At 36.3% G+C, this 72089-nt stretch overlaps 3 protein-coding genes across 3 annotated transcripts; all 3 read right to left on the reverse strand.

Annotated features, from left to right (window-relative positions):
- Nucleotides 1–1920: 1920 nt before the first annotated feature.
- LOC121329843 (glutamine and serine-rich protein 1-like) lies at nucleotides 1921–21842 on the reverse strand. The gene is made up of 13 exons (XM_041275754.1): nucleotides 21449–21842; nucleotides 13387–13499; nucleotides 12782–12940; nucleotides 9026–12646; nucleotides 8210–8493; nucleotides 5728–5844; nucleotides 5449–5582; nucleotides 4881–5098; nucleotides 4390–4527; nucleotides 4176–4273; nucleotides 3784–3927; nucleotides 3249–3344; nucleotides 1921–2915 (listed from the first exon to the last, which is right to left on the reverse strand). The coding sequence occupies exons 1-13, from the start codon at nucleotides 21553–21555 to the stop codon at nucleotides 2775–2777; spliced, it is 5370 nt and encodes a 1789-aa protein (XP_041131688.1). The 5' UTR covers nucleotides 21556–21842; the 3' UTR covers nucleotides 1921–2774.
- A 3567-nt stretch (nucleotides 21843–25409) lies between these two features.
- On the reverse strand, nucleotides 25410–29267 carry LOC121329505 (transmembrane gamma-carboxyglutamic acid protein 4-like). The gene is made up of 7 exons (XM_041275092.1): nucleotides 29174–29267; nucleotides 27968–28083; nucleotides 27567–27730; nucleotides 27064–27109; nucleotides 26737–26872; nucleotides 26405–26575; nucleotides 25410–26053 (listed from the first exon to the last, which is right to left on the reverse strand). The coding sequence occupies exons 2-7, from the start codon at nucleotides 28071–28073 to the stop codon at nucleotides 26026–26028; spliced, it is 651 nt and encodes a 216-aa protein (XP_041131026.1). The 5' UTR covers nucleotides 28074–28083; nucleotides 29174–29267; the 3' UTR covers nucleotides 25410–26025.
- A 22141-nt stretch (nucleotides 29268–51408) lies between these two features.
- On the reverse strand, nucleotides 51409–60024 carry LOC121330227 (eukaryotic translation initiation factor 3 subunit M-like). Its single transcript, XM_041276570.1, has 11 exons — nucleotides 59892–60024; nucleotides 58833–58965; nucleotides 58133–58271; nucleotides 57888–58011; nucleotides 57064–57158; nucleotides 56639–56722; nucleotides 56324–56423; nucleotides 55785–55866; nucleotides 53181–53324; nucleotides 52415–52475; nucleotides 51409–51959 (listed from the first exon to the last, which is right to left on the reverse strand). Exons 1-11 carry the CDS (start codon nucleotides 59931–59933, stop codon nucleotides 51836–51838), a joined length of 1128 nt encoding a protein of 375 aa, XP_041132504.1. The 5' UTR covers nucleotides 59934–60024; the 3' UTR covers nucleotides 51409–51835.
- Between the last annotated feature and the right edge of the window lie 12065 nt (nucleotides 60025–72089).

The following is a 72089-nucleotide window of genomic DNA, read 5'->3' on the forward strand; positions in this document are numbered from 1 at the left end:
AAGCCTGAACAAAGAGAACACAATGAATGGTGTTCAAATAGTAGAGTCTTCGTATTTAGCGAAGGGGGCGCGTTCATGTTGTTTGTCAACCGAAAGGGAGACGGCTCTGTATTGGCCATGTCTACCACTTTCTGTCTTTTGGCTGGAACCTGAAGCCTGTGGTCTGAAGCATGATGATATTCAACACAATTTTCAGAAGTTCTCTTACGGAGAGCTGCTGGGTCACTCTTTTTATGGTTAAGGGGGCCTCGATGCCATTCTGGTTTTTCTCTTTGGGCCCCGACGTACTGGTACTGTGCAGGCATTAGGTCACCCTGGGACTTGCTGGATTGAGTAGTTGGAGTCACAGATACCTTTGAAGTGGAACGTGACAGTTTGGATTATGTATAAGAGGCTGTGTGACAAAACAGATCCCCTGTGGAGCGTGGTCCTGCTGTCCTGTGAAAACTGGGTATCTCGTAGCCAGCACAGACATGGCACATTGGTGTTTTTCTGTGATTTTCTTTATTGCTTTTATTCAAGCTTGCAATTCAACAGCTGAAATCACACCACATCCAGTGTCCAATCAACTGTCTCACTAATTAGGTGAGTAAGTGCTTCAGTCATAGTCACTCAAGCATGTCATGGGCAAGGATGAATGATTTAGTGATTAAAAAGAAACCAAAAACATTGTCAATGTCCATCATTTATAGACCTTATTTTTTTTCGAAATTAAGTGTTATAATAGTGATAAGTTTATTTTGATGCTCAGCATAAAATATTTCCAGAATAAAATCTAAAATATAACTGTAAAAAGTAAAATCATAATAACTGTAAAAAGTCAACAAAATAGGCCAAATATAGGCCTGCAAATACATTACAAATAAATACATATTACAGTCACAAATGTACCTACCTCAGCTTCAAAGGCTGAAAGTCTGAAAACAACTCCTGAAAGTTTAAAGAAATAGGCTACTGCCGGTAGTTCCCCCCCCCAAGAACGCAGTTTCTCCAGAGAAAAGAAAGGTTTATTGCGTTTCTCTGGCATTTTTCAATAAAAAGGCCATTCGCACAATTGTTCAAGTAGAATTTGGATGCCTCAGCAACAGACAAAGCGACAGAACAGAACACCAAAAGAATACAGGTCAGTAATTTAACTGTTATTCTGAAAATTGTAAAAGCACAGACGAGAATAATAAATATTGGATAACGTTAACTTTCCTTCTGTAAATAAAATATTTAAAAAACAAAATACGGTAACTAATAGCCTTTTTTTTTCATATATCCTGTTTTGGGGTGGTATAGTTACAAATAGAGCTGCATTTGGATTCTTTGCAACGCAAATGTTTGATCATAACGTTAATTTGTGCTGCCGATATTAAATATCATTATTTTTCTTATGTCACGGAATAGGCAATTTCATACATTAAAAAAAAAAAAATAACCCTATGAAATGCTTGCTACGTTTACCTTGATGTGGAAATGTAGAATAGCAGAATGATTACGCCAGACATACAGGTAATAATAATAATAATAGGTACCCACTACGTCACTGTCCTTGTTTGGTAGGAAATTTATTTTCATGTATCAGAAAATAATTGCAGTGTGTAACACACAGCTACACAAGCAAAACTAGTCAAATACTGAACGCATACTCTGATTAACATTGAAGCAAACGCCTACTAACAAAGAATTACATATATACATACACACACACACATTTTATATATATATATATACATACATATATATATATATATATAATATACTATAGACTTCTATATATATATATATATATATATATATATATATATATATACATACATACATACACACACACACACACACACACACACTTTTTTAATGTATATATATAGTGATATATAGCACTGTATACAATACATAAATCAACATATAAATGTTTAGGATTTTCTGGAAACAATGATAAGTATTTCAAAAGATACATGAAACAAATTCAACCACAATATTTTCTTTGTGAAAAATACAGCTATTAGTGAGATAAAATGCACATTAAAAAGCAAAAGGGAGTATAAAAGGCAAAATATTATTATTTTTTATTCAAAACAGAGAATAGTTAAGGTCATTGCATTTCATTACAATATAATTTGTCACAAAAAAGCAGTTTTAGGATTGCACCAACTCCACGTTCAGTCCTTTGAACACTGTTATACTGAAAAGGAGTCATTTAAAGCAAAAAGAAAAAAGCTTTTCTATATTGTCAATTTTTTTTTTTGTAAGAATCTAATGACACACCGGGTTTCTTTACAAAATGTACAATATTCTTTATAAATTTGGCATTCCATTGTAGAAATTGATATATATTTTTTCATTACCACTACCACTTTGTTTTCCTATTTTACTTTAGTGAATGACTAGAGGCAAAAAAAGAAGAATTAAAAATAATGTATTTTCTCCGACTGAAAGTGTTTTTATTCCTATACCAACAACATAGTGCATGTTTGCCACTTTGATTGGTTATAGAAGTTTCTAAAAATAAAAAGTACTCATTACAGCAAGTAGAAAACCCATTCAAAAACATTGGCCGGCATACAAAACATGATGTACATCAAACAGAGTACGTACAGTCCCAGGCTGTTTTCAGCACCATGTGCATGATCCATTATTGAAGCAAAAATGCCCAAATGTATGAGCTTCGACTCTGGCACTGTGAGATGCCAACATTTCATCTGGTCTTTATTGTATAATTTATTAGTGCTTATTAATAAAATGCTATTTATTTTAAAACCACACTGATGCGACCATCGATTTATCTGTTACAAGCAGGTCTGTTGTACTTGTGTCAGAAGTTCACCAAACTTCTCAAAAAGAGTTTCCACCCATTTGGAATTTCTCATGCAGAGCTGTACCGTCTCCTCAGGACCTAAATCCTTATTCTGTTTTTGAACTGCTGAAATCTGTGGAGGAAAACAAAGCCAAAACATAAAATATATGGAAGGATGCTTTAATGAGGTCATTTTCTGTTCATTAAACAAAAACTGTATTTTATATATCTTATGACAGTAACAACAGTAAGAACAATATTAAATTTACACTCCACGGCTATATAATCTTAACATGCAGTCATTACTGCAACACCTCAACACCACCCACTGCCATATCAGATTATCTTTATCGGGTACATTCATCATCTGCTCACATCATAGCTGGGCATTCCTTCTGCACTGATAAGCCTTCTAAAGAATTAATCATGGCATTTCGTGAAACCACTTGAAATACAAAGATCTCACCTCATCTTTACACACAAGGTATGTGTGGTATTTGTAATGCTGGAGCGAATGATACAAAGAAAACCACTGTGTTTTGTCCTTATCCACTGTATACTCCTGTAGAGAGAACAAAAATAAAAGTTGAAATTCAATATAATTCATCCATATCTTCCAACACCCAATCTTCAGTATTCTTGTACTGCACAACAAGCAGCGGAGAATGACACTTTATATTTACAGGTCATTTTTAAACAATTGATATTGCTATATTAATAACACAATTATACAATGCAAAAATAGGTCACATTCAAAATGTCAAAAATAAAAAAAATTAAATAATCAAGTACAGCTCACTATCCCCACCTTCTGGACAAAACATGAATTGACAATGGTTAAATTAAAAAAAAAAAAAAAAAACATTTCACTTGCTAAAGTATATATTTGTTTGTTTTTATAATAAAAATGACTCAAAATGGTTAGAGTGTACAGAATAGGTTTTACAGGATATCTGCGCAAGGCATATGTATATACACTAATACAGCCCAGCTGTACCTACCAGTGGCAGTTTCTTAGCAGCTTTAGATGCTCTCAGTGTCCTCTTGTTGTAAGCCTCCCCACCGAGCTGTATTTTACATGTAGTGTTTTCACCCTTTTTTAAATCTGGCACAACCGTCAGCTCTGGAAAACTGTCCAATGCACCCTGGGGATAAAATTAAATTAAATGAGAGTAGATAGATTGCTATATTGTGGATTTTTAAATTTGACTACATGTTACAGAGAAATGCAATTTCAAGAGATATTTCTTCTTCTTCTTTTACAGCCCTGTGCCACATTGCTCAGATTGAATACAATTCTGACAAATTGATTTGCTACACACATTTGTAATTTTGCCTTCTGTACTGAAATGGAGGAAGCACAAACGAGTACCCTTAACTTAAATAACATTACCTTAAACATCTGTGCAGCACGCAGTTTTGGAAGCAGCCTCCTCCTGTTGTCTGTAATCATGCCATCAACCCTTTTCACATGAGGCAAAAGCAGTTCATCTGCAACACAAAGCAAAGACGTGGACCACATTGAGAATGCAAGTAATAAAGCCATCCTTACCCAGCAAATACTGAATTATAAATCGCGCGTCTCGGTTCCCGTCGTCCAGGCTTACCCTTGGCTTTCTCTAGAGCTTCGATCACATCTGCATCCAAGGCTACACTGATTAGCAGCTCCATGTAGCTCTTGAACGTTTCTTTCATGGTCCTGGTGTTCAGGAACCGCGTTGCAAAAGGAACAGGAGGGGTAAACTCTGGAATAGAGGCACAACAGCAACATTAGCATTTTGTAGCGAAAGCTCAATTGTTTAATTAGCAGTCTTTAGGAACTCCGTCCAGGGGCAACAGTGCCCAAGAGGAACGGACAAAGTAACAGTTAAAATGTGTTTTTAATGGTCTTTCTGAAGTGGTGAAATGGAACAATCACCCCTCCATGTTATTGGACATACTGCATTTCCCATCATGCCTTTCAACTCCAATAAAAACTTCAGTCTCTAAATGACATGGTTACAAAATAAATTAAAACCGGATCAAATAATAATTAAAAAAAATTAAAAAAAAGTAAAAACTGCCCTTGTTTTTTTCTGTGTTCTTTCCACGCACTTACCATCGTCTTCACTCTGCGCCTCGGGAGAGGATTCAGATGGAGATGGTGTATATTCTTCTGTCCATTTTTTGCGTTTTTTTGGCGGTGGTTCAGCCTTGACTTTCTGCGGTTTGGCTTTGGGTGTAGAGGCTTTAGTCGATGCAGCTTTAGGTACCACAGTTTCAGGAGCAGAAGCTGAATCAGACACAGGCTTGCTGCTGAACTTAGGGTGGGCACTCCTGAGAAGGTACAGCAAGCATGTTGTGAACACACTGAACTCAAACTAAAAATGAATGACATGACACAGGTATCTAAGTTTAAAAGCTCCTAAAAAAGCTATTAAATGCTTATTTTTACAGCTGGTTCTTAACATTTAGTGTAAGCTGCAGTCAAATGAAATGAATGGGAGCTGTGATGAAGCATAATAATTCACTTTCCCTGAGCTGCTGATATTAGTAATTGCTCAGCGTGTCACATGGAGTAATCAGTAACCTGGGTCCACCATGTGAAGGGAGGAGGGGGGGGGGGGGGGGGGGGGGGGGGAGGCATTTTAGACACAAACTCAGTCCAGTAAGAGAAAGTCATATACCTTATTGAGTGCACTGGTTTGCATCTTGGCTTCCTGTTGCACACTCGTACATACTCTTTCTTGTTTACAGTATCCAAGAACTTCACATACACTCGTTTGTACTTGGTCTTTGCGTCCCCAAAGTATCCAAGATACTGCAAATAATAAACACACCAGTAAGGACAAGTCACTTTCATCATACCCTTAAATATATCTCTTAACAGAATTTACATTCAATTTAAAACTACTGACAGTGGATTTAATTTAAAAAAAAAAAGAAAGAAAAGCAGCCCAACTCACACTGTTGGTTGCAGAAAACACCCTGTTCCCATTTCTCAATTCAGGCACAAATTTCTGCAGCAAGGCTTTTTGTACCTTCCATATAGCAGGAGGCTCTACCCCTGCTTTCAGTGTAATCTGCAAAGAAGAAAAAGCCCAAGATGTATTTAATAATCTGTAGTCAAAGTGGAGATGATGCAATTCATGTCAAACAGAAGATACCGCTGAATGTTCTACATCCAGAAGCCACTGTGCCAGTCTATATTGTATGGGATCAAATCGAGTTTTATAAAATATTTACACTAAACATGAGTTTAGCAGATGTCAAAATAAAATGCAAAAAATTTCAGTATTCCAGTTCTTCCTTTTCAGAACGTGATTAACATTCGGTTTTTCAAGGTTTCAAAGAGACTTAAATCAACATAAACATTTCTATGCTGCCACACTTTCATCTTTAACAGGTCCATTTTCTAAGACCACTGAAAAAGAGAGGATTCAGCAAAGAAACTGCAGAAACGAAAACTGCACTTTATCGAATAAACCACAGTTACCAGACCCACAGCACTCAATTGAAATCCCATCTGAAAGAGAACTGTTTTTATACCAAATTAGTTAATAAGCTTTATGAAAAAGTGGACGATCAGTATCATTGTGTCATTTAAAACAGGCGAGTTAGAAGAAACTGTTATTGTGCCAGTAATACAGCTGCAGATCTACTGTACCACTATTATTGCCACATGCAGAGCGCTATAACAAATACATGCAAACTTACACAAAATGTAAACAAACAATTCTGAATTTTATATATCATTTGCATGCAGACGTTTGAAACAAAACCCTGTTAACAAGGACATTTTTAAAAAACAACCCTCAATTTCTCTAGCTTTGAAAGGATTAACCAAACACACAAAGACTGAATCCACTAATCAGGCATTATTCCATGTCATCAAGGCTTGGCTTTAAGGCCAAAGTAACAAATTACTAAGCTGGACCCATCCTGCATTAATATCCTTGGCTCTAAACATGTATTAATTTAGATGTGTTCAAAGAGTTAATTAGTTACTAGTTTGGTTGTTAGTAGCATATATATATATATATATATATATATATATATATATATATATATATATATATATATATATAGTTGTAAGAAAAAAACATATTTTTGGTTTTGCAACTTAAATAAAACAACATGGGACAATCTGTATCCCCAAACATCAGTGTGTGACCGCAACTCTGCCAATTCTGAACATCTCATTTGTGTGTTTTGGCGCTCCAGCAAATGTCTCAGTAAATGACAAAGACGCACATAAGAATCGTTAGCCACATGTACATTTTTAATCCAGTCATTTGGAAGCCACTGAAGTTGTTCCCACCAGGCTTCTGGTCGGAAGATCGCCCAAATGTTTCAGTCTACCGTCATGGTACTGCAGATAATCACCACTGTAATTAGCTGTGCAGAAAAAACAAAAACGGCATCTCCGCTGGTTTTGCAGAAGAGCATAGCTGTGCTTGATGAGCTCTCGATCGATTACGCACTGTCCTTTCTTCAAAAAGCAAAAACAAAAACACTGCCTCCATGTTCTCACACAAACCGAAAGATCGGCATATAATGACAGCCGAGTTCAGTGGTTTATTTAAAACAGGGAGTGCACGCACTTCAGTAATGAAAGGTGTGCGAGTACAACTAAGAACGGCAGCGAAAGCCGTTGGTAAATACGGTTGTCGAGCCAGCTGCAGTGTGTGTACCTTGCCTTAGACATTTCACTTCTCCCTTAATATTCTTTTTACTGTTATAATATTTTTTGGAATTGGGTTTTAGCCCCCTTGGCAATGTTCATTTCTATCTCTCTCTTGGCCTTTCTAACTTCCTTTTTGACTTGCATTTGCATTTCCAAGTACTCTTTCTGTGTACTTTGTTCTTGGTCCCTTTTAAATGCTCTGTAAAGTGCCTTTTTTCTCTGTAGTTTTTTTTTTTTTTTTTTTTAATTATTGATCTATTAAACCATTTTCTTTTAGATTTGTCTACTTTTGGGATTGTCAGTACTACATTTTTGAAAAATAGCCATCCTTTCTCTGTGCATGTTTTCTCTATTTTGCTCAAATAGTTGAATGATTTATATTGCAGTAAATTTTAAGCAAAATTGTTGCTGTTTCAGCAAATATTTAATAATTTTTATTGAAGAAAATAAGTCTAATATGGTATCCTAAAACCATGGTTGTGCAACTGATGTATAAACAGCATGCATATATGAACAGTGTGGTGAAGCCAGCGAAGCCTAGCAGCCCATAAAACAGTAAAAGAAACTTAACACATTTAACGACAACAGTGGCTCTTAATATCTTCAATGACTTGAGATAACATATAGGTCGAAACATTTGCCACCAAATCTATTCGCTTTCTTTGCGTTTCTAATTTAGCACCCTTGAGTGTTTAGCAGTTGTCGACAAACCTATATAAAACCCCAGATCATTTTAAGAAAAATATGGCTATAAGAATTACCTTCAGGCTATCTATGTCCTCAATCTTGACCACAAATTCATCTCTCTCCCTGTACATTCCCTCCCCTCCGCTGTCAGAGTTCTCTTCATCCGTAGAGCCCTCGATTGCAGCAGATGCCTGTTTCACAGCGCGCTGGTCGGAAGGGATGTCCTTGTGCTCATCTTGGGAGGTGGATTCTGCTGCTGCCGGTAGAGGTGGTGGTTCCTGCTTCTTTAAAATAGATAAAGGTGTACCTGGAGGTTGCTCCTGCTTGATCACAGGGACAAGGAGATTTGGTTCCTGTTCTATGGTTAAAAAAAACATATATAATTGTAAAGATCACACCCTTGATGCTTTTTATATAAACATTTAATAAGCAAATGGCAAAAGCAGATATTGTGCCAAGTATGGTTCAACAGTTGGCTAATTCTCACAAATGCATTCAATGTGGTACAAAGCACCGTTGTCTTTTTGCATTTTAATTTTCTACATGTATTCAAAGATGGAAATGGTAAACAGGCAAAAAAATGTCCGATCCGAGTTGGTTGCACATGTTGGAAAGGGTATTGTCTGGAAGTGTTCACGTATGTGTTAACTTTTTGTCAATCAATCAATAGAACAACATGTAGCCAAAAGCAGGTGAAAAGAGAATAAATTGCTAAATCAGTTAGGTCAATTTATTTTCTCAATATCTGAGAAGACTAGAGGCGTAAACCCCCCCCCCAGACAGGCAGTTCTAAGGTGACTGTTGAGACTCAGACTAAACTACTGCAACCTTAAAAGTTGTCTCAATTACATCTTTTTCCTGCCAACATTGTTGCATCTGTCGTTATTTACCGGATTTCATCTTTTTCTCAGAAGGCTCGTCCAATGCTGACAGTGCTAAGGTTATGCTCTGTTGAAGATCCCGATTCTTTCCTACTGAATCATCTTCATCAGAAGAAAAGGATGGCAACGTTTCCAAGTTCTTCTTCAGGTCATCAAGTTTTTTTGATGAACTTCCACCAGCACTCTCTGAAGACATTAAAGGTACTGGCAGAGGCTGGGACTTTGCAGGTGGCGGTGGGGGAAACGGTGGCCGTATGGAAGGGGCTGGTGGTTTTCTTGTGCGATTGGGCGTTCGGATAGCGGGAGCGGAGAATTGCTGTTTAGGGCCGGATTTTAGGAAATCCAAAAAGGAAGCGATGAAGCCCGTTTTAACCTCCGGCTGTTTTTCCTCCACCTCTCTGATTTTTTGCCGAATTCTCTCCTGATGCTGATAGCTATCATAGCAGCTGTCTGAGGTGGAAGGAGAGTTGGCGTCACTTCCTCTGGAGTTTTGACGTTTACCCTGCCCACTTCGTTTCATCGGTTTCGGATTGCCATTCTCATCCTCTGCAGTAAGCTTAACTGACCCTTTTGCCTTGGATTTTTTCTTTGGAAAACCATCCGGAGAAAAATCTAGCCTCCCCTCCTCTATTTTAATGTTGGGTTGATGGAGTAATTTCAGTTTTGGCTTTATTTGTCTCTTCGCTTGGTTCAATAGCCCAGCTGGGTCGTAGTCTTCCCCAGCTAAATTATATTCATTTTCTGAAGCAGCACTTTCATCACTTATGCTCCTCCCACTAGGGGCAAAGTCAGGATTACTTATATGGTTTAAAGCCCTTTGCTCTTGTATCTCGTCATTTTCTTCTTCCGATTCTTGGTTAGTGTTTCGGCTCTTTTGAAGAGAGCTCACGCTGTTATCTCCCAGCTCGTGCCTTGAGTTTTGTGCTGGAGGGGTTAATCCAGCCTGTACACTGGGATCTGAATTCTCCAAACCTTGCTGTTCAAGAACTGAAGTCTTGGACTGCAATACAGACACTGAATGGAGACCCATATTCATCTGACTACCATTTAAAGTCATATTAATGTTTTGTGGGTTTGCGACTATAGAATGCGAGGTGAAATTAGGAGATGCATGCCTTGCATCAACAGACTGAAAATGTGATTTTGAATCAGTGGGGCTCCCAAGTGATGAAATTTCACCTTCACTTGAACTGGGTTTGGCAAATTCCTGTGGAGTAACCCCACAAGCTGCTGCAGTGGCAGCCAAAATATCATCAACATTGGACAAGATGTTCCTCTCATCACCCAGCAACATTGAATCTGGAAAACATATGGAACTCAGAGCAAAGTGATGCTTTGATTCATGCTGACTTGGCTGACTGAAATTTTCTTTTGGCGTTAAATGTTGCTGAAGCGATTTTGACGATTCTGTCACATCTATTTTCATTACCTCTGAATTTGGAGGAAGAACGTGCTGCTGATTTTGACCGCCATTGGAATGAATAATGAGATCTTCCATTTGAAGGTACTGTGCCTGGATCTGCTGCATTTTAGACTGGTCAAGGCCTTGATGAAGCAAGGACTGCTGCAGTAATATCATCTGCAGATCTCGTGCAGGCTCTAGAAGTACCTGAGCACTCGGTAGTCTTATGTGCTGGATGGCTTGCTGTATAGCGTGAGGCTGACCATGATGTTGAGTGTTGATATCCTGGGACTGATGGTCTTGTTGTCTTGTTTCTTGTACCTTATGTAAGAGAGACTGCTGTTTTAAATCTTCTGTGCTGATGTTGACATGTGATGTCTGTGTCTTCAAGTCTTGGGCTATCCTATTGTTGGCACCACCAACATGCTGTCCGTGATGGGTTAAGGAACCCATTCTCTCTTCCTTTTTAGATCCCTGATGAACTAAGCCAATAATTTGATCTTCAGGCCGCGAATGGCTCCTTATTACACTCTGTGAATTATATCTGTCGTCTGCCTTCGAGACAACATACACTGTGTTTTGCTCAACTAGCTCACTTTCTGTAAGACTTTGGGCTGATGCTTCTAGGGAAGCCTGCTGTAACTCTTGCAAGTCTTGAATAGCAAATTCATCTTCCTCCTGCTTAGACAGGACAAATAAACTTGAATCCGACTTCCTTTTATCGTACGACAGCTTAGTGTCAGGGGACGGTCGGTGATTCTGCAAAGTTTGTGAATGCGAAGATGAAGAAAAAGTAGGTGACTGAACTGAAGGCAAGTACTTATGAGACTGAGGTGATGAGCCACTTTTTGTTTGGCTGTTTGGCGAAGAATGCATTAAAATATAATTCTGGGTTGAAACTGGCAAATTCTGGGCACGAGAGGAAGAAAATGACAGAGACTGTGAGGTCAGAGTGAGGGATTGTCCTGAAGCATAGCTGTGTGATGGGCTGACTGATAAAAGACCTTGTGACTGGCCAGAATAGCTCACAGTAGGCAAACCCTGAGAGTGGCTGGAAGAATAGCTCTGAGACTGATTAACTGAACACAAGCCTTGTGCTTGACCAGAGTAGTCTTCATTATGTCCAACTGAAGACAAAACCTGTTGATGACTGGAAGAGTAGCTTAGTGTCTGGCTAACAGGCGTCAGGTTTTCTGAGTTATACAACAAAGGCAACTTTTCCGACTGACTGGAAGAATACACCTGTGAATGGCTGACACTGGTGGGCATGTTTTGCGATGCAACATAGTTCTGCGATTGGCTTACTGACATCAAATTAGGTAGTTGTGCTGAAGAGTATGCCTGTGGCTGGCTGGCTATTACTGTGCTCTGCTTCTGTACAGAAGCAGAGTAACCCTGTGGCTGCACATGAGGGGATACGCTTTGGGATTTGGTTGTCTTTGATGCGCGCTGGGTGCCCTTGGTAGAACAGTCTTTCACTTTTGTGGCAGATGTAGATGAATAACCCGGAGAGGGAATTGTGGATGGGTAAGCCTGAGTTTGCTCCAGTGTGGCTTGAGATGCCTTCTGTTCTGGTCCTCCATTGCTCACCTGAGTATTATCTCCTAATGGACTGCAGGGCATCGCAGGTTGCCTAGATGGATCTTGGAAAGATACTCCACTTCCACTTGTTAAGTAACCCTGTAAGGAATGCTGAGCACTTGACAGTTGTGCCTGAACCGGTTGAGCACTGGAAGGCCGCTGATGGTGTTTGATGACACTACATTCTCGCTGAAGTGCTCTTTCAATGGAGGCAGTGGAACCTGTGAAGATTGGTGTGCTGTAAGGCTGGGAAGCCTGCTGTCCACCACCAAGAGGCGAGGGCAGCAAACTGAACTGGGGTTGTAAGAGATGAGGGGCAGATTCCTGGGCTGAACGATATGTTGATGACTGAGGAGGTATGCTGGTGCTCAGGACAGTGCTTCCAACGCGGTCGAATGTCACAGCAGCTGGAACAGTGCCCGGAGTTGCTTTCATTTGCAGTAAAGGGTCATGAGGAGACAAAAGACCATTTGAGGATGGACTGAAAGATGCATCTTGAAGTGTCAATGATGGAGTAGTGGTAAAGTTCCTGGTACTGAAGGTATTGGGGTGCTGATAGGCAGAGAGCACCGATGTTGCTGCAAATGTTCCTGGAGCTGGTAGAGCTCCAGTGACAAACAACTCTGCAGCAGCTGATGAATGCATGCCTAAAGGAAGAAAAAAAGAATATTGTAATGCACCAACAAAAGACAAACCCGCACACAAAGAGAATCAGATCAAAAGCATGAGATTGTCATGAGGCATGTCTTGCCTGGGTTAGCTGCTTCTGCTTGGTGCATTACCTGTCTGCCATGAGGGAGTTCTGAACTGTGGAAGAAGGGAGGCTGCAGCAGCCCCAGTTTGTGGATTGCGGGATTCAAGAGCTGAGAGGAAGTTCATGACTGATGTGTCTGTAGGGTTACTGCCAGTGTGCAAACCTGCATCAAATAATCCTGACAGCCCTGTTAAAAAAAACAAACAAAAAAAACAACAAAACACACATACCACATTAACATATACATTTAAAATAACTCTGCTGTCTAGGTTATTATTGAAGGATAACATACAGAAAAAACATTGAAGGCCAACATTTTTTGTAAACTTTTCTAAAACAGAAAGCAGTCTTGACTAGTTGGCACCTAACACTTGATCTAAACCATAACAATTACACCATAAAGCAGCCTTAACTAAATATTTATTTAAGACAAAGTCTTGTTTGTCTTAAACAAATATCACAATGACCATACAATTCTCTGGATTGTTTATATAAAAAAAGGAGGTGTTGCAAGGAATGCCAGCCTAATCAGGTCCCTGATCTGAACTGGACTGGGCCTAAAAGGACATCAGTTGGCTCAACTTACAATGAAACAACGCAGATTTAAGTGGAACATGGTTGTCTGTACAGTACCTGCTGGATGATGTGCTGTAGCATAGCCAGGAAGCTGATGTGAAGCTGTGTAGGATTGTCTATGGAGAAGCTCATGTTCAGGGTGTGATGGATGCGTTGCTCCATAGCTCAAACTGAAAAACAAAAACAGCACCGTGTAAGAAGCCATGTAGACTCTACAGTATTACATACCTCAACGTTATGCGACACACAAAATGCAAGCCAAATTTTGCCTTACAAAAGACCTGCAGAAATCTAGAAGGAGGAGGCACACTTGCCTCTACTGCACTCCTGACGCAGCAAGTTGTATGTTTCTCAAATGCCGAAACTGGCACAACTACATGGAAAGCGACATAAAATGTCACCTTTGCCTCTTCAAAAGAAAATGTCCACAAAAATGGATCACTTCAGGTACAAAGTCTCCATGACTGCTGAAACTTCCAACTGAAATGCATTCACCTAGGGGTGCACCGATAAGATCTTCTTGGCTGATACCGATAGCCAATGGTTATCTACCCATATCGTCCGATACCGATAATAAAACAGATAGTGCAGGTAAACTACTAGAACAAGACATGGGGCCTATATTTAAACTGCTTTATAGTTCTAAGTGTTAAACAATGAACAGATATCGTTTACTTGTTGTATTTATGACAAAAACAAAAACAGGTATTGTTGTGTGTTGCATTTGCTTCAGAAAATGAAAGAATAACGTAGTATTATATTGTGTGCTTGTCAGCAATTTATACATTTGTTTTACAACACAGTCACACAAAAAAACTTTGCATTTCTACTAGTAAAACACTTCTGAAGAAAAAATACATAATGCAACATTAACTTTTATAGCCACTTGCTGTCAAACATTGCGTATTATACCTTTACCTATATGGTATAGAAGAAAAAAAAAAGACTATGCAATATAAACTACAACAACGTTCGTTAAATTCTTATTTTAAGCATACACTGCTTAAAAATGCAGCCCAACTTAAATTGTTCACTTAATCAAAAACAAAAAGATGTCATGAAAATACTCAGTTACAAAACTGAATCAAACTTGAATTTACTAAACACGATGGCACAGTAATAAATTCAAGCTTCAAAATGCTGCCTCATACACTCGCAACCAATGCCAGGCAAAATAAACAAACACAGCATGATAAACACAAACTACAAAAGGTAATTCCCACTTCACTTTAGAGAGCCCACAACTCCTTGGAAGTTAGGGAGACTGTTGTCGTTGCTGCTGTAGTCTTGGTTTTAAAAAAAGTACTTTTCACCTAAACTGTTTGCGTTCAAGGATTTTGCTCAAGTGAGCTGCGGAGGAGGACCTGAGGTGATGCCAAGCTGCCAAAGAGAGTGAGATGGAGCAGAGACATCACAGAGGCAGTTTTGTAACTAACCGCGCATCTATGCTGCATTTGAACAATAACTTACCTGGTTAATGCTATTTTCTTACAAATAATAAATACCCCTATATTTAATACTGTTTTCTCAGCCTGAAAACAACTACATGGCATTACTAAGGGTGAATGTTAGTCTGGAAATGTTAGTAATGATGCTCACCCCCCTACAGTTCTTTCAGTGCTTGGCTTCTCTCAAGCACTGACTGACAGCTGTGCTAAACTGTGGTGGTGTTGTGCCATCTAGCACAGTATTAAACTAAAGAATCTTTACAGAATACTAGCGGTGCCTTGTCTTTTGCCACCGTGCTGACTAGTCCGTTTTCTAACATGACCCTGTGACTATAACAAATTAGATATAGAACTCCTACTAAATTCTATTGTGGGGCATATAATACCAGCACTGCTGTAACATGGCATTTGCACAAATAGACTGAATAACAAAAGGGTTCCCATACAATTGAAATGAATAATGAATGTGAATTTCCCTCTTGACAGGGCTTTTACACCCCCTGCAAATGTTAAATTGTGTGCATGTCAATGACTCAGAATGGAGATTACTCTCCTAAAACAAGTGTCAGTCACCCACGCCAAGACTGTTACTACAAATGACAGCAATCAGTCACATGACAAAGTAGATTGCCATGATGTTAAAAAACAGGACGCCTGCATAAACAGATTCCGATACTATCAATAACTTGCTTAAGAATATCATGTGACACTGACAGACAAGACAACTGCCATATAGTAGGGTTAGAAACCCACGCTCGCCCGAGGCAAATTAAATCTGATGAAGACTAGTTGACGTCTGTGTCTCAGTAGCCCTCTGGGGAAGTACTTAAAACAAATGTACATGTATATTCTCACGTTCAGTCTGGTGTTAAAACAGGGGTGTAGCAGGGGTGAATGAGCATTCATAATGCTTACCAAACAATGACTTCATCTCCCCTGCAATGCCAACCCCACTTACATGACATTTTACATTTGTGTTCTGCATCTGCATGGGATGCAAAGTTCATTGGCCGTTTGATTTTACTAAAACGCGTTGCATCTTTGAACCAAGTGTGAAGTCATTTAAAAAAAAAATATGTAGAGATTTATACCACAATTTAAATTGTGGGAAAACCTCAGCGTTTCCAGAAATATATTTTATCCTCGTATCGAGTCCCATTAAATCTGCATCTAGTGTTCACAGATAAAAGGGCCTCATTTACAAAAGGGCACGCAATTAGAACTTTCACAATCACAACTATTATTGCATGTTTAAAAAGTAAATCTGACAAACCAGATCGTTCACATATTCAAATCCATTTATACAGTCTCCCAGCTTTCTTAAAAGATGCGTTTCCCTCGTTTTTCTTTTGTATTGTTTATGCTCTCATTAGTATCCAACCTAGTAAACTCAGCGTCCGTCCGTTTTGGCAGATTTTACTGTAAAACCATCTAGCTAACAATTTCATCTTGAGGGATACAGTGAAACGTGATGTCTTTAAACTGGGACTTCAGTGAAGAACTTGTGTGTACGCGAACACATTAATCACTATAGGTAGTAATTCCTAGTTATTTAATCACTCATTGCCTTTATTGATTAGAATGTGTGTGCATTGCAAGACAATATAAAGGAATACAAAATAGAATTGCATTGCTAACAGAAAATGTAAAATGCAGTTCAACCTTGTGGAATATTTATAAATAAATCTTTTAAACACTTAACTTGTGCACTGACTGACAAGTGCACGTCGACGGAGACACAGACTATACTAACTTCTGCGACCTGCATAAAACTAACAAACTCCACGGCAAATAAAAAACATCTGCACAAAGAAATGCTATGCAACTGTCAACGAATCAGGAAAACAAACAAAAACTTTGGGGTTTTACACAGTCTTTTGTTTAGCCAGGAGTTCCTTTTTTTCTTCTCGTGGCATAAAAGATTCATGAAACTCTGCTTCGGTGCCAGAAAACTGAGCAATTTACACTTTGTAGTAAAAAGCTGTTACACATTAGAAAACTTCTTTTTATTTTTTTATTGAGACTAACATGCAATACCCTGGTTACAGATCAAAGTCCATACACTGTAAAGGAAGAAAAAAAAAACACAAACAGTCTTAAGGAAACCAGTAAACTGAAAAACTGAACATATTTTACATGTGGTTCCGAGTCATGGAACACACTGCAAGCAAATACAAACCAAAATAAAAAAATGCTGTAGCTTTTACAATACAGAAGCGTTTTAGATCGCTAACATTGACAGGTTACATGTCAATGTACAGATCATAAGACCGAGGAACTACACAGTAGCATGCTATCAAACACTTTGTTAGGCAGCTTTAGCATGCAGTAAAAAACAAATTTGCCTCAGTACCACAGCACCACCTCTTTCTGGTATTTAATGTGCAGCTGTACTGTAATATTAAAGAAAAAAGAACTTAACAGTAAAATTACAATTGCTTCATGCTAACTGTTTGCTTAGAAATGTCTGGATGGTAGATACCGACTTGTAATGGAGGGGTCTCACCTTCAAGACTCCTTCTCAACAAGCTGGGCTCTAAACGAAAAGGTGTCGGGTACATTTCAGGGTAAGAGATCTCATCACTGCCTCTGCCTGAACCTGGTGCTGACAAGATCCGACAAATCTCTGCCACAGTGTGGCTGTGCATGTCTCTAGTCTTATCTTGGGTTTCATAACCCTCCACTTTAACATGCTTGAACGTACGAAAGCGTTAGATGATTTGCATAAGAAAAAAAAAAAAAAAAAAACAATCTCAGTACCTTGAAAAATGCTCCACAACCAGTAGAAAGTCAATTATAACTTATGTTTCTAAAGCAGTTAAAGCTACTGAAAAACACATTGAATGCATTCAAACAGACCAATCACACTGTAATAAATGAATGTCAGAATTACTATAAATACCAAATGTTCAGTGCTTGGATAGCACTGTGCTCATGAGGTTACAGTCCTCTCTGAAAACGGATCATCTGTTTCTTGGAAGGAATGTTTAGATTACTCTACACCTACTCTGTTTATATTTGACCAGCTGATTTGCAAGACCTTGCTTTATTTTAATGTCGCTTTCACTTATAAAACAACATGTTTACAATCAAACCCATACGTTGTTCAGACTTTTTTTTTTTTTTGCATCTTCAGAAGCACTCATCATATTATGATGAAACCTGGTACACACCAGGGGTGTCCAATCACGCTCCTGAAGAGCCACTCCGCTCCAGGTTTAGCAGGAAAAATGACAATTACCTATTCAAGGTCTGGACAGAGGTTTAATTGGTTCAATTAAACAATTGAAAACAGGGCTGAAACAGAGACCAGGAGTGGCCACCCCTAGTAAACATTCTTACAAACACTTGCCAGAATGTTAAATCTGGTAACTTACTGATGCACGATTTCACGCTTGTAACATTAATAAAAGGCTGTACGTCTGTATCTTATGGCCATTGTGGTCACTCGTCAATCAAAGGAAACGGTCCATTTACCGATCTTCGCCCCCCCACCCATTGGATTGGATGAGAGTCACAATGCTTTAAAAGCGTAATGAGAGCCAATGTTGATGAATGATAGGTAGAAGAGGTGCAGAGCTGGACAGACCATGTTCAAGCTTGTCTCTGGGTTTAAGTAATAATGAGTCTGATCAGCCAAAGCTACTGTCGTCAGACTCCCATACATGCAAGTTAGTTTGATCAAAAAAAAAAAAAAAAGGTTTTGGATTCATATTTGAGAAATGGGATAATCAAGCTGTATGATTGTCACAAAAACATACCCATACATTACATGAATGCAGCCATAATTAGGAAATTCAAACCCTCCTGCCCGATAACACAGACCTGCACTTCACAGAACTAGTATGTCCTTGTACAGTACTTCTGCTTAAATCACTTTAAACATAAGGAACAAATGTCCATTTTCATACCCTCATAGTACATTAAATAACCAACCAAACGAAGTTGGGCAACCTGCCTTGCTGAGAGCGAGAAGAATTAAAACAAAGCAGCCCAGGTTTCTAGAATGCTCCTTTAAGGGTCAGTTTATTTTCTCTCTTTTCATTTAGAAGGCACTAATAACCTTGTACATGAAATGATTAAGAAGAAGCTTTTTCAAACATCACTCTTGTGAAATATCAATCTATTTATATGTGATTATGCACTATAAAAACTACTATAGAAGAGAGGTTTTACTTTCTATAAAATTGCAAGTACATTCTGCTGTAACAAACTGCCACATTGGAGATTATGACATCTGTTGACAGATATTCAGATATTCCAGCGCATATTCTTAAACATGTTTTTCAAACCATGAGACACTAAACTATATTTGTATTGCTTGGTTGCATTAGAATAAGGCTAGACTGTAAATGAGATTCACCTTCCAATGGAAGCCACAATGAAACAACATTGTCAACAACATTTTTCTAAATCACAATCAAATGTCACAAACTGCAAAACAAAATCACATGCCATATTTTCAACCAATTACTGGCTCCTCTGGGTTAAAAGAAAGGAAAAAAGGGATGCTTTAACCCTTTTTGTTGGGGCAACTTTATTTTAATGGAGCACACCTAAGGACTTAAATCTCTTCATGACAAAAGCTCCACCTATCCCTTCGTTTTTTCTTGGTAACCTCAGCCAGGCTTTGTTCTGCAGAAAAACCGCAATGCTCGATTCAAAAACAACTGCGGTTTCATCCTCAGGTTTTCTTCTCTGCTCAAATTTCACGGCCGTGTTTGTGTACCACACTCAGTATGAAGGCTTGAACTGTCCACTTGAGGTTTTTTTTTTTTTGTGGTCACATATTGTAATTGGTAGACTAGATCTGTACAGATCATATGCTATCACAACACAGTACACAACTTCCATGTTCATGAATAATAGGAAATATTAGTCATTAGGGGTAATATAATTTTTTTTTTTTTTTTTTTTTTTTAATTCTAGAGTGGTTGTCCCATACAAATAAGCCACCATCAAATAATATATTATAAATATATATATATTATATATATATATATATATATATATATATATATATATATATATATATATATATATATATATATATATAAAAAGCCTTTAGAATAGTTTACAAAAAAATGAATGCACTTATTATATCAAACACTAATATACATGGTGAATTACTAAAGTGATGACTACAGAACAAATAGTAGCTGCAAGTTTGTTAGACTCTATCCAGTGCAAAAGAATGGGTAGCATTAGCTACACTGTTTGTTTCTTCTTGTTAGGCCTCCTTTATAAACAAAACCAAAGATTTACAATGTATACTTTAAATCACAATGGATCTGTGAGGTTTCTACCTGAAAAATAAAGCACAGGTGCTAACCACATTAAGGTGCATGGCATTTTTGTAAATGAAGTTACAGGACATGTACTGTATTTTTCTCCTTGCTAACCATTAATAAAAACATGACTTTGCATTTTACTGAATACAAACACGTGCACATTTAGATATATTAATAACTGAATATTTTACTGCTTGATCTTATTTTATATTTTGTCTATTGTTGCCTGGACATGGCACAGGCTGTTTTCAGCAGATTCTCCTGGCCTCTGTCATGCAATATTCCTGGACCTAACAATACAATGAAGTGCTATTTTATGCAGAACAGTTGCTTTGCACGACAGTTCATACACCAAGAGGGGACAGCATAATTGTATTAAATTTCTATATGCAGCATAATCTTTTGAGGCAAGGTATTGTGTTGCTGTGTGCATTATAATGCTATACTTCTGGAAGAACAAAGCAAATAGATTTCACTCTAAAACCTAACCTCAAAGCCAATTAACAATTGTACACGTCATATTAATTTCCCGTTTACAGGTCAAAATGTACACTACCAGCTCAACAGAATCGTGTTACTAGCATGATGTCTAGATGAAAGGTTGGTGTGTATGTTTGTCTCAAAAAAAAAAAAAAAAAAAAAACCACATCCCACTTGCATAAATTGTTATTTTAGTGTCAACCCAGGAAAAAACGTAACGTAGGCCTATTTTCTTGCACTGTACAGTATTGTGTTGTCGATACACTTCGGTGTTCCACTTCTGTTGACAAACAGAACCACGCCTCCATTTAGGAACTGTGAGCTCTACGTATTATTAAAACGTAATCTATATTGTCTTTTTTTTATTATTATCATTTGTTTAAATACCTGTTTCAGCGTTTTTCCCCGTTATACGTTTCGGTAATAAACCATAAATGCCATAAATAATTTTAAAATACCGCTTTTTATTTATTGAGCTATTGTTTAAAAATATTGATTTTGTATTATTATTAATTACTGTTTTGTCAAAATAGCCAACTCACTTAAACACACCGCATGATCCATGCAACTTGAGTGAAAAACAGCAGAATAACAAATAAAATGACTACGGGTGTATTTTACAGTATTCATAATGTTGTAAAATGTATCCATATACATACATCTATATTTACTTTTAGTCCCAAAGTTGCAACAGTGCAATAAGTGTGTCACTGTGTAACAATTTCTCAAAGTCCACCATTTCGTTTTATAACCGAATATGTAACTCTCTAATGTTAGATTTAAAGCATTACAGCGCGTCTCCTATGTCGGAATGTAAACTTTATAAGCTTACTATAGAGGGCCGCATCCCCGGACTTTTCCTGGGAGCTCGATCTGCCAACACGTCGTCGCTTCCCTTACCTCGGCTTCATGCTTGCTGGGCTGCGTTCGTAGGCCCAAGCTGCAGTCTGTGCTGGTGGAACTAACGGGTCAGGGAAGCTTGGAGTTGGGTAGTTTCTATCCATCATCCGGCAAAGATCGGGAGTACTGCACCTCCCCAGCAGAGCTCTTAAAACACGCACACATACAAGCACACAGGGCCAGCCAGAAGCAATCACATTGTCTCGGAGGATAGATCGGGCTGCCTCGGTAGCAATGGCACAGGGGAGGGCTGGGGGGGTGGGGGGAGTCGATCCAAGAATGACTTAAAATCCGATTATTGTCTGATGATGATTGTTGTTGCAATGCTGTCCCTTACTCAATCATGATGTTTGCACTGCATCGGTTCTGCGCCCCATGTTGGTTTATTTCCCAGGATGCACCTCCTTCGGCCAGCTGAGTCGCAACTCACTCTCATTATCTGTCACTGAACAGAAGGGAGAGGCAGGTAAATTGCATGTTGCGTGGATTCTAGAAAGAAACATACTGAATACAGATTTTTGTATTTTTTTTGTTTGTTTTTAGAATGTTTCACATATAGTGGCCCCACGTATGTGTTTATACATGCCTAACTGTGAAATAAAGAGTCTGTAAATTAGGGTACATTGTCGGATTTCCCAGATCTCTTCATTCTGACAGACGATACTCCCAGAAATGAGGAATTAGTTACAATACCTGGGGACTGGACTGAATATGAAATAACATACATACACACACAAACAGTGCATGTGCCGTATATACAACGTGTCATTTACAGTAATGAGTTATCGTAGCATTCTCAGTAAAAATATCGTATACAGTACTACTAGTACTTTTTTCACATATATATATATATATATATATATATATATATATATATATATATATATATATATATATATATGACGTAGCAACTCCAGAATTAAAATGAAACATAATTAATAAAGAAATCAGAACAAGTTAAGAGCCGATGGACCTGATATACACACAAATAAATGACTCACCCTATTGAACTGGGAAAATACATTTGAATAATAGGATTCTATAAGAGTATTACGTTAATACAGATAGTCCATGATGTTTAAATGTACTTGTATTAGCCTAATCAGCACTTTTGTTTTTTTAAGGGATTACAGCTGCAATGTCACATACTGTATATTAAGTTGCTTATTATTTGTCAGGTAAACACAGATGCAAGATGGACCATCAGAGTTTATTATTTTATTTTAGATTAGAATTATGGTAAAACTTCTCTCTAAAAACATAACTTGCCCCTTTCGAAATATTGGTCAATATCAAGTGCAATCTGAAGATTTATATTATATATTCTGTTTGTCAAAGGTGTATTGAATTGTTTCCTTTAATACGATTTTAGGGTTTTATCCAACACAGATTAGATAGACCATCTCTTGCCTCGGATGAGGTGATTGATGCTTCAATCACCTCATCATGATTCCCGTTTTCCACATCCCAGATGCACTTCCCTGGAACCTGTGGAAGTTGCCCAGATTTGTAGAGAGCACAGCAGCCATTCATGCTGTGATTATAATTTCCAACTGAATACATGCAATCTAATTACCCAATTAACTTTGATCTGTGAAGTAGAATGCTTTTTGTATAATGTATTTTTTTTAAAAACTGAAAGCAGTGGTTTTAGGTCTCTATACTGAATTTAAATATAGATTTGTGCTTGTGTATATTGTTTGCAGTAGTAATGTGCAACTAGCCAATCTGAAGGTTACTGATTTAATCAGCATTGAAATCATGCTATCAGAGAGAAGGCTCTTACAGTAACAGAGTTACATATCATATTGTCTTCTGTGCAGTTCTTAAATAGGACTAAATAGACAGGGCAGGGAGGCTTTCAGCATGCTGCAGCCTGTACTAACATGACTGGAATAGATTTGTATTAAGTAAATGCTGTAAAACCAGACACTTGGTAATGAAATATGGAAAGGAAAACAAATCTGTTACAAAACTAGAAAGCAGATGGTGTTACCTCTGGTGAAAGAATACAGTCCAATTTTTTTGTTGTATCAAAATGTAATGGCAGGGGGTCAAGAAGAGCTACTTCCTTGTAGTGACCCCTGGGCAGCATCTCTGATGGCAAAAAGCTCTTCAAATCGAACTTATCATGCAATGCTTAAGCAAAGCAATGTTGGGCTTGGTTAGTACTTGGATGGGTGACCACCTGGGAATACTGAGTGCTGTAGGGTGCATGTTAAGCTCACATGAATACATATACACATATATAACGTAATGGCACAGAACAGTGTAGATGTAATACGAGCTCTAAAACAAGTACACCAATGTGATATCAATGCTGCAATAAGACCACGTGACCTGCAGGAAGAGTGCCAGGACAAAGCAGCTATAGTATTGTATTTTAAGAATTTGCATATCATCAGAAAGACAAGTGAGGAACCAAAAGACTCTTGGCGCAATAAAACAAGGACTGGAAATACTGCTAATAGAATTAAATAGTAGACAACCTTTCTAAAAACTTGTGTAAACTTTGTTCTGGAGCAAAAAGGAAAAGAGTAAATCATACTGGATGGAGTAAGTTACTTTGAAACACCTTCCAGCGATGTTGCTGCTGAAAAGGAAGGTGAAAACAGGGTTTGTTCTGTTTGCAGTATAAAACAAACAGCCTCAACACAGGCACCAAGGATCATGACAGGATTTAAACTTTGGTTTGTTTTCATACACTTTTAAAAGAGGTCATATAGCTACTGTTGCAAGCCTGGAAGTTTACAATATTAATCCAGTCTGTCTAATATATAAAACAGTAGTGTCTTGAAAGGAAAATGGGCGCAACACTTTTTTTTTTAATGTTATCGTGTAAGCAAGTAGTAACAGGTGCGTTTGCATGTTTTTCATCATAAAAAAGCGCCTTAGGGACAAGCAGGTGATTTTTTTTTTCATTAACTGCTTTTCTGTTAGAACAAGATCTTAAGAAAATATGACAGATTAAACACTTTTTACCGCAGGGTAAAAATCTCAAGGTGAATTCTCCTTTCTCAAATCCTAACTTCTGTGCTGGGTTTAGAAATCCCCTATCCTTCATATCCAAATTCATGCCTACCCTAAAATGAGCAAATTATCATATTGTAAACAGTCCTACAGCATGGCTTGCTTCCCCTTAAATATTAAACTGTCAAGCTGAAAGCCAGGTAACTAATGTAATAGAGAGTTAGACATAAATACAGTCTTTCCCTAACCTGTTCATCAACATATTTATAGGAGTATCGCAACTCATTTGGCTCTTGTTTTTATTTGCATCTCATTAAAATATATATATATACACACACATCAGCATTATTAATAATTCAAAACAATTATTTTACATAAATACAAGTTACTTTATACCAGATGCAGTTCAGTACATAAAGGCTCTGAACTGAAGTTTAAATGTTATTACCATTTTATTTATTTTCTTCTTCTAATGATCTCCTACTGACTTTACTCATTAAGATATCCCATTTATAGAACTAAGTAAGCCCAAAAAAAAAAAAAAGTCTCATTAAGACAGGCCTGTTCCAAAGACCATGGCTTAATTAGGGTAAATGTACAGTCCTGCAAAAAGTACAGCACGTGATTGTTATTTTAAATGGGCGTGTTAGTTTTCCCATAAAGAAGTAACTTTGTTTTTGTGTTACATGCAAAAGTAGAATGGTTCCTTCCTATTAAACAACTGGAAAATAAAAATTCAGTCAAGCCCTCTCAATATCATGCTTATACTCTATCTAAACAGAGACTCAATATTTAACTTTAAAAGTTACACAAGGTACGTTAATGTGTTATGTATATCTGCTGACCCCTACAGGTGCACCCTGTGTGTAGCAAAGAAGTGTCATTATCACATGAAAACTGATATTGAGCAGGTATCGATCCTAGGTGGGCTTAAACATAATTATCAATACAAGTTAAATATTAGTGTTTATAGTAATACATTATTAGGGGGTCAAAGTATCAATACTATTTTATTTCAAATAATTAAAAAATATATAAAAAGAACCAAAAATTAAACAACATACACTTACAACATCCTCTGAAATAAGAGTTCTTGTCATGCTTTTTTTGTTTTGCAGTTGTTTTGATACTTTTCTGTATAGATTACTACCAACAAGAGGATTTCACTGTACTGCCCGTGATTGAGAGGGACCCTAATTCTGAAAGAAAACGGTAGCAGTAAACCGTTCTCTACGAAAAACAGTTGCTGCAGGAAAAATACTCGAGCTGACAAATGTTGGGGGAGAAATCTAATGCAAAAATATTTCAAAGGACATCTGCAGCAATGCATAGTATCTAGTGTTCTGTGACTTGAAGGCTGAAATTCACAACTTACTCCAGTTTCAATGACACCCTTTGAATTTACTAAACTTGGAATAAACAATTAAGGAAATTTGTCTAAGAGCTCTTTGGTATTTAAATGTTTTGTTCGTCTTGTTCTGTAGCATTATTGGGTGTTTTAAAATGATTCTGATGTGCAGAAAATGTACATAGAAATTGGATTAAAACTTAAAACAATTATTTAAAAATGACATGAAACACCCAACCGAGGAGTTCTTCTTTTCTTGCTACTTTTGCATTGTTCCTGATGGAGATCTACAATAAAAGAGAAAAAACATCTGAAATGTTAAACCTGTGCACAAGCAGCTTATTGAAGAGACAGGACATTTATAAATGCATGCATACATAAATAAAGAAACTATACATAAACACAAGGACAATCCATAACAGATTTAGTGATCGAAGATTTACTAAGGGACACTGTCCTAGTTCAGAAATAAATTAAAAACAAGCAATACACAAACTAAACAACAGGGTGCCACATAAGGTGTTCTTTCAATTATACGCAATCTATGGTTGCTCAAACACTACCATGCACCAGTATAATGGAAAGGCTAGTAAATTTAAAAAATAGATGCCATTGAAAGCTATATGTTGTAAAAGTACCCTGGATAAGGAGGTGGGGGTGCATCATATTGTCCGGATGTTGCAATTGCCTGCGCATATGAAGGAAGTCCTGGTCCCTCTGCTGCTGGGTGTACAGGGGTGAGCGACACTTCTTCCAGTCTCCTAATAATAAGAGAAGCATTGCTTCGCCTCACACGACCAACTGAAGAACTGCAATCATAACAGCAATCATATAAGATATAACTGATATATAGTATTAATATTATATATATATATATATATATATATATATATATATATACTATATAGATCTATATATATATATATATATATATTAAATTTACATGTGTTATGATAATAAATGTACTTACCCTGGTCGGCTGTGACCTTTGCATATTTTTTGACAACAATACCAGCTTAGTAGCACAACGAAGACTAAGCACACTCCAGCAGCAATGAGGCCAGTGAGGAGAGCCGTCACATCTATTCTCTGAGGCTGCTGATCATCTGCAGGATAACAAGAACAACACTAACTACACTTAAATCAACGGTAGCAGATGTACCTGACAGACTAACTAACTGGGTCTTATCAGCTCGTACGACTTACTGTTTACTACACAGAATATGAGGATTGCATGTATGAGAATTTGTGTATCTATTTTCACCAACTTGATCACAGTAAGGTGTCAATGACTTACCTGGTTTGGCATATCCATCTGCGGTGTACTTTTGCCAAAAAACGCTCTTTAAAAAACAAACAGAAATAAAAATGGTTTCATTTACCAAATCATGCAAGTGTTAAACTGGATTGTGTTGCATATAAAACTGTTGGAGCAATGTCCAGCAAAATATTTGTAATATTTCACAACTAATTAACCCTACCCTCACACCTGTAACCCTCCACCGACATTAACAGTAGAACTTGCGTTATCAGGAATTCTCAGTGTAAATCAAAGAAATGAAAATGTGATTGCAGTCAGTGGAGGTTTCATTTTATTGAATCTCAAATCTGCAAAGTAAGAAATGCATTGCATTCTACTGAAAACTCTTTCCTAAAGTACAAAATAACCAATTGCAATGTTTACAGTCTATATTACATGGAAGTACATTTTACAAAGCAAACACACAACAGAAAACACAAGAAAAAAAACACTGAACATGCTCTTATTGCTACTTAAAGTATAATTCTGAAACACTTAACTGTTTTATCAGCATTTTCAAACACTTCTCTTGCCTCCTCATAGTTGCACACTTCTTCATAACACTCCCTTTCCAAATTCCCAGGAGTAATTAACTCAAAGTCAAAATGGTTGTATAACAGACTGCGTCCTAAGAACGTGCTTGCTTCATCTTCATTCATGAAAACTAAGAACAGCAACATCAACAGAAAATGTAAATAGGAACTTGGTATGGTTATAAAATATGAGTTACCTTAACGAATATATCCTTCTACTGTTTAGATTTACTAATATAATGTTCTGTACTGTCATGTTGGTGACTGCATTTTAAAATACCCCTGTGGCATCTCTAAACTGGTACACCACTGTGATCTACCCTAACCCCAGCAACACCCTGGTGAATGCAACATCAGTAAGAACTTACCATTATCTGAAATGTGTTTATTACTTTCCAACTTCATTAATTTTCCTGTACATCTAGAAAATCCACATGCGATCAGCTGGCACATTACAAGAAAACATAGAGCCATTTCTGGGCACCTGTGAAACAGTTCAAACGTGAAGCTTACAATGATTAGTGTTCTGTCTAATGCCTTCATCAGGGTTGTGTTGCACTGAGTCCAAACATTTTCCCAACAGCTCCAATACAGCCCATTTTAATGCACTGAGGACACAGGATATAGGTTGATCAAATCAACCAGAATATATGATTGAGTGTATGAAGCTGCTGATACTAGACCGTATTAAATTAAGTAAGGTTTCCGTGATTTTATTTATTTATTTATTACCTCCCTTGGAATGGGGTCAGTTTGATAGAGAATTGTTTTTGTCACTTTTATTACATATTTACTGAACAATTTGAACTTGTGGGTTCAATTATTTAAAACCAGACCACCCTTGTGTGGAATGTTAGGCACAACTAAACAATCCTATATTAAAAGATTGTAATCGCTGATTACAGTGTCGAAAACTAACTCGCGTATATGGCTGGTTTCGCACAGGTAGGAAGTACGTTCCCCTCCCTTCATAGGCAAGCCCTGTATCTTCCTGGGACAAATTACCGTCATAATAAAATAATAAATAAATAAAAAGTACATGCAAGGGTCTACTTTGTTTTCATACAACAGAAACGGTTTCAGTATAATACACAATAAACGCCACCGCTTTTTACATAACACAGTATAGAAAACAACAAGACACACACACAAACAAAATACGTGTTACTGGCGTCTGTTGACTGATTAATAACTTCGTAATTAATAAATAACAAACACGAAGTCATGTAAAACACGTCGACGTTTTAAAACGAATTCCTTACCTTACACCTTGTAACCTGAAGAAATTAATTTATTAAAACTATTATCCTTCTGATCAGCAGTCATCCCGTTTCGCAACAAGGAACAATACGGAAATCTTACAATATCCCAAAACAAGTTGAACAAAAGTAGCCGAGTACTGGTCGAAACTACACAAGTTGGGCTAAAGAGCCCCAAATGCCGAAAAGTTGTAGGCCTGATGAAGTCTCAGAATACAAATACAAAGATGTGTCATCACACGAGAAACGAATCAGCAATATAGACTGATTTATTTGCGTTTTTAAAAAACACCTTTCATGACAAATCAATTGTACCTGGGAGCATTCCTGCACGTTACTCTTAGGTAGCGTACCTGGGCAGACCTGAGTAGCTGCTGTGTGTTACCTGGAAAACCAACATGGATAGGAACTTTACTTTATCAGAACAGTCGCGGACAGATAACATATATGAAACCAAATAATTAGTAAAAATGAAATACGGTTTGATTCTATATTAAAATATAATCCATTGTTCTCTGCTTACTGCGTCATTGTCTTCTGCTCATAATTTGATTTCAATCAGAAAACCTTGTTGAAACTCCCTAAAACATTTTTGATTGGTTAAATATAGGATTTTTTTAAACGGATTAAAGTTTAAATGGTTGTACTTTAAAAAAAACGAAAAAAAAAGCAATTAATCTGTATAGCAAGTTTACAGTAACACGTTTTTGACTATATCCGTGTTGAGTATCCTTTATTGTCACTTTTTTATACTGATAATTGGCACTGCTGACACATTAGGCTTTTGACTTGCTACATCATCAGATCGTATGATGAGAGCTCTAGGTCTGTCTCCAAAAAGTTCAAAAACGTTTTGTGTTTTTAATTCTGAACAAACTTATCTATCTGAATTCAAAATATGAACACATTTAAAATATTGGTAAAAACTGGTGCAAAAGCATGCATCATCCTCTCTCAAATATGAAGTTTTCACATATGGAGAAACTAAAGGCGTTATATCTTCTGAATTCTCATCACAGTACACAGTGGACAGTACGTTATTAAGTAGCAACATGAAACCGGAACACCTGAAATAATGTTTGTTGCCCATTCCAGAACCAGGAACCACAGCCACATTCCACAACACTGCAGCCAATTAAAGACCTAGTAGAAAGTGCTCTCATTTTTACTTCATTTTTTAAATCAGTCCTCCCTTTAACCACCCAGTTTGAAAAGCCTAATTTTCAGGCTGCTATTGGACACCCTCAAACTGTTTGAATATTTCTAATCATTTTATGTTTTCCCAAGCAATATGTAATATTGTAATCATACCACAGGATATTACCCATTATTTATACAAACATGTCACTCTTAAGATGGTCCCTTGAGTGATTGTTCTAAGCAGGTTTGCCTTAGGAATATATATATATATATATATATATATATATATATATATATATATATATATATATATATATATATATATATAATTACAAATGCATCAGTGTGGTTTTTTACATTTTGACCACTTTTTTTTTACTTTTAAACTGAATTCCCTGCTTCAAGATGTACCTGCATGGACCTCTCAGAACTACATTTCCCATCATTCTCCTGCTCCCTGGTAAATCCATCTCAGTTACATATGTGAGCAGGAGGATGACGGGAAATGTAGTTCTGAGAGGTCCATGCGGGTACATCTTGAAGCAGGGAATGTAATTTAAAAGTTAAACAAAGTGGTCAAAATGTAAATGAAAACAATATACACACCTTATGTAAACAGTTGTAGCAACACATGGGAACATGGAACACAATAAAATAAAAAGGTCCTTATGTAGCCTCTAAGTGACTGTTTTCTTCCAGTTAATGCAAGGAATCAGTTGTTTCACCTACTTTAGTTAAAAGACAGATTATTGGTTATGTGGTTTGAAAGAGAAATTAAAACAGAAAGATGCATCTGTAATGGTAAATATAAGCAGCTAGCACTGGCGCTGGCACTGGCAGCTGTGCAGATTTATGATACCTATATTGGGTTTGCTTTTTCAGTTGAAGGCACTGATTCATGGACTGCAAGTGTTTCTGTCCATGTGGTTAAGTAACACCTCCACTGGTGTCATGGTGATGCCCATTGGGGAGGCAGGCCAGCTCATGCATGTCGGTAATGAGAGGGAAACCAAGAAAACAAGTACTGCTGTGTACCCAATTGCAGCTTGCGAGAACGGTAACTGGAGAACCTGTACATAAGGGACGAAAAATCCTCTGTGTGGTGAAGGGAGTTTTGAGCATTGTTTTGCGCACTGTTTTGTGCACTGTTTTGCGCACTGTTTTGCACACTGTTTTGTGCACTGTTTTGTGCACGCACAGCCTACTGATTAATGTGTTGTTCAAACCGATTATTTTGGCCTTCATGCCTGTTTATTTGTTTTCTGTTGGTATAATAAATGTGTGCCTTAGCGCTTGACCAGCAGCTTCTTGCCTGCTTCCTGCTAATACTGTCTTGGGTCACAGTTCTTACAGTACAATGTTTGCAAAACAAGTACATTATTTGCATTCTGTGCTTGTTATTCTACCAAGGCCTGCACACCGTATAGGAGCATGCTCCATCTTCTCACCGTTTCCATTTTCTTCCAGCAATGGCATAATGGAATGCTGCACTGTTAGCTCAGGTGATACTGACAAGTATGGAAGCGATTGTAAACATTACCTTTAATAAGCAGCCAATCGTTTATGTTTGTGGCCTCTTACAGATTTATACCAAGGACTCTGAAGTTGCTTTACGTCAAGCGTTTATTTTTCTCTCTCATTATCTTCACTATACCCACCAGTGCATGCAGAAGACTACAAGCAAACACCTTTACTGTCTGTTTTATTATAAACACTCTGTTAGATAGATGCCTTTGCTAGGGCTATGGGTAGAAGCTATGCATTTGTTTGATAGGTAGGTATTAGCACTAGTGGTAGCTGATAGGTAAAAGCCTCTTTATTTTATCTCTAACTTATGATGAAATCATCTCATATTACTACAGTAGTTAAGTTGCTAATGTTGGTCCTTCTCTTGGGGATGCCTTACAACCCTTTCTTATGTTGTTATGCCTTTCTTGTCTTTACAGGTACTGAGTAGCTGCTACAGGACAAACCCAGAACAGATGCTGGTCAAAAACCCCTTCTCTTAGTATTTCCTGTGCCTGGACCATCAGTGGGATGATAAGCGTTACCAGGACTTCCACAAACCTGATCTCTGCAGAGCAATTTGAAACGTGTGTAAAAACAAATTCGAGGAACTATTAAAGATAACAATGTTTTGCAACTTACTACAATCTGTAAAGGAAACAAGAAGGTAAGAATATAGCAGGCATATTTAACAAATGTTTCAAAGTGAATGAAGTGGACTGTTCTGGGAAGTGTAGTTCATACATTGTGTAGCCCTTTAACAGATCCTATTAAATCTGCTTTGAACACTAAACAATAAAGGGTAATTAATACCGCCTAACCAAGAATAACAGGTTTGTTCAGTGGCGGGGTAAGGATGATGTCATTGGTGACATGAAGAAAGCTAGAATGAACTGTACAACTGTAGCTTGAATTACCTTTTGTTCTGTTTTTTGTTTGTACTGTCTTCTCCTTGGATTAAAGTAGATATCTGAGTGAGTCTGTGAGTTAAAACCATAGACAGATAGGATTGTATGTACCAATTTTCTATGGTCCAATCTGGAGGCATTTCACTCCTGGAGTGAAAATATTGACAGTACTGTCAACTAATTAGGGTTCATTTATTTTTCAACAGCTTCAAAGAAATGTTCAATTGTAAAAAAAAAACAACGTTAACAAGCAAAGATATGCTTCAATTAAATTAAAGAAGAATACAAAGAGCTGGGAACTGTGCATTGTTCTGACTCGGGCTGTAGTTTAAATTACAGCAGTGTTTAAATGTCTTTCTGTTTTCAAGCACTTTGGAGGAACCTCAGAACGTTGACAGCATATCATTACTTTGAGTTTAAAACTGAAAGCTTGTTTTGTTTTATTTATTTACAGCTACCAGGAAACAATAACTATAATTATTTTCTTACTGATGGCTCTGTCCTGGTTTACTGGAGATCCTGGATTCATTCCTGGCTGGGAGTCCCTTTTTGGGAAGTAAGTAAAGATAAAGCCAACCACCCCCCCTCCCCCAACACCACCCCTGTGAATCGCTTTTCTTTAGTTTCCTCCTACCCACAACAAGAAAAGGTTTGACTCATTTAGAGAGGGATGTCACCTTTCCTTTCCAGTTTTTAGATGCAAATTGTAATGTCAGGAATGTTAAATGCAAATGATTAGAATGTTTAATATGTCAGTGGATCAGAGTAAATGACCCTCCCTGACCTGCAGCATGTTTGCTGTGTAAACACATGGCAATTCTTCTCTGCTATGTATCACCTGCCAAATAATAGGCAATCTCTCAGGGTCTCCACCTAACTAATGTGCATTAGACACCTGGTTGTGTATGTGTGTGTGTGTGTGTGTGTGTGTGTGTGTGTTTATATATATATATATATATATATATATATATATATATATATATATATATATATATTTTTGTAGGCTGAAAATTGGAGTCAATCCTCTTTTCATTGTTATCCCAGCTTTCCTCTTGCCTGTTTCTAATCCACCAAATGCTTTTGTATTTATGTATAGGCATCTCCAAGGTGCGGGATATGACGAGTAAAGCCTTTGGATAAAAACATTTATTGGGATTACTAGGTGTCACCTTAGGTAAGGTAGTCCTAAATTAGTGCTGACCAGCTGTTAGAACCTTATGATGCTCTTCCCTTTACAATGTGCAACAAAAAAAGTCACTCCCCAGTTCAGCTTCCTAAAAACCACTGTCAGATCATTCTTTAATAGAAGATAATTTATTTTTCATGACTCTAAAAGAATGTATAAGACACAGCTTTATACAAACTTAATGTGCATTTCTGTTCTCCTGGCAAAACTATATATACAAATCAGATTATATATCAGTCATTTCAAAACTTGGGACTGAAATTCTACAGTCGTCATCTGCTGTATATTTGATTTCACATTCAGAAAATTTGGTCTGATTAACCATATACTGTGCACTACAAACTCAGATGCCACTGAACTTCATTCTGACGTAAGATCGAATGCGGTCAATACGACTAAATCTTTGAACACTAACATTTACATTCACCTCCACCTACTGCCGGTATCAAGAACGGTTTAACATATGCAGTTATGGTTATGAATTAACCCACATTACTCAAGTTGGTCTTAATATTGTTACATATTACTGATCTGTTTTGATGAATAGCTAAACTTTGACCTGCAGGGAGGGGAAATATCCCTGGTATTTAAAATGTTATGGTCACAAGTATTTAAAATGTTATTGTCATATCAAGGAAAACATCTAGAATAGAAATAAACTGTATGTTGAAAAAAACACTTTGGTCCTTAATTTGCGCATGCCTTTGGACTTCAGCTACCTATCAGCTGCATCTTGTTAGTGTGCCAATGCCATTTTCTAACCCTACTATCATTTACACTTTCTCTTTAGGGTGGGTTGATTGTATGTACAAGCATATGTGAGGGTGTCACTGGATCTGTGGTGTGCTTTCATTTTTTTTTTTCTTGTGTGACTTAATAATCATGTCAAGTTATCGGCTTCCCCACCACAACGATCTTCTGATTTTAATTTTCTTGATTTGTTTTTTCTTCCCACTAGGTGGCACCAAAGCACACACAGACTGAAATTGGACATTTCGATTTTCAACATGGTCTTGGTATGCACGGCACAGTTTAATTTGTGTAACTAGTTTCCTCCAGCTTTTCCCAACACATATGTAAAATGAATAACGGTTTATGGTTTATTTATAAAGACAGTGAATTATAGTGAATTATACATACGTATAATATGTATTAAACACACAATATTGTGGGTTCAGTTACTGTCACATATTTAACATTTTACCAAAATACATATTTTTCCATCTGATAATAATTTGATGCACATTGTTGCAAAGCTACTGGAAATGTTTTATTTATTTATGTGTTTGTTTGTTTGTTTGTTTGTTTATTTTTACAGAGATAACTTATAATCTATTAGGTTCCACAAGAAAGAGTTAGTGGTGACGCTTATGAAAATACAAAGGGGCAGATGGTATGCTTAGGGCAAAGCTGGTGTGTATTGGGTTAGGGTTAGTGCTGTACATGTCGACAGATGTTTTAACACTTTCTTCTCCAGGCAATGCACTTTCATTGCTCTCAATAAACATGGCTGATATGATTTTTGTACAATTCTTTCAACAGAATTATGTACTGGACTTTCACTATAATCTATTAACATTAAAGCTATACCCTCCAGGTTTAGCTCAAAAGCATAAGACAATTACTTTATACATCTTATGACTTTTTATATGGATATAATATATAATACAATTCTATATACAAAACAGAAAACACAACATATTGTTCATCATTCCCAATGCGATATATATATATATATATATATATATATATATATATATATATATATATATATATATATATATATATATATATATATATATATCGCATTGGGAATGATGAACAATATGTTGTGTTTTCTGTTTTATATATAGAATTGTATTATATTTGTGTTTATAGAAAACATTATATAATTCTTGTCATGGCTCAGCTTCTTATTTTGAAGACAATGCAATGACCAGAAGTGATAAATTGATTTCAAAAGTGTGATTAAGTGCATATTAGTGTTTGCCCTTTTATTATTTCCATCTTTGCCTTCATTAAATTACAGCACACTATAACCATACAATTCATAAAGGTATTATAAACATCACAATGTTGCTGGTAGGAATTATTCAGTTTTATAGATGGTGTCCTTTTAATTTTGCCTTTCATGGATTATAAAATTGTTTAATATCTGCTGAAGTGAAGCACCGGAGAAGCAAATAAAGACATTGGCCTCAGGTCACAATGTCATTTGTGATAGTAGCAACTTCGAAGAGGATCATTTATTCCTGCACATGATTGATAACAGCATGGGTTAAATGGAGAAAGGTTTGTTTCTATTAAAGAATCATCTTGAGTGAAGAGCTCCCACTTAAAAGTCAGATGTGATGAGGAGACAAGGGACTATCTGCAGGTCAAATTAAATAACTTATATCATTTAAGCAGAATGGCAGTACAATTTGTCCATTCACTGTTATTACACTGACCCTTATTAGATGCACAGACCAGTCTTCTTTCCACCTTGGGGAATCAAAGCTGTAACTTTGAAAGTAATAATTACTACATTGGGGGCTTGAAAAGGTAAAAGAATGTTAAGATCTTGAAATGATACATTTTCTCAAGCTTCTGTTTCTGTCCTATAAAGTTTCTAACCATATGCAGAATTCTTTTTTTATATATTTTCAAGACTATTTGATTGACTACCCTTATTTACACTGTAGTTACTACATGTATTTCTGTGGTGGTGGGATAACCAATATATTGCCGATAACCGTCTATAACAAAATACATACAATAAATACTGGTAATAAAACAATGTTACTACACCTGCAAACATAATATTCATTGTATTTAAATATATTTTATGCAACAAGAATCAGTATTTTTGCTCAACAACAAGGCTTTATGCATACTGCCATAAGAATATTTACATTCTGCTCCCACATTATTTTATGGGTTTTTTTTTGTTGTTGTTTTTTTTTTAACTCTTGAGTGTTTTTGATAATTCAAACATATAACAAGGTTTATATTTTCTAATTGTGAAACTATTTGCACTGCAGATGATGAGCTTCAGGAATGGAGAGGATCGTAAAGACCCTGAGCCTTGCTTCCGTGAAAAAATATTCAGGACTCTGCAGATACCGTCATTTTTGTTCAACGTCTAGAATTTAAAAGAAGATGCAGAGGAACTGCACATTCTAAGGGTAAGAGTGTTATAAAAGTGTGTCCTTTTTTTGTTGTTTTAATTGCTTATCACCACATTTTATATTGAACAATCAAAAATGAAACTGAAAAACAGTAATTTATATGGACATCCGTATGTTAATCACACAGAATCCCAATATCACCCTCGACACGCAAGTTTCTTTTTTTCCTTCAGTTTTCTAAAAAGCTGTGGTTATATAATAATAAATACAATTACATGAAATTAAATGAATTCCTTCTTTTTAATAATTCTTAGATTTCTCATTTTGTGCTTTTCTGTTTGCCAAGGTACTCTGGGATGTGTTTAGAAATGAGATCTTTGTAACTACTTGGCAGAGTCATGTGAAACACAAGAATGTCATTTCGTAGGAGGTGGATTGTGAGTTTTTAGAAGATGGTAAACCTAGCAGCAGTTTTTTTAGTTATCTGGACATAAGCCAGCTGTAGTCAGACTGCACATCAGTTAAGGGTCATGAAGCAGAGACCTGACCAATTCCCAACCTGGTTTGTAAAACAGCAGCCTGGAGCAACCACTATAAAACCGACATGACACTTTGTAAAGGTTATAAGAAATAAACAAACTATGGAATTGCTTCACTTTTATTGAATCGTTGTGTTCCTCAGGCACACAATAAAAATAAAAACTTTAGACTTTATTTAAGTATTCGTTAGTGGTTAAAGTAAGAGACAGTATCTGGCCCTTTGTTGTAGTTTGTTGAACAGAACAACAGACGTTCTGCCAGATAATACTTTATTAATGACTATGTGTTAGTTTTTCTTAATAACACTGTCATTGATGTTTTGTTGTTAAATGATTTTATGTATAACACTCTTCGTTAAAATGTTTTATTGTAGTGTGTGTTTAGTAAGTCTTTCTCAGTAACACATGATATGTACAAACATGATAAAGGAAAGTCTAGTTCATAAAACCATCAACTAGGAACTCAACAGGTACACAGCACCACATTGACTAATGTTTGCAAATCACAGTGTCAACACCGATGCCGCATTGTGGTGCTTTCTTTTTTGAAGTTGCATTATGACTTGTTACAAGTGCTAATGCGCTATCAAGTTTTTTTTTTTCATAGAAAGGTATTATCGTATTATCAACGATGGCCTTGTAACTTGGATTTTGTTTTATCATTGCCATTAAAGCTATAGCACAGCCTTTGCGCCTAATGATTTACTGGTCTTACCACCTTTAATGACCTTTTTTTTTCCACAGGGTGAAAAAACTATTAATTCTTTCATTTCAAACTGTTAACTGCTTTATCTAGTGTGCATTTGTTCTGGAATTTGCCATGCTAGTGGCACACTTTAATGGCAACTTATAAATAAACTGCACAGGACAACTCCTACATCCATATAAAAAGTCATAAGATGTATAAAGTAATTGACTTTTACCTACCTTTGGGGAGTGAAGGAGGATAAGGATGCTTCTGTGCTAATATCAAACCACTAATGTATTATCATTTCACACAGTAACTGATTTAACACAGTTCTATTAAAATATGAATTAGTGTTCCCTTTTTCAATTTTTGTTTCAATTTAGAACAGTATCGTTGCATTTATTTATTGTTATCACGTCTGAACTAACCGTATATATTGAGAGCAGTGAAATTTATTTCTTATTGGCTTTGAAAGTAATACTGTTTATATAAATACATGATTAACAAAAAGGCCTTTTGAATCTTTTCAGCATAACCATTCATTATGAAAGTAAATGAGTCTAATCATTAAAAACAGTCTTATTGTTAAGCATTACATTTTAGCTATTGTTGGTCAAAGTCATAAAGTAAACATTAGCTTTACTCTCTTATATTGTTAGTTGTGTAATAATAATGGATTTCACTGATTCTTTGTCTTTTATTTAGGGTGTGGAAACACGATTAACAGAATCTCATCCTGAAACTGAAACTCATCCTGGTTTAACAGGCAGTAGACGTCACCGTCCATCTCTTGCATGCCAATGTAAATGCTGTAACCATATTTAACCTTCTAATGTACACAAGCTTGTATATACCACCCTACAAAAGCCCAACAACTCTACCAAGATGACCATGCTTTACAGTGCTTGCAAGCATTTATGCTTATAGATTCATTGCATCATGGGTGATTTTCCACAAAATCCACAAACACAGGGTGTTACACTGCAGCAGGGCCTGTTACATTGAAACCTTTATGCAAACCTTTTCTAAAAGATGAATGTCATATGTTTGGTACAGTCCATTCAGAGGACGATGAGACAAAGCCATCTTGAACAACAAATAGATAAAAAAGGCTAACTGTTTTTGAATAGTACTTTGCACATACAGCATGATAGAGTTTAATTTGTTTTCATGCAAGAATCCCTTCAGCATCAATCAGAGAGTTTAACGATCCAACATACTGAAGCTCTGAGTGCTCTTAAAAAACAGGGGATGTAATTCACATTCATAATTATTCTTTAAAACATTTGCCTGAAGACAGAAGAATGATGCACACATATTTCTGTTATTCTGTCAAATAAATGGTCTTAAAATTGTCAATAAAATTAGTTTCAGGCAAGAATCAAAGGTACCTTAATACCATATTTGCTGATAAAACTGTACTTCTGTTCTTTTCAAAACATTAATACAATTAGGCAGTGGATTGTTCATACATTTATCCCCTTGACAACAACCACATGGGTAGAATAACAATTAATATATTTATTTTTACAAATTGGTATTATTATATTCCTACATTGATCAACCATTTTAGATCATATAGTAGATATACAGTGTCTTTATAGGTCTATAGCTGAAATGCTATCTTTGTAATGTTACAGTGTATTTAAATTAATTTCCTAATTATATAATTAAGTATATGTGTTTTCATTGTTCAACTAAATGCAGAATTAAAAGAAAGAGATCAATGGACGTAAGGAAGAACTGAAATCATTACAGGTAAGTGATTCAGATATGTATAGGCTTTGATGAATACAAAATAATTTATTTATTTTGGTTTATAAATTGTGGCCGACTTTATGTTATATTTTCCATAACAAAAAAAAAGTGACTTTTTCACAAAGTTTTTCATGTAGTCAGCCTGTTTATTTGAATATCCATTGTAAGATTATTATGATTTACAAACAAGTTATTGCAACATCAGCTGGTTAATAACTGGTGCGTATTGAAAGACTGAGAAATGCTTTTTCATAGCTGACCTTTTGTGTGGGGTTTGAAGGGAATTGTTTTGCCTTGTTCAAGCTGTGACGTTGCATAGGTGATGTATAGGGTATCCCATGCTCTACTGCACATGATATATTGACCGAATGGAGCAATAAAGACTCTCCTGGCCTTTCCTAAGTAAGATAATGGAATTTTTACATTAAGCTATATTAAAGCTTATAGAGATGACACAGTCTGATACATGCCAGCACTTATGAGGTCATAACACCCAGCCCAAGAATTATAGTTGCTGTTCCTTCCAGTCACTGATTCCATGGTTGATGTTGGTTTTAGAGACACTGGGAGTGGTATTTCATAGTCACTTTTGCTGCCTTTTTTGTTTTGTATGACAATCATTAAAAGGTAGTCAGTTAGGTATTTTTTTATTATTTAATCTAAACAGTTTTGATAGTTTTCTTCTAAACATGTGCAACTCTTTCTTGTTAAGACGGTTAACTAGTCAGTAACCTAACAGAAGCCAATATTTAGAAGAGAACATTTAAAAGTTTGTCAAGTATTGTTGCTTACTCAAATCTGTAAAGTGCAATTCAACCTAAACGAAATGGAAGAAGTCCAGGACATGAATGAGAAAGCCTGTTGGGAAGAATATTTGCACAAGAACTTACTGCAGTGTTTTATTTTACAGTTGCTCAGGCACAGTTTGCAAAAGAAACTAAGTGAACTGGTAAAGACTTTTAATTATATACTTTGTTGACAGAGTAGAGTGGGAGTTACAGGAGTTATACAAGGCAAGCAAGAAAGGGGATGGCTCCATCAATAGGAACTGATAGGGAGTACGTGAGTCTAGGACCTCAAGTGGGACTGAAAACAAATACTGCAGTGTCATTCACATGGTAAAAACAACCACATAGGAATTACACACAAACTGTGGATAATATCTTATACAATGCAAAAAAAGCCAAATATAAATGACATGTATGTAAAGAAATTACTGTAGTTGTTTACATGTCATAAAAGGACCAGGTTTTATGTTACAGGAGCAAAAGCTGCAGTTGCAGATACAAGCTAAAGATAATCACCTGGGCCAGTTTAGTGAAGTTGGGAAAGGCGATGCTGCCATCACACCTCAGTGTGGAATGGTATAACAGACTCACGAGAAACTGGAGCAGAATGGTATGCAACTATTATATAAAAGTTTTACTGTGACGATTATTTAAAGCAAACATGCTAAAAAATCTTATAAAAATATTTCAACTTTGCCTGCAAGAAACACAGATTATCTATTTTAATGACAGGTAATAATATATATAATAAAATATATATGTTCATTTCTGATATAAACCGAGTGCCTATGACAGCACATGATGTCAATAAGAATTGTTGACTGACGAGCACAATCAATTAGGCGTTGAACGTGACAATAAGCGGGTTTGTGAGATAATATTACGAGAGGTCATTTCTCAAAGAAACTATGGTGCATACCGAGTGCTTTTTAAAAAATGGTGATAATAAGCGGTGTATGATATTAAGCGATGTGATATAAAACGGGTTCATGTGTGTGTGTGTGTGTGTGTGTGTGTGTGTGTGTGTGTGTAGATATATACATATATTACTTTCATTTATATTTCCAAAAATAATAATTTATGTATACAAATATTCAATAATGACAAAAAATAAACAAACATATCACTATATGTATTTGAAGAATGAATGTATTTCTATAGATAGATAAAACAGCTTGGATGGAACTGGTTGGAAATTTAGCATTCTTGTAATTTAGAATATTATGTTTAGTGATTTATTTGATTTTGGTTAACCTTGCCTGTTAAATAGAACTAGTGGAATCTTAAACTGTCTCAAGAGCAGGTAAAGAGCAGGGACACCCTTTATTTGGCAACCTTATGTTATACCATGTTACATAAACATAATATTTATATAGCTCTGAATTTGTATAAACCTATTTATCAGTTGTTTTTAAACTGTATTATCATTATTTATGAAATGGAGCAATATAGTTTAGGTTGTCCAGGATGCTGGTGCTAATTTAAAATAGCCAAAAAGATATGAAGCATTTCTGTATCCAAAAAAGTGGTGGTCTGGAAATTGTTGCACTTTGAGTCGCCTTTTTTTTTTTTTGTAAATGAATGTATAACAGAAAAATAAAATTTAACTTAAGTCATTCTTTTGAAGTTTACTTTTTTCAGTATATAGAGAATTCATCATTTGAATCTATTTTATAAGGATTATTTATGCATGGAATTATTAGTAAAAATAATGAACTATGCTATACACTAATCTTTAAATGTCAGCCTTCAGGCAAATATTCGGGGGGTGTCGGAGAGGGCCCCTCTCTCACTACGATCTCCATTTCCTACCTCTATCCTGTATCAATCCAGTCCTCCCGCGTAGAGCTGGGTAGCAAGGTTCCACCTCCAATCCTGAGCTCCGTCTTGAAACCTGACTTTTCTCTTTGGCTATCTTATCTGTCAATCTATATTCACCTGTATAAGCACGATTTTAATTCCAGTCTATGTCTTGCATTTGTTTTCTTTCTCCTCCTCCTCTTTTTCTATACAGCAAGCAATGCACAGAGCTCCCTCTGAGGGGGGGGGGGGGGGGGGGGGGCAATGAGCTCACTCCCCCTGCCTCAGGTCCCCCTGCCTCGGCAGAGGTTCTCTCGGGAGCCAGAGGGGATCCCCGGCCACACACTACTTTCGCAGCTTATGCACTTTTTGCCCCTATGTGGTCCCTCTATCCTAATCATTCTCCTCTAGCCAGCTATATGTCTTAGCTCTGGCCTCTAAACTCTCTCCTATTCACAGGCTCCTTTGGGGCACGTGACCCGGCACCGGACGCCTGCTTGACCTCGACCACGAGGTCACCACCTGCTGTCGGCCCTGTCTAAATCTTTCTTATTCCCTATGGGTAGCCGTGTCTCCCCAGGCCACTATAACGTGCTCCTCCGAGCAGTAAAGGGATTCTCCATGTGTTAAATGTTCTTCGGTTCTAACCATACTGGAATCTCTTGCTCTCGTGGGTATTTTGCTCCCAGACCGTCGAGGAAGCTCCTCACGGTTCTCCGAGTAGTGAGAGTCAGGTCTGTCCTGTCTGTCTACTAATTCTCAGCCCTTAAAGGCGCCCCGTGAAATTGAAATATAAAGTTTTATAATTTTCAACCCAAACTATTTTGTAAACTGCACTAACGGTAATCTTTGTTAGTGGTGCTGCATAAAGTTTAATGAAGATCATTCAAAAGATCTATGATGACTTCAGTTTCTTGGTAAATAAGAAGCTTATGGCTGTAAATATAAAGCAGCAAGCCTGCATACGAAATCTAAAGCAGGGTTAATACACAAGGTTTAATGGAACAGCTGATTCTCACAATCCAGTGAATATGTTGAGCCAGTATGAATCCATCTTTAAGAATGTAATAGAAAATGTTTCCAGATATTCATGGAAATACATAGAGAATGAGAGGTTTGTCATATTAGGAATATGTGCCATATGCAGCACATACCTGTGTGTAAGAGGCTGTCCCCCAGATGGTTAATTTGTTATGATATCCCTGACATGTATTGTATTATCTTACGTATAAAAGCTGAATATCCCTGATGAAAGTCTAGGCAGTACTGATCTTATGGTCTTCGGTAGAGGGCTGATAATAGGTGCTTTGGTGGCAAGTGCTTCCACATCTGCTTTTAGATTCCTATAGCAGTTTCTTTGAAGTGGTAATCATTGAGTCGCGTAGAATCAGCGCCCCTCTGCCCAGCATTTTGGCAGGTTTTTTCTATTTATATTCAACCTCTGTATATAAGTGATTAATCATGAATATGGTAAAAAAAAAAAAATTGTTTAAAGTGCAATACTTTATGAATAAAATTCAATTTATCATTTTATCCTGTAATATGATTTTGTCCAGAAGAGTTAAGCAATAGCTTTGTGATAAGTTGGAATTCCTGTTTTATGAAGAAATGTTAAACAGACCAGATAATACTGTTACAAAATTCACTATGATGGCATCATAAAGGATTCTTGATACTATCTATGAGCAGCATTCATAACCTCTGCTGTGTCTCTGATTAAACGTCAGTGTGTCGAAGGAGAGAGGGATATGAAACAGACGACACTGAGCTGGAAAGAGTGGTGGAAGAGAAAAGGGCAGGAGCCTGATGTTCAATAAGTTGTCATTAAAGGAAATAAAACCTGTACTGTTTATTTTGCTGCACCTTAAATCTTTAATAGCATTTGAAAAGTTGATTTTTTACACAACTATTTCATGATATCACAGGTCATTTAACAGTAATTATCTGCTTTCAAATACCCAGTTCTAGAAGTTATATAGAATGATACTGTTCACTTTCTTGATAGAAATTGCAAGTGTGGGCTTAGACTGCTGTCAGGTGGCTTTACCTCTTTTTTAATCAATTTTAGTAAATCATACTACAGTATGCAATATCTTCGTTGAGGCCATTGAAAAACTGAATAGAAAGTTGATAAGTCACTTCAGTGTGCTAACTGGAAGAAGAAAGAAGCAACCGAGCAGAAAAGGAGCAACAGCTTCAGCTACTTCAACACACACGCATTAAATGGTAAAGCTAACTGTTATTGTTTGCTGTTTGTGTTCAGGAGGTTCTGAACCCCCTGCAGCTTGCCCAACAGCTGCCCCAGGGGCACACCGAGGTGGTCTGCAAAGTGGAAGCAGAGTTGAATGCACTGCAAGAGAAGTATCAGGTGAGGGTCTTTACTTGTTCATTTGTCTGTGTCTGTCTCAGATAATAAAGAAATCAGTTATTTTATCAGCAGAAGCTGCTCTACAGTCTCATATATAGGGCATGCGTGTTTTACTTAAGCTAAGACCATGCTTTGGCTATTTAAAGTTTTTATTGCTTGTTTTAAATAGGCAAAGTTATTTACTAAATAATCATTGTTTGTTTTCTTTTGGCACTCGAGTGCATGTACTGGAATGCTGTAATATTACTTCTTTCAGCCTACCTGTTGCAGTTTTCTCCTTAAATAGTATTTTTTTTTCCACTGCAGGATGCAAAAACTGATAAAACAAAGTCTTTTTTCTGTCCTTAAAGGTGTAGAACAGGACACATTGCTGATATGTTCGCAGTTTAAAACAGGTACCTATCACGCTGAAATAGTGTTAATTAAGGGTTATTATTGTATTATGAAGGGTATGCTCTGCATGTTATGTAAACCACATTGTTTTTCAGTGTTCCTCTGAACAGAAAACCCAATTATATCTTTTTTTTTTGGTCTGTTAAAAGATGTTTACATTTGTGTGGCCTTAAATCATCCTAAGTGTTAACTTAAAATGTGAAAGTGCACAATTATCTTTTATCATACTTTTTGAATGCAAGAACACATGAAAGAATAAAGATTTATTTTCCACCTCTAGAATGCATGTGGTAGTTTCAACACAATTATTTCAATTAATCACCATGACAGTAAATCTGACATTGAGGAAACCCAGACAAGCTAAAAGCACATCTTTGGGTAAATACCAGTAATCCAGAAGTGTACTGTAGAGTTTAATAGGGTATCTTTCGATCAATCAAAGATGAAGAGGTGAATTAAGACATTGACAGAGACAACTTGATGACAAAAAGGAAAACAAGTCATTAAATATTTCATGAAACTATGAAGCTCTCATTCAGAATGTAGTTAATTAAAGTACGACAGACTTGTTTATTTGGCATAACTGCCCTACAGCCCAGAAAGTGATTGGGTACTAGGAATAAACAATCTAGTCTTTTAATGTACAGCGCTTGAATAAAACAAAGAATGAAAGGTATTAAACACACAAGAAGAGGAACCAGTGATAATAATCTTTATGTAGCACCTTTCACAGTGGACCACCATCACAAAGTGCTTTACAAGATATGAAACGAGGGTGTGCATCAGCTGCAGAGTCACAAGTGACTTGCTGGGGTCACACAGTGAGTCAGGGGCTGAGCTGGGATTTGAACCGGGGATTTGATTTAGTTACAAGCCTGTTTCTTTAACCACCAGACCACACAGCCATAATGGGAGGTAAGTTTAATGATTGGGTACCACTGCTATAAGATTCATTCAAAACACTGCAGTTGAATAAGAACGAAACTCAATGAAACCCAGCAAAAGTTTTCTTGGAAGATTCTAAACGTGTGTTTAATGGCTAGTTAAATACTTTTTTGACAAGGGCAAATCCTTTGCTCTTCAATAGTTTCAGTCCCGCTGATCAAGCACCTGGAGGTACTTGCAAGGGAAAGGTGCTATAGAACATCATTTCTTTATATATAACCAAATAATATTAATGGAAACACTAGCTTTGCTAATACACTTGTAAAATGTTTATGAGTATTGAAATAAATGATGTAAGACAGTTTTATGGTAGCACGTAAGAATGCATTCCATTGTATATTATTTTAGATTATTGCACATTAGATGGCTTGACCTGCAACTGAATAATAGCACATGCTTTTATTCCCCCTTGCAGCCCTTTCTTCTTCAGGCCCTCCCACGGGTTTGTGTTCGCTGAATTAAATGCACATTTTTGCTAATTTATGAAAATGCTTGTCAAGGTGACACATCCTTACTGATTTGTATGGGTTTCTTCCCATGTTAAAACTCAGAGGTCCAAGTAAAATAAACACATTAAAGTGAATTATTTTTATAATAATAACTTGTTGGGAGGTTAATTTTACTGCAGGTTCTTGAAAGAGACAATACACATCTCAGAGAGGAGATCAATGAAAAGGAAAACACACCTAACTACACCTAACAGAGGAACATGACAAACTGCAGAAAAGAGGTACAAACGTATAGGAATATATATATATATATATATATATATATATATATATATATATTCCTGTAAGTGGATTGCAGATATATATAGTCACAGTTATACTCTAAATCCTTAACATCTCTTATCATGTTTTACTATTCTTTATTTTAAAAATAAATGCTTAATGATATTAAAAGGAGTTTGTCTATAAGTGTACTTATCTGTATAACATGTATGTCTTTATGAACCAGGAGGAGAAATTACACAAGGAAATCCTTGTTGTAGATAGAGTTTAAATTAATAAAGATACCATCTAGAAGTGATATCTTTGCACAAATTGAAGTGATAGCTATAGACAAATGATCTTTTAAAACACACACACACCATATATTTATATATATGTTATATGGATCTATATATATAATTATATAGATATATTTATATATATATATATATATATATATATATATATATTATAAGATATATATAAGCGTAAAAGTGGTGATTCAGCATTTTTGGCCATAGCTGCAGGTATTGACAAGCTAGGAATTAAAATGAACTGGGTACATTTTGCCAATGTAGACAGAACTGACTTTGAGGAATTAGGTCAAATAACTCAAAAAAGTGAATATTATTTCAAAAACATTGTTTCGATAAAGAACTTGTTACAATGTGCCCATTCTTTCACTAGAGCACTTGAAAAACAGCAGTGCAGGGCTGGTGAGGGTCTAAACAAAGAAAATAGCAAGATAGCGGGTTACACATGCAAGAAAACAAAGAAGAAATGTCAGGGAAGGCAGATCATACACAGAAAGCTCAAAAGAAAAATGACAAAACAAAAGACACCACCAGTACTAATGCTGTTAAAGAAAAGTTCCCTGGTAAGAACAGGGAATTAGACTAATAATCGTTGTGCTTCACTATTTGTGTTGAAATCAAACCATCTGAATTTGCAAAATAATACATTGTTTATTTGTTTATTATGCCATGTTATATGTGCTGGCAACCTTGCATAGGCTCAGGTCCAGTCAGATATCCGTGAATCTAGAAACAGTAATTAATGATGATTGGAACACGTCATGGGATAATAAACTGATATAATAATAATAATAATAATAATAATAATAATACTTCAGGCAAATGCATAGCATATAAATAATTCATTTAATGCCAAGCAAGAATTCTGCGTTTATTTTAAATTATGAAGATTAAAACAATACAATAATAGAATTCATATCAGCCAGTAGTTTAAAAAAAAAAAAAAAAAAAAAGCGCGCCCAGATAAGTGCACACATGTTAGTTTGAAGGAGCCAGTGAATGATGAACTTCCAAAATTAGACTGCTGTGTGGTTATCAATGTGCAGACTGCTGATGTTTAGGCTGAAAACACTTGCTCCAAAGTAGACATCACGAATCCAACTTGCAGGCCACAAGGAAGTCCTGATACACTGGCAGACGTCCCAGTTAAAGAAAAGATGCTTTCAGACATGTTGATGTATTGGGTGTCTGTAGTGCAGATTCAGGTCAGCAGAGTCACATCTGGTATAGGTGAAAGCCATACAGTTCATAGTACGTTTGATGAGGCCTTTACTGCCATCATAGAATGCTGCAAAGGTGACTTTATGAGTGAGCTATCCAACCCTGAAGACAAGCAGGTTTCCAGCATTGAGTATGACACAGTAAATGAAGAGCTGAAGGATAGTAAGCAAGCACAGACTGAGTGTAGCCCTGAATCCCTGTCCCAGACCGCAGCTAGAAGTGATCCAGACAAGCAGAAATGTGCTTTAAAGTTGTCGTAGTGTAGACGAATACACTGAAATGGCATCAAGATCTTCTTTCATCTGATACATTGTCTAAGCCACTTTTGAATGATAACACTGTGTAACTGTAAATACAGTAATTGTAAATATCGAAAAACTACTTGCTTCTAAATCTTTTGTAGTCATCTTTGTATTACTTTAGTATAAATACATGTTAATTTGGATTCATATGTTGTTTTTTTCTGACTTTGTGTGAACGAAAAGACAGACATTTTCCCATTGGAAATAGTGATATTTTGAAATATCACTGTCCTGGTCACAAAAGCAAAGTTTGTGGGGAATAATAGCCATTTTCTATACTTTTGAGGCATAAGCAATTAGGAAATAACACTTACTACCCAGGAACAAAAATTGTGTTACATAGTGTAATGTAAGAAAACCTGATTAGACAGGTAAAAAGATTTTATTTATACTCAATACAAATATGACACGGCTAAGATTACCAAAAGCATGTTTTCAAAGTTAAACTTGAGCTAGATAAATAAGTCATGTATGTCCTTTTTGGCTCTGCTTCTGATTCCATTGCATCTAAACAGTTGTCATGCTCTCTTGAATCACAGCACTTCTCTTATCAGCATGGGATAACACTGACGGAATTAAGTTATACTTATGAAATGGGAGGGAGATATGCAACAAGGAATTTGTCAAGGATTTAATGACTTAGTATTCTTAAAGATGTTTGTAGTCATGGATTAAATTATTCAAACATTAATTTTAGCACTGGTCTTTAAAGTTTTGTTTTTTTCATAGCTATCATTAACATATCACTTTAAAATATAGAAATACATATTTTACTACTAAATGTACATGTATATATTACAGCACATATGTGAGTGAGATACTAGCAGTAAAGTCTTTTTTAAACTAAACAGCTGTAGATCCTGAGATGAAACATAACCCAGACATTGAATGGCTGAAAAACTAGTGTCCATGGAATGATGTTTCTTGGCTTTGTCTTTGTGCTGTTGTTACTATTTCCTTTTTGCCACTCATATTCTCTGACTATTAAAAGAGTTCCTGACATGTTGAATATTTCCAGTACCGCTATTCATCTTTGCCACAAGAGATACTAGAGAAGAATGGAATGCACTAGCATGGCGTTTTTTGTGAATGCTCTTCCACAGAAGTCAACTAAAAATATTACACAAAAGACTAATTCTACAGATATGTAGCACTGCACATATCTGGATGCTTTTAGACCCCTTCAGTTTCCAAAAAAATACTAGGGGGTACGATGGCACTATTTTTCACAATTAAGGTTGATAGAGAACAGCGGAAAATAGTCACAGCATATAAATCAGAGATGGAATCCAGCACTTTTGGAAGGTTGGAGGAGGGGAACGACAGCTTACTGTGTATCCCATTGAATGCATTAATATTGTTAGACTATTGATTAAACTCTTCCTGAAATAATTGTTGGCAAAGATTATTACAAAGAGCATTTTATTGAGGTAAATTAAAAGTGTAATGTTACAAATAACAGACCCTGGATAAAAGGTGGAGTTCTATGTGAAATGTTCTATCAAACGACACACCGTGATTTTAATTTGTGAGTTTAAGCTACTAATTTAAAAGCTGTTTTATTGTTAAAGAAAACAACCATGATGTGTCAAATGCAAATAAACGGGCAATTATAGTGTATATTTTGGGGCTCAAACATTATAGAACACCAGGCTTCTGGGATTACACTCAACATCCAAATCTGATCTGGTTTAAGTGCTCTTATCCTAAATGGACAGCCTTTTCAGTATGTTTTACACACCAAATGCTGTAACTGGATGAGGATAGATTACCTGTGGAAATACATTGACCAAATAACATTCATTATCCAATGCCTCATAATCTATCACTCAATTTCACAGCACTTGACATCAGTCTCAGTGGACAATTAGAAACAGGTGCTGCAAACTGAAAAATTGTTCTATTGCATCTTAGAGAAAAATAACTGAAGCGCTCTATTTATATTTTGATATCAACAAGATTGATTTTGGCTCATGTGATCTTGTGACCTTCAATAATTTGTGAAATAGGCTGCATATTATGCAAGGCTCAAACAGTTGATACTGGCAGATTTCTGCTTTATCATCTCTTTTATTTTCACTGGATGATATTCACTACCAGCACTAGGTCGCATTGTACCAAACACTTCATTTAATTTTTGAACAATGCTGAATAAAAGCATTGATTGGACCAGTGGCAGAAACAGAAAAACACCAGGCACATTTATAATGCAGATGCACTTGAATGTTGAAATAGAAAGTCAGAAACTAAATTATTAACATAAGTTACATTAAGAATTAATTGTTTACAAGATAAATAGTATTTCCCATAATGTAACAAATTATAAGCGGATTAAGGGTTTGCTTTTTAGGAGAGCCTACACCCTACAAAGCTACCAATTCCTTATGCATCTATCCCTTCACAAGCTCTACCCAGTTCTAAAACTGGTTCAGTGGCAGATCATCTATATGACTGTGTTAACTGAATGCAACAAACATGTGACTTCCATCTCTGGGTCCGGTTTTGAAAACAATTCACCAGCAGTATCAATGATCACATCAGCGAGATTGGTACGGGTTTTTAAGTTTGGAAACACGAAGATGACCAAGGAAAAGAAAAGCTGATGGAAGCATAAATGAACTGGAGAAAAATGCTACATCACAAGGGTAGTTTCTGCAGTGTAATAGTTATATTGTTACTAAGCCCGTGACAAAGCAATCCCGATTGACAAAAAAAAACAACTCTCTACTCCAGCAATACGATTAAAATGTAATGTTTGCATAGGATGTGTCAATAAGGTTTGGACCAGAAACGCTGATAAAGTGGAGTCTGAACTATACAAGGATCATGTAGCAAACCACCATTCATACAAGCAAAACTGTCCACATACATGACTTACTGTAGAATTCTGCATTAAGTTTTTTATTGAAGGTGGTGAGCACAATTCTTAAGGTGTTTTCTGTCACAAAAAGCACTTCAAAACAGACATATAGTATAATGCTAGTCCATAAAATGTACTTCCTTAACTATTTTTATCCAAGATGTGAGAATACTTTATTTTCATCAGTATTTCAGAGCGAAAATCCAGTCCTTACCTACACCCACCCTGATCTTGAGCGATACATAAAGAAAAACAGAAACAATTGATTGCAAATTATTTTTTTGTACTCAGCTGTCAATAGTTGTAATGTTGACACAAAAAAAAAACCTTATTAAATACATTGTAGGGGCAATAAAAAAAAAAAAGTTTATTGAAAATAAAACTGAATTAAACGGATTTCTGCTTTTCATTTTTTGCAAATATACAAAGTGTTCCGAGATTCTATGAAGTGGTGGAGAGGCCGAGAAGGCTGGTTTTCACTGTGCTCAGGTTCTGTTTCCAGGAGCTGAGGCTGTCATACAGCTGCTGCCATTGCTGTTTGCCAAACGTTCTGTGTGTACTGTGACTGTAACGGAAGAACAACCAACACTTAGCACTCTTTCAGTTAGTTATAACTTAATCTGTTACAATTCTAGTAAAACAACAAAGAATAAAAACAAAACTGTAAAGAACAGAAATGAAATACAGTAGCACACCAGTTCCTAAAACACAAAGGACTGCTGCTTGTAAAAGGACCTTGGTAGCCTTGACCCAGCCACTGAAAAAACACCAAACACATTAGTATTCTAGTCTTGGTGTGGCCATTAAGGGAAGTGTCCTGGAAAAAAGCTGCTTTCATTATACTAGCTAATTACATACATGCCTAGATTTAATAAAATTATGATAAACTACCATTATTTAATTGCAAGCAGCCAATATGAACATTACTGTGCTTTCTCGTTAAAGTATTAACTGCATGGTAATAATCCTAAATGAAACAGGGAAAACTACTAATAAGAATTTAAAAAACAAAACACTTACCTTACAACTACTTTTCGCTGAGTCTGATCAATTTTGCAGTAGACCATCTTTGTTCGAACAGCTACATAAGAAAATTAACATTTCAGTTAATGCTAATTCTGACAGACTTAAAATAAAAATCCTGCCCATAGATATTGTGCCATTTATAGAACACTCTTTAAAACAGTTTAACCTCTTTAGAAAAAAAAATGTGGAAGGAACAGTTATTGTTAAAGTAATGAAGATGAAGGCCACTCAGAATTCCTTTGGTTTAAAGCCAGTCAACTGGCAATATCCTGTGCAGTTCAACTCCTGTCTGCAAACACATCCTGTTTTTCAAGACATTAAAAAACAAATGAATGTTTCCAGCAAACATGTTCATGACAGAATGATTAGTTAGACAGTGCAGTATTTTTAAAAGTCTTTCAGGTCATGATTTATTCGGTTTTGTGAACAAAAACAAAACATCCCTGTGGTGGATAGTGTGAGGGGACTGGCACCCCTAACAGAATGATTGGAAAATTGATAAGTGAACAATAAAGTAGTGGTTTTTAAGTAGTATTCCTCTATGAAGTAATTTTATTGGTGGATAATATTAGAATTCATTATAGATGTGTACAAAATGGGAAGGCAGACATGAGGTTTAACAGCACAGTGACAACAGCTTTGTAAAAGGAGTGCCCTTATACTTTTGGATAACTGCGTGATTGAACATAGCAGCATATTTACAACATATTTAGCTCTCCTTAAGGGGAAACAAATTAAACATTTAAAGTTAGTGTCTTACCATCAATAACAAATGCTTCTACATCATCAGCTCCAATTTGTAGTTCTTGTTGGATAGTATCAAATGAAATTTCTTTGCATTCCACTGCCATTCCCATGAAAGTGAGAAGTCTCATCTTTTCCATATTCTGCTCATGAGACAGACCTGCCACATACATAAGTACAGTGTTATTACTGCAGAATAGTTACAAACACATTAATAAAATGTATAAAGTAGATGGTTACTGTAAGAGGCACGCCAATGTACCAGAAAGTATACATTTAGAGCTAATATACAGCTGCAGTCTATGATAATTAACAAGGAAGCTACATCTCGACTCATTCTGTAAAGTTCATTAACACCAATTATGTCCAGGCTTATTATCTGGCTCAGTTTGAACAGAATGTAGCAGGATACACATAACTCATTTGAACAAGGAACACCAGGGCGCAACAACCACTAACTAGACTTAATGAGAATATACATGCAAAAATAATCAATTAGTGCACATTAACCCTAATTAACAAATGCAAATGAGATGCAGATTAACTTTACGCAGTGAAGAGACCATTGAGACCAGATTAAATGTGGACATATGTTAGGGCGATACAGTTGACAAAAGACAATGTTGCATCTGGCCTGACTTGTCAACATTAATAATAAAAAGCCACACACAGATATAGATATAGAATATATATATAGATATATATATATATATATATATATATATATAGATATATATATATATATATATATATATGTATATATTATGGATACACACACACACACACACACACACACAGTTTGCCAGCAACAGGGTCTACTAGGCTTTTTAAAGTTCTTTTCATTTCACACTCCCATTTTGACAGTTTTAAATGTAAGCTGCTACATTGTAGGATAATGAGGTAGACAGTTATGGTATGACTATAACTCTGTAGTTATTGTTTTATTGCTAAAATGCAACTGATAAGCAATTTCTGATCCAAGTGTTAATTGTTTTACACATTTTTAAAATGTATCCACCTCAACTTTAAGACCTGTACACTGCTGTGCTGTGCAAAAGTCTTAGATTCAGAACTAAGTTACATTTATATATATATATAGTATTATATGATATATATATATAGTATATCTTATATATATATATATATATATATCGATATTATAAGCATCAACAACTTACTGAAAGCCTCCACTAGTGTTTTCCACTATTACAACAACTTTGACTGTTATTAATACAGCTTAGTTTGGGTGAGAAGAAACCAAGCTTGTCATTTAGCAATCTTTAATTCACATTGATCACAATCTTCAAAAACCTGTGATCACAACAACTCAAAGTAAAATATACATGAGCTAACATGAAGTGGTGTAGTTGATAATACATCACATTTACCCTGTCTAAAATGTATACATGACATTCTGTAGATGGCGCGGGTTGATTCTATGGTAGTATAACCCCCCCCCCCCCCCCCCACATGCCCAAAATGTGCAAATTAAGACTTTTGCACAGCAGTGTATATTAAATACAATTAAGGTGTAAAGCATATGTATGTAATGTATACACTATTTTAACACATGGTGCCTGTTTTTGAATCTGAACCAACTAATTCTAATAGACTCAGACAAGTAAGCAATATACACACATTAATTAAATCTTTACAAAGCCATGAATTATATAATAAGAGTCTATCATGTTTAGTTAAAACTGAAACTGCAGGGACAGTAAAAATAAACAGCTCATAAAATATACTCTTAACAGTTGTAAGTAAAACAAATGAGACAATGGTAGTATGCACTTTTGTTAAAGGAATCACATTGAAAGCTAACTTCCGACTGCTGCTTAGGTCGAGATTAAATCAATATTCATTATTAATGTGTCAAAATCTTAATGCAGCAATAAAGAATTCTACATCTTTGAGCAGTTTTATCAGTGTCACTGACCCTTATCCTGAAAGGGTACAATATGGAAAACGTAATTTTAATACAGACTCTAGATTATGAACTTGTGCTCCTTTGAAACAGTCAATTACACATCAATGTGGGGGTGCCCAAGTGTTAATTACTACTCCTTTTTATATAGTGTGTAAATAAAGAGGCTGCTGACATTAACATTCCATCATTGTGCCTTGAGTGCCACAGCAAATTAGCCACTACAGTACATGCTTTACAAGGTCTGATGCACTTTTCAGCATTAAAATAACAGAGCACTGCCTTCAGATACAGGTAAAGGGGTACCAAGTACATATACACTGGGTTCACATAATCAGATTTACTTACCAGGACACATATGGGTTACTTCCATTCCCAACAAAATAAAGGTTTCATGATATTACAAAAAAAAAAGAGCACTGACACTTCAGGCAGATCTGTATAGTGAACCTTAACAGTACATTTCTCAAAATTAAGATGCATGACTCAAGACAGCAGAAAAACCGCCATCTGTTCAAGCTCACAGAAACAATAGGACCCAGGGATATTAAAGTGCTTTCCAAAGTGAGCTGTTGTCCTTATGCTCCTTCACTTTCCGCACAACATTTTTGTTTCCCTCAAAGGGTAAGACAATGCAGGCTGCGGTAATTTAATCATAATTATTGCTTTAAACATCCACTCCTGTTCAGTGCTTACCAAGGGAATCGATGAAGTCTTTGTTGTTTTGGTAAAACTTGATGTATGTGGCTAGCTTTGCACTTACGAATATGGTCAAAAGCTAGTAAAGAAAGAAAAACATTTATCATTTTTCTGCAAAAAAACCCAAAAAACAAAAACATAACAAAAAATGTATCCTGTTTTAATTCATGCAATATTGACATAACCACCCCCTGACATCCACATTTACACATCCTCCCAAAAAAAAGTGTCAGGCAACTACGTACTTTTATACAACTGTTTTGAATTGTAGCCAATAGTGAGGAGGAGAACGGTTTGTTACAAAAGATGTACGACACACTAGCCCTTCTACAAGATGCAGAGAGAAAATGAAGGAAGTAACTGGCATTTCACACTACTTTCATGCACTGTTGTATACTTTTAACCAGTGGAGCAATACGTGCAAACTTCACCATCATTTACAAAGCTATTTCAATACAGCAATGTACAAAAAGTAAAACTTAAGAGTGTGCTAAGTAGTAAATCTAGTATTGAAATGAATTATACTTGCTACTCACATCGTGGATAAGTTCCCCTTCTAAGAACCTGACAGGTTTCAGGGCAAGGAGGTGATCAAAAAGGAAAGTGTTGGGATCCTTCAAAGCACGAACAATACACCTATTAAAATACATAAATAAATACATACATAAATTATAATAAAAATTTAAAAAAAATGTTATATTATATATATATACCAAATTAAATATCCAGACAGTGAATGGTATCAGCGAATTAAGCTCAAAGCCTTGACTTCGCTTTAGATTAGGCAACAGCCACTGTTTGAGTTTGCAAGGGCTGGTCAATGTAAATCTGAGGAGGTTAGGGCAAATTACCTGTGAGCATCATCCCTGGCTTGTGAAGCATTGTCTTCAGTGTAACTGCCCAGCAACTCCACCATGACTTTAGCTGCAGCATCACTGTCACAAAAAAAGGGTAATTTAGGTTTTAAGCCTCAGATTACTCTGCAATACATTTGTAAGCAAATGTAATGATTAAAACAGTTACTTGGACACAGATTTTCTTTTAACTAACATTCACTGTTAACACAATTAAACTGCTGTAATCCGTTACAATTCATTAAGTTGTCTAAAAAGGATTTGGTTTGGCAAACAACTCTTTCCTAAATGTTGTTTTTCCTCTTACCATCGTACAATTTACTTCATTCAAGCAAACAAAGTCACAATTATAGAGATCAACGCTCAAGATGTGCCCATACCAAGTAGCATGTGTTACAATCTGGTGTCATAATAAATATTACCTTTTCTTGCAGTCTATGAGCGCCTCATAAACCAGTCTCAGAAGAGTGTGCTTCTTTTCTATTGTGAGGTTCCAGTCTGTAATCCATTTTCTGACCTAACCAAACAAAATGACAGTGTACATATGAAGCTATTTCTGGGGGCAATTACTATATATTAAGCTAAAACTAGGCATGGTTTTATATGTTTTGATGCAGACTAATAAAATAAATATTATATATATATATATATATATATATATATATATTATATATATACTATATAATATCTCTATATATATATTATATAAAAATAAAACAGGGGTGAGACGATACACCAAGGTCACGACACGATGCAGATCACGATACCTATGAAAATCTCATCTCTGCTTGACAGACTTGAAAATACTTCAGCTCTATACACAGACTCAGTTGAAAATGAATGCCTGACAAGCGATGAATAAATAGACTGGAAATTGTTAACTTAACCAAATCTCCTTACCACATTTCTGAGAAAGGAAAAAAATGCCAAGCAAAGCGGACCACTACTCTCATGAGGGTGGCAGAGCAAGGGCACCTAGATAACATGGTCCACACCCAACAGCGGCTCACACACCCACACTAACGAAACTAGTGGTATGGTCTGGAACAATACAGATAATGTGAATGCACAGGACCAGATGAAACAAAAGTCTGCCAGCCTGAACTGACCGAATCTGAACATTCATGACGGGATATTATTAAAAACGTAAGACTACTCCAGCAATGAGTGCTCGAGTAATTATAATTATTTCGAGTACTCGAATACACCCCTAAAATATATATTATACAATACAATTGTTACTTACCTGTTCAAGTTCAGTTGGAATAAATGCAATAGCATTGCAAGTAGCTGCTACCTTGATTAGGCTGCAGTAGACTGTATACCTTGCAGAAGATGTCTCGTCCATGCCATGAAAGAGATTGCTCAGACTGTATAGAAAACGTTAAATATTTTTAGAATTGGTTGAAAAAGTTAAATCAATGAGAAAAACTAAATGTAAACATTAGAATTATGCAAGAACACAAGCCAGACAATCGTTCTGGTACTCACAGCTGCATGCGGAGAGAGGGACGCTCTCCCTCTCGAAATTTCACCAATTTCTCACAGAGGCTCTCAATTAAAGCTTCTTGTTTTTCAGTCTCAAGGATCAGAAGCAGAGATACAATGCTGTTCATCACACTCTCCACATCTAGCAAAAAACACATACAAATTAGACAGACATACCTGGAATATAACAATCAAAACTATTGGAAAATTAACTGCATAGCAATGCTTACACACAAAAAATAAATGGTCTTAATTAACAAACATTAGTTTAACTGTAAATAACAATGGCATTATGTTGCTGGTTTTGTCAACACATGTAACCGATTTTTTTACCTAAGAGTTAGGTAGATGCAATTGCATTTATTACTCAAGACTTCTTGTGCTAGACATTAAGCCCATCAAGTAACCACCAGGGTTTGTTTTTTTTGTACTACTAAAGTTAAAAATACTTAAAATTCAATTTGATCCACTTCAGACTAAACGTGCACACATTGTAAACATTTCAAATTTTCACCAATTAAAATGGCGAAATAAAAACAAATGTCAACATAAATCACAGGAGATGGTTAATGGCTTAATTTAAAAAAGCAAAGAGAAGGAAACATACTCCAATTAACTTTCATGTCAAAGCAACCCGTTCTGATGGGTGTGTTTTGCCATGTGCAACCTGTTTATAAAACGTCTACACTATCTGTTAACCAACCTTTGTCATCATCCTTGAGACACACATCGCACGCCTCTATAATCCGAGTCAAATCCACATGAAGACCCCCTTCAGAATTCTCTTCGGAAATCTCCGCTCCTTTTGACTTAATGTAGGCACGAAGCTCCAAAGCCTACAAGCAGACACTTGATTACTTTAACGAAAGTAATGCAGTACTCGTTTAGTGTGCTTCAACTCAAATATCTATCAAAGCAGGTATCTCACCAAATGACTGTATAGGCTTGCGGTAATTTAGCCAAAGACTATTTTGTCGTCATTTCGGTAAAATGCCCCTTTTGACAGTCCATAAACATAATTTTAAACACACACACAACGCAGTTTACAACTGAAATACGATGCGCACAGCTTGACTAGTGCAATATCACATGTAACATAATGTTCTAAAGATTGATGGCAAATTATTGCATCTTCCTAAATCCATCTGAGAAGTAACAGAATGCAGCAACAGTGTATGACTTTCGAGCTCCATATGGCTCAATACATTAAAAACTACAGCACGGCGCTAGTCTCGACTCAGAGAAGAGTCCCATTTCTACTCGAGTATGCGTCTATTTTGCGATGTGAGCCATGCAGCTACAAAGCCAATGCGTATTTTTGTATTGCGTTACTTTACAATATATAAAATACTTTTGTTCGTGGATTCCCATCTCGTTACTGATGCCAACATTGTGAACAGCTCAGTGAAACCCATGCACTTGGCAAAAGAAACCACAGCTTGGCTACATATTGCACTGGGAGGAAAAAAAAAAAAAAAAAACAAACAAAAAAAAAAAAAATACATGCATAAAATAAAGGGGTTCGAAAAACCTCGAACCACGGTAAACGTACATATTGTGGTTACTAAGTTCTCATCTTTGAAACCACAGGGTTTGCTCGTTTTTGTAGCTATGGTCAAAAATGCTGAATTATGACGAGCACCTAGATGTACTGACTGGCCTTCGCCGTAGGCCCCGTAACTACATCGGGTACCGAATCAGTGACTCGCCGAACCCCCTTGTACAATACCGCCACCCCCCCGCCCCCGAAGTCCACTTTTACCTGATCCTCCTCGGTAACGTCTATAAAAGCAGGGACACTCATGTTGAATCAAGTGAATATTCAACCCTCTGAGAAACCACGCTACTCAAAACACAGCTCTGCTCGCCGGAAAGAGGGAGCAGTCCGCTAACAGGCCGCAAAATAGCGCTTCCGGGTCGGTGTGTTTAAAGCGAGGCTCATTGGAAATGTAGTGTGCAGCGCGGAGAGATGCACCGTGTGGGCATACCTAGCAGGCGGTTTTTGCACGTTAACGTATTTAAAAAAAATGTCGCTTTCTTATTTCTTTTATTTATTTATTTGTTTTGATCAAGTCAGATCTGTGCATGTGTTTTATGTCAGTGATGGTATCAAGTATTTTTTTTTAAAAAATAAACACAGTAAACAATTTTGATGAACTAAAATCGCGTTATTAAACTTTTTGTCTCCCCTCCCCCAGAAATTACATATGCAACAGGTTAAAAGTACATGTAATTGTTTATTTTACGTGTTTGAGAATAGGTGCACACAATCACTCAGTTGATATTGTCCTCTTATCGAAGAAAGAGGTCATTTAACTTTCAGGTATTCATCCACGTGGATATGCCATTGTAAACCCACATTTATGACACTTTTTAAATGTTTATTCTGAATTGGGCTGATAGAAGTAAGACTTCAGACCTTTAGAGTGACAGTATCCTTATAACAACATCCTATTAAAAACCTATCAGCATTGAAATATCAGTGAAATTATTATTAGTTGGCTAAAATGGGTGGATTTACATGATGTAAGAACCTTTTCCAGAAAATATATTTTACTTGACTTCTTTGAACTTTTGCCATGTGTATTTTAAATACTGGAATTAAGTCATTCAGTCCTGGCAATGAATACTTAAAAATTCTGCTAGTTGTTGAAAACAAAACTTCTGAACTTTATTCAGTACTTGAGTTCCTCTAACCAATAGCTTAACAACTGAAAGGGGAACAAAGACTGAGAGGCAAAATCATACAGAGAAATCCCTGAAAGAGATCTATGATAGCAAGACAGATTTAGTAGATCAGGGCATCTGTTAAGAGGTTACTAGAGGTAATTAAATATGCATGCACAGTGATTAACATCATGTACAGCTATCAACCACACTGCTGGTGGTGATATCTGTTCTGCATCAGCAACAGTGCAGAGATGCCAAGGTTTGCTATCCCAAAGAGTGAGATTTCCATACCAAAGAGTGAGACTTTCCAGGTGGTGTGCTATGCCGTTGGTTAAGGCAGGGTTTCTTATCCCTTCAAACCATCTTATGTACTCAGACCTGTATCCCTTCAAACCATGATCTGTGCTCAGCCCTGTATCCTTTCAAACCATGCTGTGTGCTCACACGTGCTTCATATTGAGCAGCCTGTGACATGCTGTACACCTCGTCCATGTGAAGTGGATTCTGACTCTACAAGGTGTGCATTCACTTTCTTGTTGCTATATGTTGAAGCCAGGTACATCCTCCTGCACCTGTTGTGTGAGGACGGTACTGGATGTGGTGAGCAATGTGGGAGTGCTTGCTTGTATCATCTCTTCTGGACAGTGTGTAAAGCAATGGACAGATCTCACCCTGGCTTTAATATCAAGCCACACTGGGTGTGCAACTTTGCAGGTGGTATATACTGTTGTATTTGTAAAAAATGTGATCTGAAAATAGTCTTCACTTTAATTTAACCCTACCAATCTTTCCACAATTAAACATTATGTAAAGTGTCTTAAAATTATGAAAGCCTACATAAACACCTCAAAATAATTCATGGTCCTATTTTCAAAGCATTTACAATAGTCTGTAATTGAATCCATTTAATGTTAATAAAAATGAGAGGCGACTAGCTTGAGAGTGCTAAGGGACTATGAATTACTGAATATTATTGTATTGTTTGATTTTAGCTCTAGTTTCTCATTCATTGCAAAAACATTTAGAAATACTGAAGACTTGTTCTAGTTCCATTTGTCAAAAAAACACTAGCTTAATTCAAGTATTTATTTTGTTTTTAACATACCACAGTACACCCCATATCTGTCTACACTATGATAATAAGCAACACACATTATTCTGTTTAAGTGGATACTTTGTAGCATTATTAAAGTTGTTAAAATCTATTAAATGTTGGTACAGTACCATGCTGGCAGTGTATGGAGTGAGAGTGAGCAAAGGGAACAGAGACACGCCGGTATAACTTGTATCAAGATTTTGTGAACATGAACATCAGTTCATTCATGACAGATAGAAGAGGAGGATCTGGATTATGTTAAAAGCCCTTCTGGAAAATCTACAAAACCTTGATGAATTTATTATGAATCAGCAGGCAAATGATTTGCTATAAAGGATGATTCATCCAAAAAAAGCGGATCGGAGCAACATGAGTGTAATGTAATAACAGATAAACTGGCCAAGCAGAGGTGGAACAGGAATAGCTCAGTGTTATATATTCACTGGTGAAAGGGTATTAGACTTCAAGGAAACATCATGCTGTAGTATTACACTCTTCCTTTACACAATCTACATGCTCCTAAGAAACAATGTTATAGCGCACTTTTAATATTTTTGGTTTTGTGTATACATGTGCAGTTATTACTGACTCAACGCTTTCTAAATAAAATACAGTATTTTTCTTAGTCGGTATTGGATGAGCCAAAAACATTTTTCATGAGAAGGAACTGTGTTTAAAAGACATAAGTAGTATTTTAGTAGCATTTCCTGCGGTTATAGGAAGCTCATTTCATCAAAGAATACCTCTTAACTTCAAAAGCCTTTACTATAAATTATGTCAGGACATCGTATTAAATTGAGGAGAAAATGTCCTATAGGAACAGTTGAGTTCAGTCCAGACTGTCTTAGTCTACATGCTCTTGTATTGAAACACTACAGCTGTTAGACTGAAAAAAATACTTAATATAAAGAGGTTTGATTTCTCTTACACTTGTTAATTTTCTAGAAATCCTTTAGAAACCCATTAACAAACCAACATTAATAAATGCAGCCCTTAAAAGTATTACTTTTTTTTATTTGCAAGGACTTCATCATTTAATAAAACCAATATTGATAAGCTGCCCATGAACAGCCACCGTCTGGTCAAAGAGAAAAAGAAAACCTTGAGGTTTTGTGAGCTAAGTTCTAAACCCGAAAATGAAATTGCTATGCATCCCTGACCAATATAAATATGCTGAGAATGTGCTTTGAGGGGTGCAATGCAGTCCAGCATATTACAACGTGATGCCCCTCCAGAGCTACAGGTGAAGGAGCATTGGTAGCGGTGGTTTGAAAGCTAGGTGGTTGCTAGTTCACCACAGTCACATTATAAATAAGTAAATGTTACAGCTCTGTCATTCCAGCTGTTACAATGTGCACTGGGGTCATTCTTTTTTTGGCATTACAGAAGTTTGCCAATTGGATCTTTATTCTGCTATAGCTTTGGACTGATTATAAATTGTGTATTTTAAATGTGAAGCTTTCAGTCTCACTGGATGTGGTTGGATTCAGATAATTTTAATGAGGCATAGTTATCCCTAGTAACAAGCTGCTACAGTTAGCAGAGTGTGTAATGTACTGTAGATTGCTATGCAAATCAGTGCTAATAAGTGTATACATATTTTGCATGGCCTATGTTCCCAAAGATGAATGAACATGCAAACTGCTTTAATAAGTTCTCATTGGGTTAATCATTTCAGTCCGGTTTTTAAATAGGGGTAGGTCCAACCAACTGATTACCAGTAAGGGAAACTTTCTTTGCAAATAAAACATTGATTTACTGTAATAGATTTCGAAATAGTTTTCAGCAGGAAAAAAACCTTTCCCTGTTTCATATTTCATCTTTCATAGTTCCTTATGGTTTCTTCATGTGCCAGTTTAAATGATCATTTAATCCTTCTTATTTTTTAAATACCTGGAAGAACTGAAGCTTTAAGGAAAATTTTCTCATAGAGAGCATTTCCAAACCCAAAGTAAACAATGAGCTGGCATGGTAAAACATTCTTGCCTCAATACACCTCATCAAGCTTTCAAGATATATTATTTCTTGCAGTTCATTACTATGTACATGACTTGTCTTTGCTATCCAGTAGATCTAAACAATCTCCCTGTCCTCTTTCTCATGTTACTTCTTATTGCACAGTGAATAAATAACTGAAACCAGTTCACCACCACCACAAGGTCATCAAGGGTTTAAAGCTTACAGGTCACATCATTTATCTGATCTTAAAAAAGTAACTATTCTTCAATTCCTTCTTTTGTTCAGTTAGCAATCTTTAAATCATGAGAAAACACTGTATGATTCCTCTGCTGAAAAATATTGTATTGACGATACATCAAGGATGGCTTTATTAAATTATACACTTTGAAGACCACCATGCCCGCCACATACGTTTATAATTCTGGTTAGGATGTGAACATCACATGGGTACATGATACTCCCACTGCCATGGGATCTGTCACTGCCGCTATATATCTCACAGAGTAGCTGCGGTCTAAAGGAGATGAACCACTTCAGCAGTGATTAACAGAGCTCTGCAGTTGGGTTTTAACCTAGATGCCTCCTTCCATTGCAACCATATGGCAGAGGTGTCTACCCATTAGTCTCCCACGGACAAGCACAGCACTTCTTTACTGGAGGAAAAATTACAAAACCAACTATTCCTCATTCTGAGTTCTACTTTTATGTGTTGAAACTCATCCAAACCAGCTGAAAATAAAAAAAAGCATTTTTTAATTTTGATTATTTTACCTTCATCTTGCAGCATGAGGCACTGGGAGGTTTTATAATATAAATGATCTTTGCCTGTCAACTTTTGGGGGTTGGAGGCCTTTGACTTTGCCTTGGGTTACATAACTCCCGAAGGCGTCTGTATATTGGACATATACCGACACTCTCTCTGGCCTTATTGCATACACACATTTTTTTTCTGAATATACAGAATGTTCTGGATAGCCATATCTTTATTGCTTTGCTTAAAAATTCTGCCAACTAAAGAATTTCAAGCTTTTTGGTGGGTCATATATGACAAGTCTGGACAAGTTATAAAGTTGTCAAAAGATACTTAAAAAAAAAAGAATACCATTTACTTAGGTACAAATAGTATGTGATGTTGCTGTCAGACATACTTCTTCTGAAAATACAGCACACCAAAGACAGTCAAAGACTACTTAACAACAGCAACTAAATCAGCTGGGACTAATTTGGAAGCCGAGGTCACGTAGGATCATGAACTTTAAAATATTAAAATGTAATTTGTTGGCTAATTTGTTTTGGCAATTTAATTTAAAACAACAAAACTGGCTATTTTTAGTAAAAGGCACAAAAAAAGACTATATATATATATATATATATATATATATATATATATATATATATATATATATATTATAATCTATTATTATCTGTTTCAACCCAAATCACTTTATTTAAATTAAACGCTTAATTGGTTCATCTTTCTGAAAAAGACAGCTTTACTTGTATTGAAAATGTAATTTACTCTACTATAAGTATTAAACACAAGAACCACTATATCCATTTTACCAGCTTGTTCTTTTAACATATTGTTGCTGTTTATAGTTATTGCTATCTGCGACAATTAAATAATTACAGAGTTTTGCTAAGCTTAATGTGAACCTGTTAGTAGATAACTGGAACAACTCATTTATAATCTGTACCGACAAACAAAGCAAGAACGATGTGTTAAATGTAGGCCTGAGTGTTTAAAAAGTACCGTGAAAATGAAAATATGTAAATCTATGTTTTGAAATTATGGGTGTAAATAATACATGTCTAAAATATATATTTTTTATTTTTTATCATTTTTTGAAAACAGCAGGCTGTTTGGGAAATGTGAAAAGAGGTACAGAAGGTTGAAGTGTTAGGGCAAAGCAGTCAAAAGGTTTCTACTTGAGTGTTTCAAAACGCAGAATATATGCAAAGTCCTTAACTGCCAGCATGTGCCTGGTACTGGTATTTTATAGCACTGTTGCCAGTGGTACTCTGATACTGTATGTGTCATATCTTGAAATTTATAGTTTGTTCTCAGAGCTTTGCTTACATAACTGCAAAGGTGCTATTGTGAAAGCCAAGCCATGGTTGTCAAGTTACCATTGTATTCATTCCACAAAAGCACCATAATCTTATTTGAAACCACCTGTACGCACTGCTGGGGTTTACAGCAAAAAAGTCCATTTATGTAAACTAAGTGTAAAAAGGAGATCAGAGTGTGCATATGAGCACTGTGGATATGAAGCTACTACAGGTCCTATTTCAGTATTAACATGTGTTTCTGTAGTTAGATATATACTGGGTAGAATTACATTTTGCAATCCTTTTTTTTTTGTTGCTTAATTATAATGCTGACACAGTTATTAGAAAATAATCCAATGAAAGGCTGGCATAGCGTTGTGGGGATATCCAGATAGAACACTGCATTTAAGTGCTGGTGCAGAACAAACTGTGGGAAACACAATGACACAATCAAATATAGCTTTTGAACTTTATATTTGCATTATTTTGCTGTGTCTTACATTGCCATGTATGACTGTTTGTTTTTAAACTGTTGCCAAATGTTTTGTTAATCTTGTTAATGTCTGAATTTAAATACACTTGTCACTTTCATGAAATATATAAAGTGTGTTAAAAAAAAAAAAAAAGTAATATAACTTATAGAAAATTGCCTCCCATGTGTGCATTTCCAGCAAACTACTGAAAAAAAAACCTCTTCACACCACACCAGATATAAGCCAGGAGCGAGAAAAGAAAATGATTCATGTATTTAATAGCTTTTCCACCATGCGTGTACAGCTCACACCGATCCAGCTGCTATTGTGGCTATTACATCAACTTATGAACTGATCAAAGTCCCATTAATGTGAACCAAACTAAATGCAGTGTCAAGGAGTTTGACACAGCAGAAAAATGACCTTACAAAATCTACTCACTGCCCTGACAAAGAAATACAGTCCCACGAAAGAGTGCACTATTTATTCTAATGTAGTCAAAATGTATCTTTGTAAAAAAAAAAAAAAAAAAAAAAAAAAGTATTTTGTCTTCATCTTTTGGACAAGATAGTTTTCATCCCTGTAAAGAGTGAAAGTCAGGGTACTGCTACAAGTAAAGGATACTGCTACAAGAGAAGGATACTGCTACAAGAGAAGGGTACTGTTACAAGAGAAGGATACTGCTACAAGAGAAGGGTACTGCTACAAGAGAAGGGTACAATAGTAAATCCAAAGTATCATGTTTTTGCCAGTCAGAACAATGGCTGTAACAAGCATGTGTGGCTGAATTACCTGTAACTTTGAGGTGATAACAGCAATCCTGCTTTCTACCATAGATTACTGAAGAGATTAGAACCTGTGATACGCGGCCTGCATGTTGTGCGTCATTAGCTGGGCCTGGTGACCCCTAACAGAGCCCCGTTGACGAATGAGCCCCTTGTTTTCTCTTGTTGACGCCAGGTTGCTGCAGTCTCTGCTGCTTCTAGACAATGAACTGTGAAACACAGCCTACAGTATCAACAAGGACGCTAGAAAACAGTATGTCATATTTATAAAGGGATTAATCAGTTCACATACATGGGAAATGCTTCAACTATGGGGATCTTATCAGGGTGTCTATTTTAATTATCTAAGTAGGGGGCAACCCTGGGGAAAACACGTATAAATAAATAAATAAATAAATAAATAAAGAGATCACTGTTGAGATCAACGCAGTCATCTTCAAGGCTCTATTTTAAGTTTTAAAAACGGATGCATATGTATCTGTGTATTTCAAGTCAAACCCAATTGGTTGACAAAGTAGACACAATTCTGTAGTTATTCTCCACAGGGAGCAAACTTATTTCCATTGTAAGCTGGCTGGTGTACCAGTGAACCAAAGGGTTAGACATCTGATAGGATCTGACCACAAGCATGGTCTTACATAGCCCTGTTTATAACCTACAGTGCTGGCGCCAACATACAAGAAACAAAACAAATCCCTTCAAATTTTATTACTGTTTGTATTTTCTTTGCTGACGAGTATAATCCTTGTTTTTGTTCAAAGTTCTATTTTGTAGGTACTGTACCTCCTTGTTTGCATTGGGCCATGTTTCAATCACTGCAGAATGGGTGAATAAGAGAGCTCCATCACTTACAGAATCTTTCTTCCCATATTCCTTTGAACCGTTATCGCTCAATTAACAAATCAAGTGATCTTTCAAAAGCCTGCCCCAGGTCCCAGGTTCCCATCATACACCCTGGACCTGGTCTGACAGCTGTACGTCTGAGTGAGCCGCTGGTATGTCGACTGAGGACCTCACCTCCGGATCTGTCAGCCTGTGGACCCAGCTTCTTGTGATTTAATGGAGGGAAACATAGGCTAGCACAGGTGCTTTCTATCATATGCGCAGTGACTGCACATTGAGCTCTGTAGCTCTCTTGGCACAATAAGATTTGTCATAAATAACCCCAGTTTAAAAGAAAAACAACCTTGTTCATCTACTGGAAAAAGCAGATTATTCATACTTTAATGAACACGATTGCCCAGAAACAGTTAGACACGCTTCTGTCGTAGAAAAGCTGGCAGTAATTATTTCTTTGGCAAGTTAGTTAAAGCTATTTCAGTTGGGGGGGGGTTCCCCGAATGGCACATGAGGTAAAAGCACTGGCGCGCGGTGCGCAGGGTCAGTCTTACAACCAGATTGCAAGCTCAAATCCTTAATTGGGGATTCCGTGGAGGCGTCGCATTGGCTTTGGCCCTCCCGAGCTTGGGGAGGTGGGATCTGGCTAAGACTGTTTGTCTTCACCATTCTACAAGAGACCCCTACAGGCCAGGTGAGCTTGGGGTGGAGATTTCCTGGGCTGGTCTTTGTCTTCCTGAGGCCGGTAGCCTGCAGACATCCGCTCTCCAGTTCCTATGTAAGAAGACTTCAATTTGCCCGTGGGATCGGAGGACGTCTTTGAGCTGTGAGGGGAATCACTGCGGTGAAGGAGAAATGATAATAATAATAATAATAATAATAATAATAATAATAATAATAATAATAAACTATCGAGTATGCTAAAGAGAAAAGCATGCTTGAAATTATCTGCAATACTTTGTTAAAAAGCAATAATTAATTGATTTCTGTAATAAATGTAGGGTTGTTTTTTACACACAATTCATGACAGTGTGATTTATTGTAGAGGTCAAATTTATTTGAAAAGTCAGGTTTTGAGAAAAATTAGGTCAAAGGTTTTCAGATTATAATTATTGTGGTTCCTGTACTGTCAATCATGTGAAAGATAAGAATGGGGAAGACTAACGGGAAAATATACAAAATGCAAATTTCACATGGCATTAATGCATTTCCTTTGTAATTTATGAGCTTCTCATCATAATCTCTCCCCCTGCTATTAAATTAATAATGAATAAATATTTGTAGTAGAGAACTCAACTCTTAAAGAATCTTATCTTTGATTGAACCGAGAACATAACAACTAAATATACAATTATTAAGAAGAGCAAAGGCCTAGGTTTAATGGATTGTTAACTCTCTAAATTGGAAATGCATGGTGTGCATAAATCCAGTGTCTTCTAGATCCCAACATGTGAACTTTAATCCTTAAAATGAGTCTTTCATCATTCCTGGAATTTGGGAGATTTAGCACAGAATAACCAATCCCTCCTAAATGGATTTCAATGGCTTTTTGGAATGACTGATTCATGTCCTGACTTTCAAGAATGTTTACATAAAATGGGTATTAATAGACCTTCGGGTCTGTGTTTCAAGACTTAAAATACCACAACAATCTTAAAAACAGCTCTTATGGTGTTACTTTAGAGTGTGACATTAATGTTAATCACATTAGATTTTTCTACAGTTTTTTTTACAGTGGTTAGAAGGGCTGAAAGAAGATCATTTACTTATCATACTAAAATGGTTGAAAACCTCTTATGCTCAGTATGCATGCTATTAAATTTAGCATCCAGCACTTTAAATATAGTTGCTATAATAAACAGTTCATCCAACACGAAATATGATTTCACTTGCCAAGTGCTAAACTGTCAGGTGTCACTCATCTAGGTGTCACTCATCAGAATACCAGGGAAAATGTATTTGGTTGAGTACATGTTTTTCTTATCTAACACTATAAAGTCACAGAAGTATTGACCTCCAATGGATCTATTCAATTGATCCCAACAGTATAAATAGAACATGCTGCCACAGTTCTTATAGAGGCAGAAATAACATAATCTGTGAGACTTTGATTGGATCACCAAGTTTAAACACAGATATAAGGCTCTATTTTAATTCCAGTTAAGAACAATCTGGTATCGGTACAAATTTGAAAAAGCAGAATAAAATAGTAATGGTAAGTTCTATGTTTACTGAACCCAAAGGTATACAGTATAAATGATTATTTTAGCTTAAAAGAAAAGTGTACCGGAACAGAACCCATACTATAGTCAGTGAAGACTCTGCTTCAGCCCTTCATCCAAAATCAAACTGTCAGCTCTGTTCAGCACAAAGTTCAAGACTTTCCAACTGGCAAAAGATACGTGGTTTGCAATGATTTGTAACACCGCCATTTGATTCTTAGTAAAGCGATCCCATAAAATGTGAACACAGAGATGCTATCTGAGAAGAAATGTTCTGACCAAACATAATTTTAACAGTCTATTGGAATCAAGCCAGCCGTGATGATTTTTTTTAAAATCCCTGTGCTCATTAAACAAAACTCAAGAATATTCTCTCTGAGATTAATAGCGTACTTCAATAATATATATTTCACTGCATACAAGTTCTGACAATAGCTAACATATTTTCATTCATACCTTGATTCATCCTTTCCCTAATTCATCCTTTTGAAGATGGCTTTGTTTGGCTCTATTACCAATGGTTCAATGGAGAAGGCCCAGTGTCTTCATTCCAGGCCTTGCTGTGTTTTAAACACATGAACAGCATCATGATTTAGTATTGCAATTAAAGAATGATATGTACCAGTGCATTCCGGCCTCAAGATCCCTGATGCTACTACTTTTTGCAATAATTGATCAGATGGGAAAGACAGGGATATTCACCTGGATATCAGCCTAAACTAGCAGTGTAATGTTGGTTTCAAAAGTGTGTGTGAGGGGTGGCATATAGTATAGGGGGCAGCACTATATGCTGTGGCATATAGTAATACAATGTTAAAGAAAGGTTTATTTCCTTCAGATTGGTGCCTTTGCAGTCATGAGTTCCCACTTCTGAGGACAGGGGGGTATTTCACAGTCACCCTACGAAAATAAGATCCTAATGTGTAAATCAAAAACAAGTTACGCTATTGACACCACAGACATCGGAAATAGTATCACGACTGAGAAACTTCCCAATGCAAATAATAAAATAAAACACTTTCTCCTCTCTGCTTGAGATCACCCACAAAGCATTGCACGGCAACACAGCAATGATTATACAAAGACATTATTGAGACATTCAAGTTTTAGTACTGCTACAGTGTTAGGGGAACATTTCCCCATCATTGAAAAAGTGAGGGGGGTATGTCATCCACACACCCCCCTTATGGCTTATACAATAGATAGCATAAGGCAGAGTTGAAGAGGGTGGCGGGGTGCCTAAACCTTAATGGTGAGGCAGAAACAGGGGTGTTCCCTGACTCCCTATATGGACTGAATGGTCTTTCACCTGTTGTTCCAATTAAAACTGGCCAATACAACAGGAACTGCAAGATGTCCCCCTCCCTCTGATACAGAATACTCTGCCATGGTGTTGATGACTCTTGGAGGTGAGTTCCTTTGGAATGATGATAAACTAAAACCGATGACATTCTGCATTCCTTGAGTCTCTGTACATGATGTTACAATGGTGTGGCCGAACTGCGTCTCTTTTTTGATTATCCACATCTGGTGTTTCCTTCAGTTTTAATTTTGACTTAATCAAAATGCACCTTATCAGGCATTTCACAAATCTTGAAAGCCACCAAAGAAACACACTTTTCCTGAACCAAATCTGGTAAATTTAACAGCTTTACCAAGGACACATTAATACCTTTTGGGGGGGGGGGGGGGGGGGGGGGGTGGAATTGGGAAAGAGGGCAACTGGTAGTGTTTTCATGAACAGCCAGGTGTTGTGCGTCCCATTGGATTGGTGCTTGGATATGTTTATTATCACCTAGGGAGAGGGAATTTTATTTGGAAAATAATAGTTTTTTTAATTTGTTTTCCTTATGGATTTTTTATAAC

Source organism: Polyodon spathula, chromosome 17 (assembly GCF_017654505.1).
Source record: "Polyodon spathula isolate WHYD16114869_AA chromosome 17, ASM1765450v1, whole genome shotgun sequence".
Lineage (NCBI taxonomy): Eukaryota > Metazoa > Chordata > Actinopteri > Acipenseriformes > Polyodontidae > Polyodon > Polyodon spathula.

Coding starts and splice junctions, on each gene's coding strand:
- LOC121330227 (XM_041276570.1), bottom strand. CDS start 59,933: ATGAGTGTCCCTGCTTTTATAGACGTTACCGAGGAGGATCAG. Junction 58,272..58,832: donor TCTCAAGGATGATGACAAAG/GTTGGTTAACAG, acceptor GTTTTTTGCTAG/ATGTGGAGAGTGTGATGAAC. Junction 58,012..58,132: donor CCCTCTCTCCGCATGCAGCT/GTGAGTACCAGA, acceptor TTTTCTATACAG/TCTGAGCAATCTCTTTCATG.
- LOC121329505 (XM_041275092.1), bottom strand. CDS start 28,073: ATGGCTCTATGTTTTCTTGTAATGTGCCAGCTGATCGCATGTGGATTT. Junction 26,576..26,736: donor AAAGGTCACAGCCGACCAGG/GTAAGTACATTT, acceptor TTATGATTGCAG/TTCTTCAGTTGGTCGTGTGA. Junction 26,054..26,404: donor CCCCCACCTCCTTATCCAGG/GTACTTTTACAA, acceptor CTTTTATTGTAG/ATCTCCATCAGGAACAATGC.
- LOC121329843 (XM_041275754.1), bottom strand. CDS start 21,555: ATGATGGATAGAAACTACCCAACTCCAAGCTTCCCTGACCCGTTAGTT. Junction 12,647..12,781: donor AACTCCCTCATGGCAGACAG/GTAATGCACCAA, acceptor TTCTTCCTTTAG/GCATGCATTCATCAGCTGCT. Junction 5,583..5,727: donor TGTTTTCTGCAACCAACAGT/GTGAGTTGGGCT, acceptor TATTATTTGCAG/TATCTTGGATACTTTGGGGA.